This window comes from Lampetra fluviatilis, chromosome 71, assembly GCF_964198595.1.
Source record: "Lampetra fluviatilis chromosome 71, kcLamFluv1.1, whole genome shotgun sequence".
In the NCBI taxonomy this organism is placed as follows: domain Eukaryota; kingdom Metazoa; phylum Chordata; class Hyperoartia; order Petromyzontiformes; family Petromyzontidae; genus Lampetra; species Lampetra fluviatilis.
In genome coordinates, this window is record NC_136345.1 from 108205 (window position 1) to 180293 (window position 72089).

Below are 72089 nucleotides of genomic sequence, written 5' to 3' on the forward strand. Positions count from 1 at the left end.
GCACAACGCCAATATCCCTGCTTGCCATGGGGCTGGGCACAACGCCAATATCCCTGCTTGCCATGGGGCTGGGCACAACGCCAATATCCCTGCTTGCCATGGGGCTGGGCACAACGCCAATATCCCTGCTTGCCATGGGGCTGGGCACAACGCCAATATCCCTGCTTGCCATGGGGCTGGGCACAACGCCAATACCCCCTCTTGCCATGGGGCTGGGCACAACACCAATATCCCCCCTTGCCACGGGGCTGGGCACAACACCAATATCCCCTCTTGCCATGGGGCTGGGCACAACGCCAATATCCCCTCTTGCCATGGGGATGGGCACAACACCAATATCCCCCCTTGCCACGGGGCTGGGCACAACACCAATATCCCCTCTTGCCATGGGGCTGGGCACAACACCAATATCCCCCCCTTGCCATGGGGCTGGGCACAACACCAATATCCCGCCTTGCCACGGGGCTGGGCACAACACCAATATCCCCCCTTGCCACGGGGCTGGGCACAACACCAATATCTCCCCTTGCCACGGGGCTGGGCACAACACCAATAACCCCCCCTTGCCACGGGGCTGGGCACAACATCGATATCCCCTCTTGCCATGGGGCTGGGCACAACACAAATATCCCCTCTTGCCATGGGGCTGGGCACAACACAAATATCCCCTCTTGCCATGGGGCTGGGCACAACACCAATATCCCCCCTTGCCACGGGGCTGGGCACAACACCAATATCCCCCCTTGCCACGGGGCTGGGCACAACATCAATATCCCCCCCTTGCCATGGGGCTGGGCACAACACCAATATCCCCCCTTGTCATGGGGCTGGGCACAACACCAATATCCCCTCTTGCCATGGGGCTGGGCACAACACCAATATCCCCCCTTGTCATGGGGCTGGGCACAACACCAATATCCCCTCTTGCCATGGGGCTGGGCACAACACCAATATCCCCTCTTGCCATGGGGCTGGGCACAACACCAATATCCCCTCTTGCCATGGGGCTGGGAATAACGCCAATATCCTCCCTTGCCACAGGGTCTGGTTGTAGCTCACACGCCAGGGTGTAGTTTCGGAAGCAGGATCTGCAGGAGCGCGAGTTCATCCCCGCGGCGCCTGTGTTCAGGGATGACGACGACATTCTTCTCACCACATGCTCGCCACGTGCTCTGCTCCAGGCGCGGGCCGGTTTAGACCAGCAGCGAGTGGTGACGCAACTATGGAATGTGGGGGGAAGGGCAGGGTTAAGTTACGACAATAGTAATTACAATATTAATATTAATACTATAATAGCCCAGAAATGTGTGTAACGCGCGTGACATCACTCCACATGCCACACCTCCCCCCTTCATTAATAATAAAATAATCATGAGCGGGTGGAGTTTTACACTCAAGCGGAAGAAGGTCGAGTGGAAAGATATTTTTTGTCGCTTCAAATATGACGTTTCTTTACAGAAAGTGACGGTCAAAAATAAATGTATGCAGCACCGTGCTACATCCGTACGTGACGTCACTTAAAAAAAGCCCCCCCCCTTCATTAATAATCACGAGTGGGTGGATTGTAACACTCCCGCAGGTCGAGCGGAATTTTCTTTTTAATGAAATTTGCTTCAAATTTGACGTTTCCTTATTGAAAGTTAATCAAATAAATAATTATACGCATCAAAGTGTATTTGGTGTCAATCTTGATTTAAAGATTTCGTGACTGCAGGGATTCATATTCTTGGTTCTTTCGGTAAAGTCATGTAGAAGGGAAATAAGATTATTATATTATTTTATTATTTCCCTTCTATGTGACTTTACCAAAAGAACCAAAAATATAACCTTCCATTTGGCAGTAACAGATCGGACACCCACTTTACAGGGGCCTTGCCCTGTACCACTCGCGGTAAAGGAGCAGGTCGAGTCAGAGATAGCCTCAATGAAAAAAATGTGGGTGATTGAACATTCTAACTTCCAATATGCAAGTGCAGTGGTTTGTGTGGGAAAACCAGGTGGGTCTATATGGTGTTGTGTAGACTATCGTCGACATAATAAAATATCAGTTAGGGATGCAGAACCTATCTCCAACCAGGAGGTCCTATTTTCACAGTTGACAGGGTCACAGTACTTCACAAGGCTTGATTTAATGAAGGGATACTGGCAAAATCCCATCGACCCAAGCGATCGACGTAAATCGGCCTTCACAACCTATGATGGCCTATATCAATGGTGGACAATGCCATTTGGGTTGTGGTAAATGCTCCAGCGGCGTTCAGGGGGATGATGAGGCACCTACTGAAGGGGATCCCACAGGCTGTCAACTATATGGATGACATTGTAATCCACACACAACACCTAAAGGAGCTGGAGAGAGTCTTCCATAGACGTACAACAAGGCCAATAAAGTGTGAGGTTGGGATGACAGCAATCGACTGTCGGAGACATGAGTAAGAACGTGACATAGACGAAGCAGCGCCAGTGTACCATGTGTGGTGAGCCAATGGAGCATTGATTTCCCCATGGTGAGATGATGTCACATGGTATAATTATTTTCGAAAGGAAAATATAATGGGGAGGGTGTGGTCCACCTGTACAGGGAAAGGGAGTAATAGAAAATTATAAAAGCGTGCAGCAAACAAGGTGGGAGGGTTGACGGTTAGGGTTAATGGTTAGGGTCAGGGGTTAGGGTTAGAGATTAATATTTCAGGTTATAAATTGGACAAAGGTCTCCCTACAATCAATGGCGAAGCCCAGAAAGAGTTTGTTAAAAACAGAGATTCAGCTGACAATGTCAGGAGTCTGGTCTACCTCAAACGACAACCTTGACACTAACGCCTTTACCTTGGATGGGGAAAAGGTATTTGACAGGGTCAAATATGGGCCTTCCTGTTATGGGTGATGGACGAATTCGGCTTTTTTTCCCTCAACACGTGCAATCTCCTGTATGCTATTCCAACAGCCTCATTAGTTATAAATGTGTAGAGGTGGTACGTGCTGACGGGGAGGATCGTGAGACAGCGCGTAGTGGGTGGCTACATCACGGTCCGCAGGCAGGTGTCCACATCGCGGTCCGCATAGGCCCCGCCCCCTGGCGTGGAGGGCTATGTAAGGCGATGCGCAGCAGCGCTCAGGGAGTCGTCAACCAGTGAAGACAGAAGACGGAGCAAGAGATAGGGCCCTGAGAACCCTAGTCCCGCTGCCCTTGTAAGGGCCGGGACTCTGTGCGGCTCAGAGGCGAGACCTTGGGATTCACGGCCTGACGTCCTTGTAAGGGCCGGGCTGTGTGACCCAGAGGTCGAGACCCGTACCCTGGCTCGGACGGGTCCGATAGCCTCCCCTAGGAAGCACGTAGCCGAAGGGCCTGGGAACGTAGCAGAGTTAGGCACGCGTAGTATAGGCTGTATCTCGGCTGAACCTGTTACTGTTGTATTAGTGTTAATAAATAAGTGCTGCCCCATCAACTCGTCTCCCGCCGTAATTGAGATATTACAACTGGCGTCAGAAGTGAAACTGTCTTCAAAATATGGATACTAGGAAGACTAATCGTACTCATGAGCGAGACCGGGAAGACGACCACGACGTACTGGGCCAGCAAGCTTCGGGAGGAGAGGAAGAGGAGATGCCGACACCGCAGCACCTTTCGGGGACGCCCGACGCTCCGCTCGGGTCCGACACCGGACTCCAGGAAGCACACTCTCGCCTGGCGGAGCTGCTACTTGCCGCGGCTTCCATTTTGGCGGAAATCACCGCATCTGGAGGAGGAAGGACGACGGCGAGCGTGGAGGAGGGAGACCGGGCGCGGGCTTGCGCCAGCACCGCCCCGCACGCCGAAGATTCCCGCCAGAATACGCTTCCCGCCAGAATACGCTTCGCGCCTCGAATATTGAAAATGGCGCCATTTTTACAGATCGTCCGTTGATTGGCGGGAATCGCGACCACCATGTGACCGGGGACCTCCACTCTTCGCCGCCCGCATCATCGGTGCGCGCCAAAAGTCGCCACGAACCACCCATAGACGGGGCCGCCATTTCTCACAACGACGGCGCAGTGCGGGAAAATCATCTATCGGAAGACGACCAGGTGTTTCAACAGCGACTTCCTGCGTTGACGGCCTTCAAAGCTGAGGGGGGTGACTGGGGAGCCTTCCAGCGGAGATTCCTCGCCCATCAGGAAATGTCAGGGTGGTCTGACGCTACGGCGCTACGTGCGCTACCAGCGACGCTGGACGACGACGCGCTCGCGGCCTTCAGATCCACCCCAAGATCGGGCCGCTCCACACTCCAAGCCGTGCTACGCCTCATGGCCAGGGTGTATGGGCCACCCTCGGCCTGCCGCCACCAATTCTACGAGCGACGGAAAGGTGACACGGAAACTCCACTCGCCTACCGCTGCTTGCTCTCGCGGACGCCGCCTTTCCCCGCATGGATGAGGAGGGGAAGGACGCGATGGTGACGGAACAACTGCTGGCATTGGCTCAGGACCTGGGGGTCCCTATCAACACGGCGGACGAGGTAGACATTTGTTCCTTGCGGGTTGCTACGAGTATCCATGCACACGAGGTCCTGAAACGGAAGCGGACGGTCGTCTGTGCATCAGCCGCGGTTTCAACACCTACCTCGGCGGACGGCGACCCCCAAGTCGTTCTACCTCGGGAAGAGGCCTTCGCCACGGTGAGACCGGGGGACTGGAGGTCTGGAAGTCGTTCGCCCCTGCGATCGGCCCGCAAGCTGGAGCAACCGAAACCTGCGACGTCTCTCGTCATGTGTTACAACTGCGGCCTTCGCGGCCACGTTGCGTCCGGGTGCCGGGCTCCGCGTCAGCGCACCACGGGACCTCGTCTGGACGACGACCAAGGCCCAAAGTCATCCCAGCTACCCCCGGCAAGTCGTGGCACTACACATGCTCGGTCTACATACACGTCGCACGCGGGTCGCCGCTTCGCGGCGGAGGGAACACGCATGGGGGCCGGGGATTCAGTTCGGCGAGGGGGGTTTGTACAGGGGCTGGGAGCGGTCCAATGGTCTGAGTTGGCCCACAGGATAGTGGCTGCGTCGGCCGGGTCGTCCGTAGTTACGGGGTTTATAGACGGAGTTGAGGTCCGGGTGCTGGTTGACACGGGCGCGTCGGCAACTATCATTTCAGACCTTATTTATAACATTCTCCCCGTCCAATGTTGACCCCTGCTCCCGGTAGACGTGCCATGTTATGCGGCGAATGGGGGCTCCTTGGGTATTGTCGGGCAGATTCGGGCGACCATTTGCATCGGGGATATTAAATTGGCAGGACCTGTTTTGGTCTCTTCTTCCCTGGCGGTTCCATGTTTATTGGGCACAGATTTTTTGGCTAAAATGCCGAGTAAAATTCTCGTCGATCAGGGTTGTATCGAGCTCCCATCGGGTCGCCGTATAACATTTTTATCGAGCCCTACCAAACTGCGCATGGTTTGTGCGACGGTCCAAGCGCTGGCAACCCAGACAGTGCACGTACCCCCGGGATCGCAGATGCTGGTACCCCTTCGGTTACGGAAACCCTTGGGGGTGGATACGGCGGGGCAGGGCGTGCTGTTGGGTCCGTCGAACAAAGCTGTTGGAGGTCTGGATTTGGCGGTGGCTCAGACGATGGTACGGGCGGACAGGGATCCATTCGTCATGGTTTTGAATGCGGGTCGCGGCCAGCCGTCATTCCACAGGGCACCGTGCTTGCTCACGCGGCGCCGGTGCCCGTGGATGAGCAGCTCATTGCGCATGTTGATTCCACTCCGGGTCCGCATCTTCAATCGGGGGAAGATCAACAGTGGTTGGACTCATTGTGTGCGGGCTCAAGTAACCTGTCCAGTGTGCAATTGGGGGCGCTGCGCGCCCTGCTACTCGAATTTTCTGACGTGTTCAGCAAACATAAATATGATATTGGGTGCACTCACCTGGTACGCCACCACATTGAGACGGGTGATGCGGCCCCAATTCGGCAAAATCCTTTCCGGTTAAGCCCAGCCGAGAAGGAACATGTGCAGTCGGCTGTTAATGACATGCTGACCGCCGACATCATTTCGCCCTCATCCAGTCCATGGGGAGCTCCCATCGTGCTTGTTAAAAAGCAGGACGGATCCTTGTGGTTTTGTGTTGATTTCCGCCGCCTTAATAAGATCTCGGTGGCTGACGCGTATCCGCTCCCCAGAATGGATGAATCTCTAGATGCCTTAGCGGGGGCACGTTTTTTTTCAACGCTAGACCTGCTATCGGGATTCTGGCAATTGCCCCTCGATGAGGAGTCCAAACCAAAGACCGCCTTCCGGACACCGGTAGGCCTATTTCAGTTTAATCGGTTGCCCATGGGACTTCATTCTGCTCCCGCGACGTTCCAGAGGCTAATGGAATTGGTTTTGTCGGGCCTCCAATGGGATACCTGCTTGATTTACCTTGATGACGTCATCGTTTTCAGTCGAACTTTCGAGGAGCACCTCCAACGGTTGAGGGGGGTGTTCCTCAGAATGCGATCTGCTAAATTAAAGTTTAAACCGGGAAAATGCCACCTACTTCGGGAAACGGTACGGTACTTGGGGCACATTGTAGGCTGTTCGGGGATCTCCACCGATCCCGCTAAGACACACTGTGTCAGTTCATGGCCGACGCCCACTTCAGTTACTGAGGTCCGCAGTTTCATTGGATTTGCCTCCTACTACCGCTGCTTCGTTGAGCACTTTGCCACCATAGCCAAACCCCTGCATGCTTTGACAGCGAAAGGGGTGAGGTTTTGCTGGGGGCCGGAGGAGGAGGCCACGTTTTGTTCCCTTCGGATTGCCTTGGTGAGTGCTCCACCCTTCTGTTACCCTGATTTCGCCAAACCATTCCTGCTTGACACGGATGCCAGTAACACGGGTATTTGGGGGGGTGCTCTCACAGGTGATCGGGGGAGTCGAACGGGTGGTCGCCTACGGTAGCAGGGTTTTGTCGCCAGCGGAACAGCGCTACTGTGTGACCCGTCGCGAGTTACTAGCTATCGTTTTTTTTATCCAGCAAGTCAGACCGTATCTCTATGGCCGTCATTTTACTGTCCGTACGGACCACGTGGCGCTGCAATACGCGTTGCGTGTTGCCCAACCCTCGGGTCAATTATCACGATGGTTGGAGGTCCTCCAGGACTACCAATTCACGACCACTTACCGTAAGGGATTTCGCCACACCAACGCGGATGCCCTGTCGCGGTTGTCGCCTCGCTCGGAATGTGCATGTCTTCTGGGATCGGCGCGTTGTAAACCCCCTGTCGCCGTCCCCGTGGGAGTTTTGTTCGCCGCCGCCGACGCGCCACGGGTCGACGTTTCCGCTGCTCCGACGAGCGGGGACTCGTTACTCGCATTGCCTCTTATTGAGTGGGGCCGACTCCAAATGGCCGACAGCTCCCTTCTCACATTGCGTCGTAAGGCAAAGGGTCCCGAGGGAGGGGAAAAGGGGGCCGGCTCCTGGGTGGTCAAACAGGGCCTCCTTATGAGGTGGGACGGTATGTCCCGGCGACATGCGCTTGTCGTGCCGTCTGCTATGCGGGGTAGAGTCGTTCTGGCCGCTCACGAACGGCTCTTGTATTTGGGAGTTCATAAAATGCTCGCCCTGCTCCAGCGGGACTACTATTGGCCGGGTATGGGGAGTGATGTGGCGAACATACTCAAGGGGTGTGTGGGGTGCGCTCAACGAAAACCGCCGCCCATTGCGGCTAATCCACCGCTACAGTCTATTCAAGTCTCGCGCATGAACGAACTCGTTGCGCTGGATATCTTGGGGCCCTTTCCGGTAACGCCTAGGGGTAACAAGTACCTGCTGGTTGGCGTGGAATACTTCACTCGATGGCCCATGGCGTGGCCGCTCACCAACCAGTCGGCGGCGGCCGTGGCGGACGCTTTTGTCCAGGGCTATGTCTTGGACAAGGGTGCCCCCGAACGCTTGCTGACCGACCAGGGAAAACATTTTTCGGGCGTTTTGTTATGTGAGGTGTGCGACCTTTTGGGTACAAAAAAAGTGCGTACCTCCCCGTACCACCCACAGACTGATGGGATGGTGGAGCGACTCCACAGAACGATTACTTCCATGTTATGCCAACAGGTGTGCGAGGCTCAGGTTGATTGGGACTTGCAGGTCCCTGGTGTCCTCGCCGTGTACAGGATGGCCCCCCACGCGGCGACAGGGTTTTCCCCATTTCCGCAGATGGATGCCCAGCTGGGGATTTCCGAACCCCGTGCTAAATCCAAATTGGCCGACCATATCAAATTTAACATTGCCAAGCTGGCCGAGGCGCGGGAAGCGGCAAGGCTAAATTCGAGGTCCCGCTAGATTGCTAACGAGCGGTTGCGTGCACGGAGGGTGTACATGCACGAATGGAAACCGGGCGATAGGGCCTGGCTGCACTGCCCGCATGCGCCGTTGGCTACGTCCCCGAAACTGCTGAGGCCATGGCGGGGACCCGTTGAAGTCGTGCGTGTTGCACGACCCCAGTGCATTCAAATAAAGTGGGGAAAACGCCGTTGGTACGTTCACCCCTCCCGGCTGAAACCTTTCGCGGCACCACATGGCCTTCATTCATGTCATAATGACTGAGCATGTGATGTGGCCGTCGACTCGGGGAGGGGAAGTCTCCGCCTGATCCTCACATGTCTCCGCCTGATCCGCTCCCAGGTGTCTCGGAACTGACGGCTGCTGACCGTCGGCAACCGGATCCCCGAGGCATACGCGGATCACAGAAGCCTGCTCCGTGCCTTCCAGGACTGCCGGAGCCGCCTGATGGTCAAACACGTCCTGTGCCGTACGACGGGCCGGCCAGGCGGACCCGTGCTAGGTAGCCCTGCTTTTCCTGACTGGGGGGGGGAGGAGGCAGTCCCGCCGGGTCACCTCGTCACAGCGTTCCCCTTCTGTCCGTTCTAATGTTCCGTTCGAGGGGCGAGCAGGGGTCGAGGGGACATCGCGGTCCGCATAGGCCCCGCCCCTGGCACGGAGGGCTATGTAAGGCGATGCGCAGCAGCGCTCGGGGAGTCGTCAACCAGTGAAGACAGAAGACGGAGCAAGAGATAGGGCCCTGAGACCCCTAGTCCCGCTGCCCTTGTAAGGGCCGGGACTCTGTGTGGCTCAGAGGCGAGACCTTGGGATTCACGGCCTGACTTCCTTGTAAAGGCCGGGCTGTGACCCAGAGGTCGAGTACCCTGGTTAGGACGGGTCCGATAGCCTCCCCTAGGAAGCACGTTGCCGAAGGGCCTGGGAACGTAGCCGAGTTAGGCACGCGTAGCGTAGGCTGTATCTCGGCTGTACCTGTTACTGTTGTATTAGTGTTAATAAATAAGTGCTGCCCCGTCAACTCGTCTCCCGCCGTAATTGAGATATTACAAATGTACCAATGAAGCAGCATCTTCCAACTTTGCACGAAGCAAAGGCACAAGGCAGGGTTGCATTCTTTAGACCATTGTTTTTTACTTTGGCCATGGAGGCATTTACAGAGAGTGTTAGGATACGTCAGTGGATGCCAGGAGTAGGATATTGCGCAGTAGAAAATAAAATCAACCTCTACACAGACGATGACCTTTTCACGTTTACAAACACGGAAGTCTCAATCCCCGTTCTTTTGGCCCGAGTTAGGGAGTATGGTGGAGCTTCGCGATACAGTACAAATGTGTAGTGACATCGTTGGATGTGACTGTGTGAAGCCAGCCTGGGAAAGGCACAGCGCGCAATGTATTGACATTGCTGACACCACTTGAATGTGGATGCATTGATAGATGGCACCACGCTCTGCGTGCAGTGCCAGCCCCTACGTGATAGAAGGCAAGAGTGCCGGGCACGGAACGGGTTGCAAGGGGCCATGGCACTCTGGTTTACCCCGGAGGACACGTGACCGGAGGTATCTACCCAGGGACCCCCAAAGGGGGGCTGGGGTGATCACGTGTCCAGGTGGAGATCCTTCTCGAGGTTTGGAGGTGGGCGTGGCTAGGGGCGGAGCGAGCCCCGCCACGGAGCATATAAGCTGGTTCCCCCAGTGAGACCGGCTGCTGTTGTCATCCTGAAGAATCGACGTTCCACGTCTGACGTCCAAGAAGAGTCATCAACACGTGGACCTGGATCCAGGCTGGGTCCCATCCATTATCGATACTACGAGTGTAATTAGTGTAGTTAGCCTGGTGGACCACTGCCATAGGTTGTTATCTGGTGAATGGGCAGTTGCCTCTTCGTGATAGTGTGTTAACGTGTTAATGTTAATAAATGTGTTGCCTCCAAGAGTGCGTCTGCGAGTCAGTTTGAACCCAAATGTAACTAAGTCGAAATTAATGCCCCAATCACCTATATCCTCTAAATCTCCAGAGGCCTGGTTGCCCTTCAAGTGGTCTCCATCTCACATCAAATATCTCAGCGTCATGGTCCCTTCCTCACTGGCATTGCTCTTCCAGTAGAATTCCCTACCTCTCCCTGCTCCAGGAGATTGGTGCCTCTTTAGTGGCATGGGCAGATGTCCCACTCTCTCTTCATGACAGGACACAATATCCTGATTCTCCATAAACTGTTATATCACTTAAGAATGATCGCTTCCCGCATCCTGAGGCCTTTTTTAAAGCACTTTATTCCCAAATTTACTAATTTATCTGGAATTACAAACTGGCACTGATTGGTTATCCATCTCTTTCACTCCCAGAAAAGGAAGGTGGTTTGGCTCTCCCGAATTTACTGCACTACCATAGAGTGGTAGCCCTTCAGAATATCAAATGCTGGCTGGACCCTATGAAAGTTGGTATCTCCAAACGGTGGGAAGAGGATTCTGTAAGACCCTGGGGGATTAAACCGGTGTTGATGGTCTGTTCAACTATGGGAATTTACCGGGATGGGCGTAACCCCTTCCCCACTCCCTCATCATAGAAGATCACCACTCGCAGAATTTGTTCTCCCCTCGGTTCAGTGATCAGCGCTTTGCATTATGCTTGCGTTGAGTTGTAATAAAAACAATGAAAAGTTATATTTTACATTCAAAATAATTCCCGTTTCATGTCTGGGCTGGTGCAGGGTAATGTAAAACCAAAGGTGGGGGGGGGGGGGGTTGGCGTCATATTACGAGCCGTGAGCCAAACCACAGCTTTCTCCTTTGTGTCTGAATTTTGGATAACGAATTTGCTGACTCCGCTATGGGCTAGGTTTTGCGGTAGAGCAGTGGTTCTCAGAGCATGGACTGCGATGCTCCTGTGGTGGTCCGCGGGGTTGCAAATGCAAGCTGATCCGGAAATAATGAACATTAATTAGCATCTTACTTATGATATGTAATTTTAAATTTAAGTTGGGTCAACCGCCCTGATTAAACTACGCTAACCCCAAGATCTAAATGCCAGTAATATGAATAACTTTGCATTACAGTATTCCCTTTTTTGATTTGAAGCTTTCGTGACTGCAGGAATCCATACTCGTCGGTTCTTTCGGTAAAGTCACGTAGATAGAAAATTATCAATAGATCACGATGTTTTGATCGCAACACAAGCGACCGTCTTCAGGTGAGAGAAAGCTACTGAAACAATGTCTTATATAGGCCTGAGATGGGTGCAGCCTTAGGGTAAGCGATAGTCTACCAGAGGCTGTGGAAGTGGCTATTGTATTGTGAGCATGGGAAATCTTTTTGGTAATCCCTGCTATGTATGATCTGAAATCGCTTCTATCCTCAAGAACGCTAAGAAACCCATTAGCAACATTAGCAAGGACGAGCGTTTTGAACTTGCTCTATTGAAAAAGAGAGATGATATTGTCATCATCTCAGCCCATAAAAGCAATGCCACTGTCATCATCGATAAAACCATATACAACAACTAAATTCAGCACCTTCTTATGGATGGTAGCTTTACCAAAATCAATAGAGATCCTACCAACCGCTTGGTTGCAAAAACCAACAATGTCATCACTAACTCGACTTCTCTAATCGAACCAACCAAGCTGCTCTCTCTAAAACCTTCTGCTGATGGACCACCCAGATTTTATGGCCTTCCCAAAATCCACAAAGAAGGTACACCGCTCAGTCATAAGGATGGCAAGTTACCATTCCTGGATGTTTTGATCGAGAAGAGACCTGATGGCTCGTTGGGACATTCTGTCTACAGGAAAGCCACCTAAACGGATGCCTATCTAAAGCCTGACTCCCACCACCATCCAGCCCAGAAGAATTCCCTCACCAAGACACTACAATATAAGGTCCATTGCATCTCCGACCAGCACCACCTAGCCAGTGAGCTAGAGCACGTACACCCAGCCCTCAGGATGAATGGATATTCTGACCGTACAATCCGCAAAGCTGTCTCCCCAGCCATGGGGAGACAACCATTTGAGGAACAAATCAAAACCATCACCTTTCCATACATAGCAGAGGTAACAAAAAATATTTCCAATGCTCACAATACAATAGCCACTTCCACAGCCTCAGCCAGACCATCTCTAGCCCTGCCCTCTTACCCTGAGGCTGCACCCATCTCAGGCCTATATAAGCCCTTGTTTCAGTAGCTTTCTCTCTCTCACCTGAAGACGGTCGCTTGTGTTGCGATCGAAACATCGTGATCTATTAATAATTTTATATCTACGTGACTTCACCGAATGAACCAAAGAGTATTCCCTTTTTATTCACAAACTTGCCATCCACGATTTTGATTTTCCACGAAATAGCTTAGTTACGTATTTATTAAAGATAGTTTAATAATTTCATTAATTGGCGAAATTTGATTGGAATTGAGCTTTTCTGGAAGGTATCCCTTGCGAATAATGAGAGAATACTGTACAACAAAAGTTATAAAGGTGTCGTTGTGGGTGCTCTGCGTGACTTTGCTTTCTCAATGGAGAGTCTGCATGTTTCTCTTTGACTCCTTATCGTATGTATGTTGAAATTATATCGCACCATACGTAGCCAGTCATGCTCGAACTTCATGAACGTAATTGAGAAACCACTTCAGCCATGATTTGTTTCGATTACATTCATTATCGTTAATTAAATCAAAAGTGACAATCACTGAAATGCACACGTCGCGGTGCACAGCTTCAAATTCTCACAAGGGGATGTATGTTGTATGGAGTGCGGACGTTGGACCGGTGGTCCATTTGTTAGCGCATTGCACTATTGTAGTGGTGATACGCGCTGGGGTAGCGATCAGGGGTCAGCGCGGGATCGTGGGTTGTGTGGTGTTGATTGGCTGGGTGCCGGTGACGTGCTGGTGTGGGAGTGAGCGAGTGGCAGCGCGGCGTGATTGGGGGGTGAGTGAAAACACGCGTTGGGGAGAAAGGATCGTAGAGATAGCGCGTTGTGATTGGTTCACCAACAAGCGATGCTCGCATCGAGGTCCGCATCCGCTCCGTCTCCCGGGAGGAACGACTATATAAGGGGATGCGCACAGGCGCACAAGGAGGGTGTAACCAGCGAAGACAGAAGACGGGAAGAAGAGCCAGGGCCCTGCGGTACCTAGTCCCGCTGTCCTGAGAGGACCGGGACTCTGTGTAACCCAGAGGCGGGGGTAGTGTGAGCATGCAGTGTCAGCATGCCGAGTGTGTAGCCGGGGCCTAGAGTCTACACGAGACGAGTGGTATAGGTGTAGCCAGAGGCGTAGGGTCTACACGAGACGAGTCTACACAAGAGGAATCTACCCGAGACAAGTGATATGTGTGTAGCCAGAGGCATAGGGTTTACACGAGGCGAGTCTACACGAGACGAGTGAGGTGTGTGTAGCTAGAGGCTTGGAGTCTACACGAGTTCAGTACGGTGTGTTATAAGAAGAGAAGAGGTTACGAGTTGTACCGGTGTCTGGTGACCGTACGCGGAAGAATAGAGACTACACGTTGTATCGAGATAAGTGAAGATTTAATAAAAGAAGTGTGTTACCCGTCAAGTTGTTTCCTGCCGTCATTTCCAATACTTCATTATGAACCCAGCGAAACAAGATCAATTCCCGACTGTAGCTGAGATCGGTGGTGAGTGATTGTTTTAATCGACCCAGGGCTCTGCGCCTTCCCCTAACAACTGCTGCTATTTACCAATAAATGGTGGTATCGTCACCACTGCACTTGTGCCGGGCTAGGTGCACTACGAGGCAGTCATGTGAAGTGACTGCTGACAGGAGAAGGTCATGGAATAGACCCAGGTGCCATGCGTTGAATGGGCAGTTTCCTGTACTGAGTGGAGAACAGTTTACCACTCATGGTGACTGGAGCCAGAACCAGTCCACCGGACATCCCGTATGCCCCAAAGGTCCAAGCAGTACATGGACAGCTTCTGATACAGGAATGGAAGCCTCCTTATATTCACCAAAACCAGTCCACTAAACCTCCTGTATTCCACAGAGGTCCAAGCGGTATTGGTCCAGCTACCGAAAGAGTAGTGGCAGCCTCTCTTCCACACTGTGGAAGTGTCAACCTTGGTGTTATTTTATAGAAACCATTTCTCCACCACACCACTAACACATGAAACAAATTCCTGTGAAAAATATTCCGGCAGCTGCGGATCGAAAATACAATTGCAAATTATAATTACCGTTATGTATACGGAAATGTACGAAACAATTATTTATTTATAATCTAACTACCCCTGGTGCAATGTCACGTAATGAACTGCCCAGTGGCCAATCAACTGCCCAGCGCCAGTTTACTTTGAGTCGTGATTAATGCGCAGTGTTATCACACTATCACGTGTTTTTGCTACAATGCAGTTCTTCCATTAGGGAATATTTTTCGCACCATTGTTATAATGCAGAATGTGCTTCCCGTTATAACACATACACCATTACAATGCGGAAATGCGTGCACCGTGATAACGTGGTTGTTGAGTGGTCGACAACAATCTACTTTTTTTAGCTGCGTGGATTCTGAGCGGTGCAGTGATAGAGTACACAGAGCCGAATCAACCTCTCCCCTCTGCCTCACCAGCATGGCATCATGTATGTATCTATATTGAGCTTCTTTCACACCATACATAGCCAACTAATCGTAGGTGCGGAGGAAGGACAAGAAACTAAACACAAAAAGCAGTTCTAAAGAAATGCATTTTCAATGATGATGTAAAAGAGCAGAGCTCTAGGAGGCTTCGTAATATCGGAAGAAGGCCACATAAGCGCATCTGAAAGCGCGCAATGTGGTGACCATCTTTAAGGTTCAATGTGTAATGCGAGCGTAAGCGAGGTTTCGCCGCTCAGCTCTGGGCCAATCAGACGGCCCGGAGTATTGGGGGCGGGGCTCAGTAATGTGGGCATATGGGAAGGTCCGCCGCCCACCTCCGGTCCAATCAGATGCCCGGAAGATCAGGGGCGGAGCCTAAGGGCGGAGCCGGGGGGGACGCTAAGTGAAGGGCGTAATCTGGAAGGTTCGGAAAGGGCGTGGTGGAAGGTGGAGACAGGATGACGTGGGGAGGGGAATATAAGGGGGATCCGGAAGAGGCTCGAGGTCAGTTGGCGTAGTCACAGAGTGGGACCACGTTGGGTCGTGGGAGGTCTCCTGCGCCATCAGCCACGTGGCTGGAGACGACTCCAAGCACACCGTCAGCCAACGGTGTGCGGGAGCAGGAAGGAGTGCGACTGACAGGAAGGGCGCGTGGGGCGCAAGAGGAACAGCCGGTGCACTGTCGGGACCAGCGGAGTGTGAGCGGCATAACAAAGAATAAAAGAGAGACGGAGACCAAGCTGTGCGTCGTCAATATCATTTATTACAAATGGAGAGCCAAATCTGCTGCTGCAAGGATGACCGGATATATCATAATAATAATATCCCCAGTTGACCAGAACACTTTTGCTGCCTATGCTGTCACACTGTCTGTACGTACTGTATATAGTGAACTTTTTGGCACCATACGTAGCTGACCGTGCTAATCGGAAGTGCAGAAGGACAACAAGGCTTTTCTGGAGCCGTGCGTTAAACCTTCAACAATGCGAGTGCAACCTTTCTTCACGAGGAAGCTTTGAGAGCTGAATGGCATTCAAAAGAACTCACAAACAAACAAACACCTCGTGAAAAACCCAACGCAGAAAATCTCCACTGCTACCCACCTGGGCCAAACTGTTTTTGTCTTTTTCCTGAATTTGCCGGTTGCATTACAGACACAGAGAGAGAGACAGAACAAGCTCATTTCTGTAGAACTGCTTTTTGTGTTTAGTTTGTTGTCTTTTCACTGCACCTCCTATTAACACGGTTAGCTACGTATTGTGCCAAAGAAGTTTAACACACCTACATACAGTTATTTTTTATTATGATATAGTTAGAGGCAGAAATAGTTTTCGCCTAACCAATGGACACTTTTCTACTGCATCTGCTCCCGTAGCACATCAACTGAGGTCTCGCCATACAAGGGACAAGTCCTGAAGCCAAGCATCATGGGAAGTTTAAGCGCAAGGCAGTGGTGCATCAGCTGACACGTGGATCTCAGATACCTGCATGCCCTTGAACATGCCTCCCACTTGGTCGATGTTTGAACTCCCGTCCTCGAACGTCGTCGTCATTTTGGGTGTTGGCTGTCTGACTGCTGCCGACGGCTTTCCATATCGTGACGTCCTGCGCCGATCCCGTCTTGGTGTCGTCGTAGACCCACTGCCAGTCACCCCGCACGACGTGTGAGGTGTTCACACAGCGCACCGTTTCCACTGAGGGGACGCGGCCATAGCTCCCTTCGGCGATAAAGCCGAGAGCATGGTACGATGGTGGGCAGATCGGCTTCCAGATGGAGACGTCCCAGTGCGCACCCGAGCCGCGGTCAGTCCAGACACGCTCGAAAGACAGCGGATTTCTCAGCGTTCCGGGGATGATCTCTCTCAAGAGGATACCCTTAGGCCGGTTATAGTTGGGCATGGCAATGTCGCCCAGAGAGCAGCAGCCTTGCGCCCTCCAGATTGAAACGTCGTACTTCCCTCCGCTGCCTGCGATGACAGTCATGAACCCGATGAGAATTGTCAGCATTGGGGTTTCTGTGTTGTGAGTCTATGGGTCTATTTGTGTCTATCTGTGTGTCTATTAATTTATCTGTATGTCTAAGGGTATCTGTGTGTCTTTCTGTGTGTCTATGGGCATTTCTCTGTGTGTCTATGGATCTTTGCATGTCTATCTCTCTGTTTATCTGTGTGTCTATCTGTCTGTCTATCTCACTCTGTCTACTTGTGTCTATAGGGAGGCGGGGGGTGTGCCCCTACCATAGCCATATTATTCCAGATCTCCATCATGCCCTCCATGTTGTACAGGATCTCTCCCTGTGTCCATCTCTATGTGTATATCTCTATGTGTCTCTCTGTGTGTGTATATTGGTGTATATCTGCATGTGTCTATCTGTGTGTACACCCCGTACCACTATCGTTCCAGATCTCTGTCACACTGGCAGTATTGTACGGGATCTATCCCTGTGTGTCTATCTCTATGTGGCTATCGCTGTGTGTCTATCCATGCGTGTCTATCCCTGTGTGTCTGTCTATGTGTATATAGGTGTTTATCTGTTTGTGTCTATTTTCGTGTGTTTAACTCTGTGTTTCTATGTGTGTGTCAATGGGTGTCTATCTGCGTGTTTGCCTCTGGGTGTCTATCTATGCGTGTATCAATAGCTGTCTATCTGTGTGTGTCTATCTATCTATGTGTAATGTAGTAACTCGGCGGGAGACGACTTCACGGGTAGCACACTCTTTATTTTACCAAACTCGTTCACAGGTGACTAACACCCACTTAGTATCTCGGGTGACAAACACCCACTTAGCTACCCTGGCGACTAACGCCCACTGAGCTACTCGGGTGACCAACACCCACTTAGCTACCCTGGCGACTAACGCCCACTGAGCTACTCGGGTGACCAACACCCACTTAGCTACTCGGCGACTAACGCCCACTGAGCTACTCGGGTGACCAACACCCACTTAGCTACTCGGCGACTAACGCCCACTGAGCTACTCGGGTGACCAACACCCACTTAGCTACCCTGGCGACTAACGCCCACTGAGCTACTCGGGTGACCAACACCCACTTAGCTACCCTGGCGACTAACGCCCACTGAGCTACTCTGGACACTCCCTGCCCGGGGTGTCCGTCTTGACTGTGGGTCCCCAGCCCGACCCACGTGGGCGTCGGACCCCGGGTCCCACAGTCTCGCCTCCGAGCCACACAGGGCCCCGGTCCCTACAAGGACGGCGGGACTAGGGGTCTCGGGGCACTAGGTCTTCAACTCCGTCTTCTGGTCTTCAACTGGGTAACTCTCCCCGAGTGCTCTCGCGCGTCCCCCTTTATACCCCACCTGCGGACGTCGCTGCGAGCACCCATCCTATTCGACCAATCACTGGGCGCTGGCTACGATCCTGTTTTCCCACATCTCAGCGTGCCTCACCACCCACGCCGCGCCGCCCCGTCATCTGTCACTCCCGGCGCGCGCGTCCACACCACGCCCACAACGCGTGCCCAACCCCGCACCCCGCGCCGCCCCGTGATCCATCACTGTCACAGTCGGCGCACGTCAACACCACCACTACATATGTATACACGCCGTACCTCTAGCGTTCCACATCTGTCACTCTGTCCGTGTTGTACAGGACGAGAGCCACCTCTGACGAGGTCGGCAGGAACGCGGAGAGAATGGCTTTGTTCGCGTCCAGCACGGCGGGCACGATGCGCAGGTCGCTGTGGCTCGCGTGAGAGATGAACGTCCCCGCCGTGATGCCTGCCGCCGTGAAGCCAAGCACCGAGGAAACAGGGAGCGGTGGTAGGACGAACAACAAAAAGTAACATATTTTTTTTGACGATTACTAAACGATTAAACTATTTTTATTTTACTAGGTAAGGCCTCTTTACCTGGCCATCGCGAATTATAGCGGATCTGCGAAGTGGCTGATCGCGTGGAATTTACAGAATCAGCCAAACACTCTAAATGCCTGATGTTGATTTTACATGTGCAGGGAGAAAAACCAGAGGAACCGTTGAAAAATCCACGCGGACTCCAAATAAGCAACAGGCATCATCAAGGTCGCGGATTGAACCCACGCCCTCCAGCATCCCAGACAGGGCAGTTAACTAACGGGAGGGAGCCAGTGACTCTCTCCACCCCAGGCCTCACCAGTCAACATTGGATCGTTCTCCACACTCCAGAAGCTGATGTCGTGCTTCGCCCTCGAGCCTCTGTCATTCCACACGAAGCTGAGGCGTCCCTGGGTCACGTGGCTCGAATTGACGCACCTTGGGGAGAGTGGAAGGGGAGGGAATGCCACGGTAGCCAGGTTAAGTTATCTCCCTTTTCTGGTAGGCAAGAGGTTGTGCTTTGATCCGAGCCCCTGCTGATGTATGTATGCACGTGCATTCAACTTTTTTCACACTATACATAGACAACCGTCCTAATCGGAGGTGCTGAAAGGACAACAAACTAAACGTAAAAATCTGTTCTAAAGAAATTAGTTTTCAATTTAGATGTAAAATCATAATAATTCAAATAAAATATTAATTTTACTGGAGTAATATGATCTTTTCATATATAAAAGTCTCCGCGTGCACGCTTGCGAGGGATTTGGCTCTCGAACGGTGGGTTTATGTCGAAAAAAAATTGCCAGCCGGCACGCCCTAAGCCCCGTGGTGGGAATAGGCTATTCCTTTTTCACGTCCGTCACCTCTAAATTAGTTAAATTAACGATTTGGTGGGATTGCGCTTTATTTATGTATTTATTGCGCGACATCAACCGTACCAACTCACGTCAATTGCGTGGGGAGGGGCGTACCCTGCCAAGTGATGCGCGTTCGGTCGAGCTCACGGGCGACATTTTCTTTTATGCGTTTAACATGCAATAAATATACACATAACGCTGCGGCTATTTCTTCACAGTGTCATGTCCTCTTCGTCCCCCCCCCAACACGATGCGTGCAGTTACTGCTATAACTTCCGTAGATATTAATATTGTTACAGCGCTTAAATAGCATTATTGTAGTATTGTTGTTTCGTATTATTAAACAAATACGTTGGCAGATATTACAATAATAATGTTTGTGTGCACAAAACTAATTTTTCATTATTAGGTTGCTAAATATTTCCTTTTTTAGCTGTGCTTTAATGACGCTGCAACGGTCTACTGCCAGTCTGTGATGTGGCCTGCTGCCTGCTGATTAATTAACGTCAGTGCACTGGCACTCTATTATCTACACTGCTCATTTTCCTTTTTACCATTATGAGTGTATGCCAGTCTATAATCTGTTTCCTGCTTCTTTACCTCACTCAGTGTACTGCCAGCCTTTCATGTCGACTGTATTCTGCTTTTTCAGCTGCTGCCCGTATTGCCAGCTTTTTATGTCGACTGTAGCAATGCTTATGTCATTGAGTCGGCATACTGGCAGTCTATAATCTAGACTGTAGCCTGCTTCTCAACTTACCTGTGCGTACTGCTGCTCTTTCATTTACACTTATTTCTGCTTATTTCTTCAATGTGAAGTACCGTTGATGACTCTTGGACACCGTTGGTGAGGCACACGTATTTATTCCGTACAAGTAGTCACAACTGTGGATATACAATACTAGAGGGGGTATCGGCCCCCTCACCCGGCTAGCTGGGAATACACTGCTAGCTATCTCTGACCTACCTCCTAGTCCTCCACTAACGGGCTAGGGGAGGCTGTCTGGCCCGACACTGGTAAGTCGGGCTACGGTACCCGGAGTCCCAGAGCACTAGCTCTGGTTCTCGGGACCACGCCACTGGCTCGGTCCTGCGCGGCCCTGACAAGGGCGGCGTCCCAGGGGAGTCCAGGGCTCTAGCTAGACGATCTTCGGTCTTCACTGGTTTAGCTTTAACATTCTGCCCCGAGCCCTCTGACACATCCCCCTTTATACTTCACCCCCGCTGAGGGGTGGGGCCCCGGGCTGCCTGGTGCGGACGTCGTTGAGAGCACCCCCCCCCGTGCACTCACGTAGCCCCGCCCACTGTGTTTGTTTCCCATAAGCTGCCATGCATAACGGCTCTCTCTCTAACACCCCTACATCACCCCCCCCCCCGCATAGCTTGCAGCCGTCCCGGCTGCCAACATACAAAAAAAACGACAATAAAAGCGCATTTACCCCCTGACCGCGCGTGTGCCTCACTATTTTTCAACATAACGCGAAGAGAACAACAACAAGAACCAGAAAACCCCGAAGGAAAAACAACCCGACGCACCCCCCCCGAATAAATACAAATTCCGTAAAAGCAACGTATATACAATTCGCAAGGAACCCCCAACACACACACAACACAACACAATGTGCCAGGAGCACACCACCGACGCAGCGCACAGTAACCATACACGTGAAAATAAAAAAAAATTTCTTCTTTTTGTGCATCACAAGAGTCTGCGCATTCTTGCGCGCGTCCTTGCCGCAGGCCCGTCACACGGGGCAACCCCGGATGGCGGACCATCCGGTGGCAGTTGTCCATTTCGAAGTGAGTCTGCGCTTGATGTCGCGAGACCCTCGGCATCCCCCGTAGGGGTTGTTGGGCGGGAGCCCGTCATTCCTGGTGCACCTGGGGGCGGGACAGCCAGTTTTGAGGAGGTCGCGAGTGGTACCTGGGGGACAGTGCAGCCATGCCCTGTCCCCCGGCTTCCACTGTAGCACGTGCGTGCGACCCAGTCTGAGGCGCTCATTCGCTTTCTGACGCCTGTCGGAATTTAGCATGGCAGCATCCCGTGCCTCAGTCAATTTCGCAAGGTTAAATTTAACATGGTCGGCCAATTTAGTTTTTCCCAGCGGCGCGGGGATCTGCAGCTGTGCCCGAACAGGTGGGTCAGGTTCGCGGCCATACATGAGGAAGAAGGGTGAAAATCCCGTCGCAGCATGGGGGGCCAATCTGTATGCTGCCAGGACCCCTTGAATTTGCGACAACATAGACGTGATGGTTCGATGCAGACGCTCGACCATCCCGTCAGTTTGCGGGTGATAGGGAGAGGTACGAATTTTTTTCGTTCCCAGGAGCTCACAGACCTGTTGGAGGAGTTTGCCGGAAAAATGTTTTCCCTGGTCGGTCAGCAGCCGCTCCGGAGCACCTTTGTCCATGACGTAACCTTGGACAAAGGCCTCCACGATGGCTGCTGCCGACTGGTTGGCCAGGGGCCAGGCCATAGGCCAGCGCGTAAAGTATTCCACCCCGGTCAACAAATATCTATTGCCCCTAGGGGTGGCGGGAAATGGCCCCAGAATATCCAGCGCGACAAGTTCGTTCACTCTGGAGACTCTGATAGACTGCAAAGGCGGGTTTGACTCCCGTGCTGGTGGTTTTCGCTGCGCACACCGAGGGCATGATGCCAACAGATCTGCGACATCCCTCGTCATGCCTGGCCAAAAAAAATCAAGCTGGAGCAAGGCGAGGGTCTTTTGGGTACCCAGGTGGAGGAGGCGCTCATGAGCAGCCCACACCACCCTACCCCGTAACCCAGAAGGGACCACCAGCCGGTGTCGATGGGATTTCCCGTCCCAATGCATCAGCAACCCCGCGTGCATTTCCCATGCGTCGGCATCACCCGTCCCCCGCCCCGCCTCCCCGGCGCGACGACGCGACGCGAGGAGGGAGGTATCCTCCATCTGGAGGCGCCCCCATTCATTAACAGGCAAACCCAGCAGGGAATCTTTTCCCTGTTGTGCGATAGAATTTGGAAGCAATGTTTCGTCGTCGGCGGCGGCCGCCAGGACCGGAACCGGCATGTCCCCTGCTGGCTTGCAACGTCCCGACCCCAGGAGGCATGCACATTCGGAGGTGGTTGGCATGCGCGACAGAGCGTCCGCGTTGGTGTGGCGAACGCCCTTACGGTAGGTGGTTTCGAAATCAAAATCCTGGAGGATCTCCAACCATCGGGACAATTGTTCCGATGGCTGTTGAACTCACAGGGCGTACTGCAGTGCCGCATGATCTGTGCGGACGGTGAAATGCCGACCGTCCTGATATGGGCGATACTGTTGGATGAAATAGACAATTGCCAACAGTTCCCTACAGGTGACACAATATCTTTGCTCCGCTGGAGACAACACCCGACTGCCGTACGCAACCACCCGTTCCACGCCGTCAACCACCTGGGAAAGCACGCCCCCAATACCCGTGTTGCTCGCATCGGTGTCGAGCAAAAATGGTTCCGAAAAATCGGGGTAAATCAAGGGAGGAGCTTTTACCAGGGTGTCCCGAAGGGAGCAGAAAGCAGCCTCCTCCTCCTGACCCCAGTGGAACCGAATCCCTTTTGATGTTAAAGCGTGTAGGGGTTTGGCAATCGTCGCAAAATCAGCGACGAAACCGTCGGTAATACGACGCGAAGCCAATGAAACTCCTGACCTCTCCCACCGAGGTGGGAGTCGGCCAGGAGCTGACACACTGCGTTTTGGCGGGATCGGTAGCAATACCTGAGCGCCCCACGATGTGCCCCAAATAACGCACCGAATCGCGTAACAAATGACATTTTTGGGGTTTGAATTTCAAATTAGCAGCCCGCATCTTTAGGAAAACCGCCCGCAACCTCTGGAGATGTTCGTCAAAAGTTTTACTAAAGACGATAACGTCATCCAAATAAATCAGGCACGACTCCCATTGCAATCCAGCCAAAACCAATTCCATCAAACGCTGGAAAGTTGCCGGCGCTGAGTGTAAGCCCATCGGCAACCGGTTGAATTGGAACAGGCCGTGCGGTGTACGGAAAGCAGTTTTAGGCTTTGAATCATCGTCCAGAGGAAGCTGCCAGAATCCCGAAAGTAAATCCAGTGTGGAGAAGAATCGTGCTCCCGCCAAGGCGTCCAGCGATTTGTCCATCCGTGGGAGCGGGTATGCGTCGGCAACCGAAATTTTGTTAAGGCGCCGAAAATCAACGCAAAACCGCAACGAGCCGTCCTGCTTTTTAACCAGGACGATCGGCGCTCCCCAAGGGCTGGTGGAAGGAGAAATGATGTCGGCGGCTAACATGTCATCAATAGCCGATTTGACATGGTCCTTTTCGGCGGGACTTAACCGAAACGGATTCTGGCGTATTGGCGTGCTGTCACCCGTGTCAATATGGTGACGCAGCAGAGTGCAACCCAAATCGTATTTGTCCCGACTGAAAACGTCGGAAAATTCCCGCAGTAGCGTTCTAAGCTGTTGGCGCTCTGAATTTGACAGGTCCGTCGATCCCGCACAAAGCGCATCGAGCCACCCTCCATCGCTGTCCGAATGTGGGTGCGGCCGGGGAGCAGTGCCGACGTGATTCGCAACAGGTTCCTCGCAGGGCACCGGCGTCGCGTGAGCAAGCACCGTCCCTTGAGGAATCAAATGAGGTCCACTAACCCCGGCCCTAGATGGTCCCAGCAGAATTCCCTGATCCCCAATGCCCTCAGCGAAGGGCCGACGAAGTTTTAGAGGCACCAACATTTGAGCTCCCGGCGGCACACGAACTGTTTTAACGACGAACGCTGGTACTGTTACGAACGCCGTCCGAGCCGCAGTAGGGGAAGGCAGGAACGCCATGCGTCGTCCCGACGGGAGCTCAATGCATCCCTGGTCTATTAAAATACGAATCGGCATTTTGCCCAAGAAGTCCGTCCCCAGCAGGCACGGAACCGCCAGCGAGGAGGAAACAAAAATCGGGCCCGACAATTTGATATCCCCGATACAAATTTGCGCTCGAATCTGTCCAATGATGCCAAGAGAGCCCCCGTTAGCAGCATAGAATGGGACGTTAACCGGCAGTAAAGGACGGATCTGGACAGGTAGAATATTGTAAATGAGTTCGGAAATGATGGTCGCCGATGCCCCCGTATCGACCAGGATGCGTACCTCCACCCCGTCAATGTGTCCCACCACGGCCGACGACCCCGACGACGCGGCCACAACGCGATGGGCCAACATGGACCACTGCCTGGGTTTGATTTGAGTCCCCATAGTGGTGCGTGTTGGCCCGTCGCAGCGCAATGTCGGCCCCCCGTTCGTTGCAGTGTGCGAGTGTGTGACGAGTGTGTGCTTGGGCCAAACATGAGGGGTGCCGCGACTCGCCGGATTATGTTGATGGAGCTTGGGAGGAGGAGGGCCGGCGTCCTGTCGAGGCGTCGTCCCGCGCTGCCGAGGAGAGCGGCACCCCGAGGCGACATGGCCCCGGACGCCGCAGTTGAAGCAACGCGGGAGCGCCGGCGGCGATGACGGACGGTCGAAGCGGCTCGACCCATCCCGGCCCGACCGTGCTCCCGTCCCCTGCTGCCGTCGACGGTCGACGGCGTAAACCTCCTCCGCCGGGAGGGTGGCTGCAGCCACCGCACGCCCGGTCGCTGCCCTGCTGGCTTTCCGACGCTGTGACAGCAGGTTGGCGTGGAGGAGCCGCGCAGCCTGGAGGGAACTCATCTCCGTGTCCTCCTGTGCAACGACGGCGATGTCCAGGTCGTCTGCCAGCAGGAGGATTTTTTCTGTGACCATGGCGTCCACGCCGTCGTCGTCCATTCGAGGGAAGGCCGTCTTCGCCAGTGCCAGGAGACTCGTCCTGTACGCCAGGGGCGACTCCTTTGCACCCCGCTGGCGATCGTAAAACTGCTGCCTGCATTCCGCTGAAGGTCCGTAGACCCCGGCCAGCAACTGCAGCGCCATCTGTAGTGTGGAGCGCTTCTCCCTCGGCGCCGATGTAAGGGCGGCGAGTGCGTCGCTGTCGATGAGCGCCGGCAGCGCGCAGAGAGCCTCAGCATCCGACCACCGTGCCATTTCTTGGTGGGCGAGGAAGCGTCGCTGGAAGCCGCCCCAGTCGCCCTCCGCGCCAACAAACTCTTTGAGCGGAGGCAGCCGTTGGTGCAGCGCAGCGGTCGCCATGGAAGCTCGCAGGCTGCTGTCCCCGTAACTCCGCTGCGCTTCGGCGCGAACGGCAGATGGTATCGCCTGTCGCAGCCGTGATGACGCTCCCTCCGCTGGCGGTGACGCGGCAGCCCCAGCGAGAGCGATGTTGGACCCGAGGTTCACGCCCTCAGCAGCTGCTGCGGCGATGGCGGGAGATTCAAAGTTTGAATCCGTTGAGATGGCAGGAAGGAGCATCGGACGTCGGTTCTCCTCGCCCCGTGGTGGTCCACCAGCCCCCAGCCGCGTGATGTGTTCGAGTGTGGCGGCAGCGGCGTAAAGCAGCTCCGCCAGCCTTGCGTGAGCCAGCCTCAGCCCTTCTGATGGCGGCTCCTCTTCATCCTGATGCCCCGGTAAGAATGCGTCCGGCCCCGACTGCACGATGTCTTGTTGAGCCGTCTCGGGCTCGACAATTTCAGCGGTGTCCTCCACCTACGGTACTCCGGCTCGAGCTGTCCGGCGCGTGTCCATGTTCGTAGTTGTTCTGACACCAGATGAAGTACCGTTGATGACTCTTGGACACCGTTGGTGAGGCACACGTATTTATTCCGTACAAGTAGTCACAACTGTGGACATACAATACTAGAGGGGGTATCGGCCCTCTCACCCGGCTAGCTGGGAATACACTGCTAGCTATCTCTGACCTACCTCCTAGTCCTCCACTAACGGGCTAGGGGAGGCTGTCTGGCCCGACACTGGTAAGTCGGGCTACGGTACCCGGAGTCCCAGAGCACTAGCTCTGGTTCTCGGGACCACACCGCTGGCTCGGTCCTGCGCGGCCCTGACAAGGGCGGCGTCCCAGGGGAGTCCAGGGCTCTAGCTAGACGATCTTCGGTCTTCACTGGTTTAGCTTTAACATTCTGCCCCGAGCCCTCTGACACATCCCCCTTTATACTCCACCCCCGCTGAGGGGTGGGGCCCCGGGCTGCCTGGTGCGGACGTCGTTGAGAGCACCCCCCCCGTGCACTCACGTAGCCCCGCCCACTGTGTTTGTTTCCCATAAGCTGCCATGCATAACGGCTCTCTCTCTAACACCCCTACAAATGCATTTCTATTGTTTCGATTGCTCACGTCACGCTATTTACTGATACGTAGTACTGCCATGCTCATAGCTGTGCCATCATCGGATTTTGCTGTGCACGTCGATGTGTGTGTGTTTGAGTCCATATGTGTGTGCGTGTAGGTCCATGCATGCGTTTAAGTCCATGTGTGTGTCTGTCTTTTTCGAACGGACAACGTCCGATGTGTGTGTGTATGTCGAAGTGTTTGTGTGTGTGTGTGTCAGTCCATTTGTGTGCGTATCAGTCACTGTGTGTGTGTTAGTCCATGTGTGTGCATGGCTCCATCTGAGTGTGTAAGTCAATGTGCGTTTGTGTGTATGTGTGTCAGTCCATGTGTGTGTGTGTTAGTCCACATGTGTGTGTAAGTCCATACATGTGTGTGTGTCACTCGATGTGTGTGTGTAAGTCAATGCATGTGTGTGAGTCGATATGTGTGTTAATACATGTGTGTGTATCTAAAGTAGATGTCTGTGTCTCAAAGTCCATATGTGTATGTGTGTGTAGGGACATGTGTGTGTCAATCTATGTATGTATGTGTGTGAAAGTCCATGTGTGTGTGTCTTAGTCGATGTGTGTGTGTAAGTACATATGTGTGTTTACGGGAATGTGTGTGTGAGTCCACGTATGTCTGTGCGTGCGTCGATGTGTGTGTGTGAGTCGCTGTATGTGTGTATGTCGATATATGTGTGTGTAACTCCATGTGTGTGTATCTAAAGTGGATGCCTATGCGTTTGTGAGTCCATGTGTGTGTGTGTCAGTCCATGGGCGTGTGTGTTAGTCGCTTTGTGTGCGTGGCTCCATGTGAGTCAGTGTAAGTCCATTTCTTTGCGTGTCTGTAGGTCACAGTGTGCGTGTGAGTGAATGTATGTGCTTTATTGACCTGCTCAAGGCCTATGATACCATCAGTAGGCCTGGTCTCTGGGTTGTTCTTCATGCTTTCGGAGTTCCTCACCCTTTGCTCACGATCCTTAAGGACCTTCATGATGGTGAGCGGCCCCGCGTCAAACTACATGGCCGTCAGTCAGAGCCATTCCCTCTACACCTTGGGGTGTGACAGGGACGTCCTCAGGCTCCCACATTATTTAACATATCTTTTGACCACGTAGTTCCTGAAGCCTTCAATGGCTGTACCGGAGGAATTACCATATGGTACAGATACAATGGGAGGCTGATCAATGTCTGGGTGCGGTCAAGGGATGGCTCCCGATTGCTCAACCATGTTATGTATGCCGATGCTCTGGTGATTGCTGCTCACTCAGAGGAGGAGTTGGAGGCATTGCTTCTGAACCTGGAGCTTGCCACTAAGAGGTGGGGCCTTACCATCAGCCCCACCAAAACTAAGCACCTGCCTGGGTATTTTGTACCATCGGACAATCCACCCCCACAACTCACAATTGGTGATGCGGCAGTTGTGGAAAGATTGGAGTGTGCTCATGACCGCTTCGGTTTAACAGCAGAGGTCTCACTCGAAATCAGTCGAGCGCCATTATATTTTCATCGGCTGCGTTACGCTGTGTGGAAGCTACCTGGTCTCTCACTCCGCATGAAGCTCCATGTCTTCTCGGCCACGGTAATTCCCTCCCTTGCGAAATGTGCACCCCCTAATGGAACATCTTCGCCAGTTAGAAACATTTAGGCTGGCCTGCTAACGATCCATCCTGGGTTTAACCATGTGTTTGTGTGCGTGTAAGTTGATGTGTTTCTATGTGTGTGGGTTGATGTCTGTGTGTAAGTCCATGTGTGTGTCTGCCTTTTTCGCCCCGGCAACGCCGGGTACTTACTGCTAGTGATCTATAAAGTTACTTTTCAAAGATGTCTGATAGTCACAAATGTCCAATAGTCGCAGATGTCCAGTAGTGCATAGGTCAAGTGGCTTCCTAATCGCGGAAGGAAGAGCATTCCAGACGTGCATCTGCAGGTGTGCGATGCATTGACCATCTTTGTTTGATGGCTAGCCATGAGCCTCTGCTGCGAGAATGACTGGATGTATAAAACCCCCAAGTCAACCCCAACACCTTGACTGGCCATGCTGTCACCACATCTCTACTCCACCCATCTTCGACAATGCTGCAACCCTCTGGGAAATCGTGCAAATCGAATAAAACAATAGCCTTTCCAATCACCAGAACCTCAATAACTTCCCTCATCATTGCTTGAAGTCACGTAAGCCCCTTTTGGGATTATGCATTTAATCTGAAACAATGCGAGCGAGTTCAAGCCCCAATGAAGCTTGTAGAGCTGAACGAAGTTCAAAGGTACTCGCAAAGAAACACCCTGTGAAAGACCCAACGCATAAATCCCTTGGGTTTGATCTTACACGAAGCTCACGGTCCACCCTAAACTACATCCACTGCACAACAATTGGCAGTAGATGAGGATTCCTGATGCACAAATGGAAAATTAAAAACTCACTGGTGTATATTAACAGGTTAAATTTCTCACATTAACATAGCCACCTCGCTCACCGAGCTCGAGGTTGCTGCTCTGCGATATCCCAATAACATGCTAATCTCTTACATTAACGTAGCTGGCCGTGGAGGCCGTTCAACGATCTTACATTATTAACATGCCAATTTTTACTTGGCAGCCCTTTGATTGGTGGAAAACCCACGACCGTTGCGGTCACTGCCCACCACTTAAATTAACGTTGGCTGCTGACATTTGGGCTACGCCCATTTCAAACCTTTGTAATAACACGCTGGAGACGGCTTGTGGAATCGGACCTTTTATTTCACTTCTTGCAGTTCACAAACACTCCCCGTTGCTGGCAGGCAACGGGAAGCGGGCAGACAGCCACCAGAGACACACCGCCACGTGGCACCCGGAGCCCCACTCGCGCGTGGCCCCTCTCTCTCTTCTTTCCGTGTCTGACCACGTGTCTCTCCTCTCTCCCCTTATTTAACACCTGGGTCAGGTGGTACACTCCAGCCAATCCTCAATAGCGTGCGCCGAATGTTCCAGATTCCCCATCAACTCCCGGGACCACGCCCCTGACTTGTCTTCCCATTGGCTGAGGCCAAGACCAACGAAACCAATCACCTAGCTGACATCCCGTGATCACGCCGAGGCCATGCTCCCAGGCTCTCCCCCCATTGGCTGTAAAGCGGGACCGGCAAAGCCGATCACCACGTGAATCCGACATAGGCTCTTATTACACCTTTATAAACAGATTGCCTTTAGAAGCTAACCTTCTCTTCCTGATGATGAACGCTTGCGTTGCGATCGAAACGTCGCAGTTTTTTATTATTATTTTCTTTGAATCAATCTGCCTGACTTTACTGAAAGACCCAAAGAATATACATACAACATGCACACACACACAAAACACACAATGCACATAATCTACACACAACACAAGCATAACACACAACATACACTTAGCACGCATACAATGTACACACAACACACACATAATACACACACAACACACACGTATAGATAGATTGACGAGCTGCGCCCCTCACCTGTATGCGTTGAGGCTGGGTGTCTGGCTGTAGCTCGCCACGGCCACGTGGCCCAGGCACGTGAAGCCGTTCGACGGGTTGAGCTGGTACACTGTGACATCACGGTCAGCTCCACTGCCTCTGTCGTTCCACACCTCGCTGCAGGGCAACGTGGGAGGTGAGGAGGAGGATAGCCAACGGCATAAACGATGGTAAGATGGTCAGTCAATCGATCGATCAATTGTCAGTCAATCGATCAACCTTGATCAATAAAATAACTTCCACACAGCGTTACACAGCCGATGAAAAGGTAATGCAGCTCGACTGATTCGGAGTGAGAACTCTGCTGTCAAATTGGAGCTGGTAAAAATCACACTGGTCAGGTACGGAAACCTCTCCACTCTCTCCACAATTGCCTCGCTAAAGGGGAGTTTGGCAGGTGGAGTGTTTGGTTGCACATATTACCCAGGCAGGTGCTTAGTTTTGAAGCAGTGCTTCAAACGCCTTTGAGTGAGCAGCAATCACTAGATCATCAGCATACATAACATGGTTGACCAATAGGGAGCCATCCCTCAACCACATCTGGGTATCGAGGAGCCTCCCATTGTATCTGTACCAGATGGATAATCCTCTGGTAACACCGTGGAGGCTTCTACGAAAGTGGTTTTAAATAATGTAGGAGCCAAAGAACATACCTGCTGCACCCAAGATGAACAGGGAATGGCTCTGACTGCCGGCCGCATAGCTTTACCCTAATGATTATTGGTGAGGTGCTGCAAATCGTTTTTTTTTACGAATAAAATCGTGATTGTGATCGCGACTCCATCTCCTCAGCAACCCATGACCAACACTCATCCTTTCATTGCCACATGGCTCTCCGAACCTTCGAGCGAAGCTCGCGGTAAGCCTCCTAATTCTCTGATGTCTAGCAGCCTACTACCATTATTATTGAGCTGATCTCACCCAGCCCAAGTCACCCAACAGGATGACTATCGCGAGGAGTCACTTTAGCTAGCACCTGTGACAGGAGGTAAAAAAGGGATCTCACTCATCGGCCTTGCCTGCATCCCTCCACTGAAGTTCATCTTCGTTGTAGGCATAAACAACAACCACCAACATTTCTCGCCTCCGGATGATCGGGAGGCGAGAAACACACACAAAACCACACAGTAGTCTGGGGCTTACAGCGTCCTACAGCTCATCACCATGCCCCGTTCATTATTTTGTCATAAGAAAGAGCCACTCTCTGTTATTTGGCAGACTCCTGCCAGAGTCAATCCAAGGAGCCTCCTGAATACCGCAGATATCCAGGGGGTACCAGTCTAACTCCCAAGAGAGGAGTGGCTTTCGGATATTCCACATGGCCACTTGCGGTAGCTTTTTGCCATTTCTGAAGGAACCCCGAGGGTACAAAATCAGTCTCCTAGTTCTGCCAAATGGGATTTGGCCAGGGGATGATGTCATAGGCGCCTGTCCCCTAGGGCCTCAGGAACATGCACAGTTCGATATTTTATACGTGTTTTTTTAATGGTAATTAAATTGAAAGGGGAGGGATTACCAGCCCCTCGCACCCATCCTGAGCCTGTGTTTGCCACTGTGATGGCTACGAGCGACATGAGGGGAAGAGTCGATTGTAATTGACCTTACGCCAATGGCATTGCTCACCACAGCGTTACCGTCTGGCACCACCATGGAGGTAGTGCGTTGTTTTGCCAACCCAAAGACATACACACATACAGACACAAACAGACTCACACAGACTGACGTGGCGCTGATGGGAGCTCGTACCAGCGAGTTCCCAGAGTCCCTCACTAGAATACTCGCGGACTTTGGTTGGTCATGCAGAGTAACCACGCCGTCTCCCAGCGGATAGAAGCCTGGGATAGCGAGAGACCCACGGAGTCCCACAGACATTATGATTATTATTACCAAGGCATGTTCATCATGGGACCTTTTTGCCAGCATCAAAGTATGAAAAATAAGAAGAGGGATTACCCTTTCTGGCACTAAAACCGGAGGTGTTAAGATGCTTGAACACCAAATAGATGTAATATGAAGAGATGCACTTGGGGGGTAACTGGGCTATAGTGATAGGCTCTGCTGGCCTCAGCCCGCAGCCAATGGGATGTCGAGCCAGGGGCGTAGCCTGTGGCTGCATGGCAACATCTGGAAGGCTCCAGGGGGCGAGGCTGATGATTGGCTGAGTGGTATCACGTGGGCCAGGTGTTATAAGGGGTGGAGAGAGACAGCTCCGGGTCAGTGTGGAGAAGGGCTGAGGAGGAACCACGTTTGTGTCACCGGCACGCCAGCGACCACGTGATGGTGTGTGTCTCCGACACAGACTCACGTGACACACACCATCAACCAGCAGTGTGGGGAAGGGAGGCAGCGAGCGGACGCCACGCTCGGGGAACGGAATAACGGGGAAAAGAGGAACCCAGCGTGTGAGGGAGCTGTGAATGAGGAACGAATAAAGAAAAGACAAAAGACACAGTCTCGTCTGGAGCGAATTTATTACATTGGTGTCAGAAGTGACTTTTGAGACCGCTTGGGCCAAGAACAACGATGTCCAGGCACCTCAAGAAGAAGAACCCACCGGATCCGCCGTCGGACGACGATGATGACTCCCTCGACCAGAGCTTGCTGCATCAGGGGGCGATAGCCCCGCTGGTGGCAACCGCTGCTGCGTCGGGCGCCGCGCTGCGCGGAAAGGCCGGCGTGGATGCGACTCCGGCTGCGGACGAGGGTTGGCGGCGGGTGGCGGAGCAGATTGAATCTCTCCGCACGGTGCAGCGTCGTCTGCTGCCCCGGGACGGCCTCGGGATGTGGTGCCGAGTGCGGACGACCAGGGCCTCCCTCGGGGGGTCTCGGAGGAGATGGCCGCCATTACGCCCGCCGCGTGGAGTGAGCCCGCCATCTTGGGCGTGGTCGCAGCAGTTCTGCCTGCGGCCGCCATTTCAGTGGTGCCGCGTGCCGCGCGGGTGGCAGGAGCGGGCAGGCCCAGAGATGACAACGGTGGACGCAGCCATCGCCTTCCCAACATTAAGGAATTTGTTGCCGGTGGTGACTGGAGCGCCTTTACTTGGCGGTTTGAGTCCGCTTTTCGATCGGTGCGGTGGACGGAGGCCGAGGCGTTGGACGCTTTGCCCACACTGCTGGACGACGTGCCATTGGCGATGTTCGGCTTCCATCCCAGCCGACAAGAAGAAGACGCTGAAGGACACGTTCGCTGAGATGGCAGAGGTTTACGAGCCGCCGTCAGCCGCTCATAGGAAATTTATGCAGCGGCGTCAGGGCCCCGAAGAAACGCCTCGGGGGAGTATCGCGGTGCGCTGTTGGCGCTCGCGATGACCGCCTACCCCGATTCCTCCGCCGACCTTCTTGATCCTCTCATCCTTACGAGGATGGTCGAACTGTCGCAAGAAATGGGCATCTCGCTGCCCGTGTGCGGCCATGGGCCGCTGACGTTCCGCTGGGCGGCTCGGTGTTTGGACGCCAAGTTCAACTTGCGCCGTTGGGAGCAGATGGCTGTGTGGACGGGGGACCTGGACAAGGACGGTGAACCGCTTGGATGTGCCCCGTCTCGTGTCGTTCACGTTCCGGACAGGTCCAGCGACGACGACTTGGCGGCCACCGCTCCTCGCTGGGTACCGCAGCGCCTGCCAGGGTTGCGACACGAGAGTGCCGGGATGCCACGGGCCGGTGCCAACGCGGCCGGCCGTTGGGCGGCCGCGACGTGCCTCAAGTGTGGCCACTTGGGCCACTTCGCTCGAGATTGTCGGCGCCGTTCCGGTCCTCCGTCGACTCTCCCTCCATCCTCTCCCCCGGAAGCAGATCGCCATTCTGCTCGGGCAAGTCGGCATGCATCAGACACCCGATATATCTCGACACCTCATGCATCCCTTCATACCGCGGGGGGCCTATCTGATGATAATTGTGGACACGTAGATTCGGCACCGCGCACTATTACCCAGTGGAAGAAATTGGCTCGGCGGGTGGTCGCGGCTGCGTCGGGGTCTTCTACGGTGCCGGGCACCATTCAAGAGGTAGACGTTCGTATTTTGGTAGACACCGGAGCGTTGGCCACCATCATTTCCGATGTTATTTTTCACCTGCTGTCCATTCCTGCTGCGCGGGTTCAGCCGGCTTTTGACGCATGTATCACCGCGAATGGGGGTAGCATGGGTATCATTGGGCCGGTGGAGGTCCATATTGCCATAGGGAACATTACCGCATCAGGTTCGGTCCTTATCTCGTGGTCATTGGCGGTTCCCTGTCTGTTGGGCACCGATTTTCTTCGTCGGATGCCTGTTACGATCCTTGTGGATCAGGGCTGTTTAGAAATGCCTGAAGGACGTAAACTGTGGTTCCTACTGTCCCTGTTGGGCCGCCCACCTCCAGAACCCGCCGTTCACGCGCTTGCTGATGTCGCGGTAGAGATCCCTCCTGGTACGCAGATGCTCATCCCATTGCGTTACCATGAATGGCTGGAGGTTGCGGATGGGATGGCGGGTGTTTTGCTATCCCCATCAAATTTCTTGGCTAAGGCTTTCTCTCTTGTCGCGGCTCAAACCATTGTTTGGGCCAGACAAGCCCCATTCACCCACCCACCCACCCACTCACCCACCCACCCACCCACCCACTCACTCACTCACTCACTCACCCACCCACCCACCCACCCACCCACTCACCCACTCACTCACCCACCCACCCACCCACCCACCCACTCACTCACTCACTCACTGACTCACCCACCCACCCACTCACCCACCCACTCACTCACTCACCCACCCACCCACCCACTCAATCACCCACCCACTCACCCACCCACCCACCCACCTCACCCACCCACCCACCTCACCCACCCACTCACCCACCCACCCACTCACTCACTCACCCACTCACCCACCTACTCACCCACCCACCCACCCACTCACTCACTCACCCACCCCCCCACCCACCGACCCACTCACTCACTCACTCACCCACTCACCGACCCACTCACCCACTCACCGACCCACTCACCCACTCACCGACCCACTCACCCACCCACCCACCCACCCACTCACTCACCCACCTACTCACTCACTCACCCACCCACCCACCCACTCACCCACCCCCCCACTAACCGACCCACTCACTCACTCACTCACCCACTCACCCACCCACCCACCCACCCACTCACTCACTCACCCACCCCCCCACCCACCGACCCACTCACTCACTCACTCACCCACTCACCGACCCACTCACCCACTCACCGACCCACTCACCCACCCACCCACCCACCCACTCACTCACCCACCTACTCACTCACTCACCCACCCACCCACCCACTCACCCACCCCCCCACTAACCGACCCACTCACTCACTCACTCACCCACTCACCCACCCACCCACCCACCCACCCACTCACTCACTCACCCACTCACCCACTGACTCACCCACTCAATCAATCACTCACCCACCCACTCACCCACTCACCCACTCACCCACCCACCCACTCACCCACACACACACCCACCCACTCACTCACCCACTCACCCACCCACTCACCCACTCACTCACTCACCCACAACCCACTCACCCACCCACCCACCCACTCACTCACTCACCCACTCACTCACTCACTCACCCACCCACTCACTCACCCACCCACTCACTCACCCACCCACCCACTCACTCACTCACTCACTCACCCACCCACCCACTCACTCACCCACTCACTCACTCACCCACTCACTCACCCACTCACCCACCCACTCACCCACTCACTCAGCCACTCATTCAGCCACCGACCCACCCACCCACTAACCCACCCACTCACCCACCCACCCACCCACCCACTCACCCACCCACCCACCCACCCACACACTCACCCACCCACCCACACACCCACCCTCCCACTCACTCACCCTCCCACTCACTCACCCACTCACCCTCCCACTCACCCACCCACCCACTCACCCACTCACCCACCCACCCACTCACCCACTCACCCACCCACCCACTCACCCACCCACCCACCCACCTACCCACTCACCCACCCACCCACTCACTCACCCACCCACTCACCCACTCACCCACTCACCCACCCACCCACACACTCACCCACCCACCCACCCACACACCCACCCACCCACCCACCCACTCACTCACTCACTCACCCACCCACTCACTCACCCACTCACTCACCCACCCACTCACTCACTCACCCACCCACCCACCCACCCACTCACCCACCCACCCACTCACCCACCCACCCACCCACCCACCCACTCACTCACTCACTCACCCACCCACCCACCCACCCACCCACTCACTCACCCCCTCACTCACCCACTTACTCACCCACTTACCCACTCACCCACCCACCCACCCACCCACCCACCCACTCACTCACCCCCTCACTCACCCACTTACTCACCCACTTACCCACTCACTCACCCACTCACTCACCAACCCACTCACTCACCCACTCACTCAGCCACTCACTCAGCCACTCACTCACCCACTCACTCACTCACCCACTCACTCAACCACTCACTCACCCACTCACTCACTCAATCAATCACTCACCCACTCACCCACCCACCCACCCACTCACTCACCCACCCACCCACTAACTCACTCACCCACTCACCCACTCACTCACCCACTCACTCATTCACTCACCCACTCACTCACCCACTCACCCACTCACTCACTCACTCACTCACTCACTCACTCACCCACTCACACACCCAATCACTCACTCACTCACCTACCCACCCACTCACCCACCCACTTACTCACCCACCCACCCACCCACTCACTCACCCACTCACCCACCCACCCACCCACCTACTCACTCACCCACCCACCCACCCACTCACCCACCCACCCACACACTCACCCACCCACCCACACACCCACCCTCCCACCCACCAACCCACCCACTCACTCACTCACCCACTCACTCAGCCACTCATTCAGCCACCGACCCACCCACCCACTAACCCACCCACTCACTCACCCACCCACTCACCCACCCACCCACCTACCTACTCACCCACCCACCCACCAACCCACTCACTCACCCACCCACTCACCCACCCACACACTCACCCACCCACACACCCACCTTCCCACCCACCAACCCACCCACTCACTCACCCACTCACTCACTCACTCACCCACTCACTCACTCACTCACTCACCCACTCACTCACCCACTCACCCACTCACCCACTCACTCACTCACCCACCCACTCACCCACCCACCCACCCACTCACCCACCCACCCACCCACCCACTCACCCACCCACCCACCCACCCACCCACCCACTCACTCACCCACCCACCCACCCACCCACTCACCCACCCACCCACTCACCCACCCACCCACTCACCCACCCACTCACTCACTCACTCACTCACCCACTCACTCACTCAATCACTCACCCACCCACCCACTCACTCACTCACCCACCCACCCACTCACTCACCCACTCACTCACCCACCCACTCACTCACCCACCCACTCACTCACCCACCCACTCACTCACCCACTCACTCACCCACCCACTCACCCACCCACCCACTCACCCACCCACCCACCCACTCACTCACTCACCCACCCACTCACTCACTCACTCACTCAATCAATCACTCACTCACTCACTCACTCACCCACCCACCCACCCACTCACCCACCCACCCACTCACCCACCCACCCACTCACTCACCCACTCACTCACCCACTCACTCACCCACTTACCCACTCACTCACCCACTCACTCACCAACCCACTCACTCACCCACTCACTCAGCCACTCACTCACTCACCCACTCACTCAACCACTGACTCACTCACCCACCCACTCTCTCACTCACTCACCCACCTACTCACCCACCCACTCACTCACTCACTCACCCACTCAATCAATCACTCAATAAATCAATCACTCACCCACTCACTCACTCACTCACTCACCCACCCACTCACTCACTCACCCACTCACTCACTCACTCACACCCACTCACACCCCCAATCACTCACTCACTCACTCACCCACCCACCCACCCACCCACCCACTCACCCACCCACCCACTCACTCACTCACCCAGTCACTCACCCACACACTCACTCACCCACCCACTCACCCACTCAATCAATCACTCAATCAATCAATCACTCACCCACTCACTCACTCACTCACCCACCCACCCACCCACCCACTCACTCACTCACCCACTCACTCACTCACCCACTCACTCACCAACCCACTCACTCACCCACTCACTCAGCCACTCACTCACCCACTCACTCAACCACTCACTCACCCACTCACTCACTCAATCAATCACTCACCCACTCACCCACCCACTCACTCACCCACCCACCCACTCACTCACCCACCCACCCACTAACTCACTCACCCACACACCCACTCACCCACTCACTCACCCCACTCACTCATTCACTCACCCACTCACTCACCCACTCACCCACTCACTCACTCACTCACCCACTCACACACCCAATCACTCACTCACTCACCCACCCACCCACTCACCCACCCACTCACCCACCCACCCACTCACCCACCCACCCACCTACTCACTCACCCACCCACCCACTCACCCACCCACACACTCACCCACCCACCCACCCTCCCACCCACCAACCCACCCACCCACCCACTCACTCACCCACTCAGCCACTCATTCAGCCACCGACCCACCCACCCACTAACCCACCCACTCACTCACCCACCCACTCACCCACCCACCCACCCACCCATCTACTCACCCACCCACCCACCAACCCACTCACTCACCCCACCCACCCACCAACCCACTCACTCACCCACCCACCCACTCACCCACCCACACACTCACCCACCCACCCACACACTCACCCACCCACCCACACACCCACCCTCCCACCCACCAACCCACCCACCCACTCACTCACCCACTCACTCACTCACCCACTCACTCACCCACCCACTCACTCACTCACCCACTCACTCACTCACCCACCCACTCACCCACTCACCCACCCACCCACCCACCCACTCACTCACCCACCCACCCACCCACTCACCCACCCACTCACCCACCCACCCACCCACTCACTCACCCACCCACCCACCCACTCACCCACCCACCCACTCACTCACTCACCCACCCACCCACTCACTCACTCACTCACCCACCCACCCCACCCACTCACTCACTCACCCACCCACTCACTCACCCACTCACTCACTCACCCACTCACTCACCCACTCACTCACTCACCCACCCACTCACCCACCCACCCACCCACTCACCCACCCACCCACTCACCCACCCACCCACCCACTCACTCACCCACCCACTCACTCACCCACCCACTCACTCACCCACTCACTCACTCAATCAATCACTCACTCACTCACTCACTCACTCACTCAATCAATCAATCACTCACCCACTCACCCACCTACCCACTCACCCACTCACTCACTCACTCACCCACCCACCCACTCACTCACTCACCCACCCACTTACTCACTCACCCACCCACCCACCCACCCACCCACCCACTCACTCACTCACTCACCCACCCACCCACTCACTCACCCACTCACTCACCCACTCACTCACCCACTTACCCACTCACTCACTCACCCACCCACTCACTCACCAACCCACTCACTCACCCACTCACTCAGCCACTCACTCACCCACTCACTCACCCACTCACTCAACCACTCACTCACCCACTCACTCACTCAATCAATCACTCACCCACTCACCCACCCACTCACCCACCCACCCACTCAACCACTCACTCACTCACCCACTCACTCACTCAATCAATCACTCACCCACTCACCCACCCACTCACTCACCCACCCACTCACTCACCCACCCACTCACTCACCCACCCACCCACCCACTAACTCACTCACCCACATACCCACTCACCCACTCACTCACCCACTCACTCACTCACTCACTCACTCACTCACTCACCCACTCACTCACCCACTCACTCACTCACACACCCAATCACTCACTCACTCACCCACCCACCCACCCACTCACTCACCCAGTCACTCACCCACCCACTCACTCACCCACCCACTCACCCACTCAATCAATCACTCAATCAATCAATCACTCACTCACTCACCCACCCACTCACTCACTCACTCACCCACTCACTCACTCACTCACCCACTCACTCACTCATCCACCCACCCACTCACTCACTCACTCACTCACCCACCCACCCACTTATTCACCCACCCACCCACTCACCCACCCACTCACCCACCCACTCACCCACCCACCCACCCACTCACCCACCCACCCACCCACCCACTCACCCACCCACCCACCCACTCACCCACCCACCCACCCACCCACTCACTCACCCACCCAACCACTCACCCACTCACCCACCCACTCACCCACTCACCCAACCACTCACCCACTCACCCACCCACTCACTCACCCACTCACCCACCCACCCACCCACTCACCCACCCACTCACCCACCCACCCACTCACCCACCCACTCACCCACCCACTCAATCACTCACCCACTCACTCACCCACTCACTCACCCACTCACTCACACACTCTCTCACCCACTCACTCACTCAATCAATCACTCACCCACTCACCCACTAACTCATTCACCCACCCACTCACCCACCCACTCACTCACTCACTCACCCACCCACCCACTCACTCACCCACCCACCCACTGACTCACTCACCCACCCACTCTCTCACTCACTCACCCACCTACTCACCCACCCACTCACTCACTCACTCACCCACTCAATCAATCACTCAATAAATCAATCACTCACCCACTCACCCACTCACTCACCCACTCACTCCAGCAGCTGCTCCAGCAGACCCACCTCTCACTCTGACCCCCCCCCCCCCTCTCTGTGTCTGTGTTGTCTCTCTCTGCTTGTGTGTCTGTCTGTGTGTCTCCGTGTCTGTGTTTTGTCTATCTCTCAAATTTAGTTCTACCTGATGACGGTTGCTTGTGTTGCAATCGCAACGTCGTACTCTATTATTTAATTTATTTTCTTTCTACGTGACTTTACAGAAAGAACCAGAGAGTAATTCCTGCAGTCACCAAAGCTTCAAATCAAGTTATAACCACAAACGCCACAACCGCACATATAACCACAACCTACTCAACCACAATTATAACCACAACCAAAAACACCAAAGGCACCACAACCAGAGCAACCACAATTACAACCAACACTACAACCACCTATACAACCAAAACTAAAGCCAAGATTATAACCGCAACCAGAACAACAACCACCATAACTAAACAACTAAAACATTGATGCAGATACTACACAACCACTGCATAAAGGGTCTTTATCCCTCTGTGGGTGGGTGAGTGGGTGGGTGAATGACTGAGTGTGAAATGGACTCGAACCTGCACCTCTGCATTGCAAGTGCAGTGAGCTGACGCCCCCCGCGTGTGGAGGGGTAAAGTTGTGGGTACACCCACCCCGCTCCAACGGGTCTGGACCAGCGTGGAAGAGTAGACCAAATACCCCACATCGCGGCCTCTAGTGGAGGCCATTTCTGCCACGACAACAAATCCGTCCCTCCAGATACAAAAAAACTAAATTTAACTCATCCCATCAGCCACAATCTGGCAGTGCCTCTCATCATCAGCAGGGCCGCGCTCTGCTTGGAGCAGCGCCGTGAACTCAGCAGGCGCCCAGAACGTAACGGCTGTGAGCCAGGCGCCTCCTCTGCCTCCCCTCTCCACCACCGCCACTGCTGATGTGTCCACACCATGCAAGGTTTTCACCTTCTTCGGGCTGAGTCGATGTAGAGGAGGACCAGCCAGCGAGCCGCCGCTTCAGCAGCTCGCGAGCCACCGATGGTGGCCGCGAGCGGGAATCCAAATCAGCCGCTCGCCACCCACAATGCACAGCGCTGCCTCCACTCGCCCCGGCCTCAGCGGGGGGAGGGGCGGGGAAGAGGGGGCGGGCCGAGTGGGGTGAAGAGGTGGGGCCAGGGGGTGGGCATGGGGGGGGAGGCTCGGGTGAGGGGCTCAGGGCTCTACGTCTCGGTGGGCGTGGTCACCTGGTACTGCCCCCTCGTCTCGAGTCACGCGCTTCCCCCTGGCAGTTTGTCCGTTAGAGAGGCGGGGAGAAACTCTGGCGAAGGTGAGGAGTGGATCCTAGCTGTGGGTGGGTGGTGCGGTGGTGTGAGTCTGTGTGTGTGGTGTGAGTCTGTGTTTGTGTGAGTCCGTGTGTGTTTGTATCCGTGTGTGAGTCTGTGTGTGTGTGGAGTGGTTAACGCGCTGTCAACACCAGTGACGATTATATGAACCGGTCCTGGGCCTCCCCTAGGTCGACTCAGCCTCAAATGAGTACCTGGTGTGGTGTGTAAATATCGCCACTCGGAGACAAAGGTGTGGTGTTGGCCACCCACGCCCTCGTGTGCTTTTCCGGCCTTCATAGGTGATGCTGGCTAACAGCACTTGCCCCAACAGTTTATTTTAGCTATAAGGGGGATATTTATAGTTGTTGTTCGTGGTGGTGTTGTTGGTGGTGTTGATGGTGGTGGTGTTGATGGTGGTGTTGTTGGTGTTGATGGTGGTGTTGATGGTGGTGCTATTGGTGTTGTTGGTGGTGGTGCTGTTGGTGTTGTTGGTGGTGCTGGTGACGGTGTTGATGATGGTGATATTCTTGTTGGTGGTGGTACTGGTGTTGTTGGTGGTGATGTTGATGGTGTTAGTGGTGTTGGTGGTGGTGTCGGTGGTGGTTCCAACGAGCCATCCTGGGTTTAACCTAGCTGGATTGTGTGAGGAGCTCACAAATCCTTGAAGGATCTGGACACATTCCCACCAGTAAGCTCCTCCGGCAGGCAAGGCTGCGTTTGCTGGGTCTTGTAGCCCGCATACCCAAGCAGTTTCTTTTTGGCTGCATAAAGGGGGCTAAACGGCCACGACATGGGCTGTCGAAAATATGGACTGATGCTGTATGGGAGGATGTTGAGTTGAGTAGACTTGTGAAAGACTGGTACCAGCGGTGTAAATAGCATCCTTCACGAGGAAGCTCGTGAAGGAGGCAGCTGGACAGTTGGAGGCAGACTGCCTCCTACAACAACTGAGGGCAGAGGAGTGACGCTCACAACGAGTGGCGGATAAAATTCGGTAAGTTGGCACAGTTGGGCATACAGCTGGTGTATCTACCAATCATCTCAGCCAACCTTTGGAACCTGGGTCTGTCCCGTGACGTCTTGTCAGCGAGCCTTCGACACTTCGTGTGGCCTGAAAGTGCACCTGGCCTGGCAAAGGCGCCGTGGTGACATCATCGCTACTAAGTGGCGAATGTCGGTTGTTGTTTTTGTGTTTCGTGTTGTGAGTGATTGGTGATGATGTGAGTCTGTGTTGATGATGTGGGTTCATGGTGTGAGTCCGCATTGTGACTTGACTCGTGTTGAGATGTGGGTGCTGTCACACCCCCTCGACTCTATGTGATCCTCGGCTTCGACTCCTGCTTCGCACGCAGAGACCTGGACTGCGCGAGAGACGCTATTAGTTCTGTGCACCCTGCTCTGCAAGTTGCCACCATGGAGGTACGTGTGGCTCTTCGACTCGTGTGGTGAATATTAATGGACGTGTGCTCTCCACTCCGCGTGTGGCTACCTGTCACCTATCCATACACCTAAGTGTGCATCTGCTTTGCTGCCTGAGTGTGTGTGCATCTATCAGAGTATCTCCCCAAGATCCTCTCTGTGTACCTGCCTTTCTACGTTTTAATAATCTACTGTACTTTTATCTATCCACTACTGGATGAAGGCCTCCTTCCTTGAGACCCTGCTACCCCTCACGATCATGCGATGGAATAATCCACCAAGCACCGATTTTGTCGCTCCATCTTTCTAGCAGCCGTCCTCTCAGACGTGTTCCGATACTTGGCTGCACCTCCGTTATTGTTCTAGACCAGGGGTCTGCAACCTTTAAGACATAAAGAGCCACTTGGACCCGTTTCCGAAGGAAAAAATAAACTGGGAGCCGCAAAACCATTGCAACATTTAAAACAAATATAACACTGCATATATTGTTTCTTACCTTATTGCTATATACAGGATCGTGCAGTCAGCTGTCAATCTGAATAAAAAAAGGACTTTTTCACTTAACAATGTAAAATATATTTTTGCAAATTAATAGCTAAATTACCTGGTTAATGGGATTTTTGCTCCTGAACCTCAGTGCACAGTGTCTGCACATCAGGGCTGTAAGACGTCACCTTCATTTTCACACAGGCTTGCAAGCTGTCATCTGTGAGGCGTGATTGATGTTTGTTTTTAATATAGTTCATGTTGGAGAAGACCTGCTCAAATACATATGTGGAGCCGAAGATCGACAGGACTCCAAATGCATACTTTTTCATGTTTATATAAGTGTTGGGGATGGCATTCCATGTTTCGAATACAAGTTTGTCCTGTTTGGGAAGGTTTTCAATATCACTCCATTTATGATTCTGAGCCAGAATGGCCTTCTGACGGGCAACATCCTCAAGAGTAGCGGTCAAGCATTTGAACTTGGACACCCATATATCTTTGTCGGCTATATCGGCCAGTTCCATCTCAAGATCAGGTTGACTTACACCTGCAAATGCAGTCATATTCAATAGGGATGGATCGATCGCCAGGGGAGTGACAGGGAAGGATAATGTCGTTTTTTCCTCTCTGAACTCACAGAATCGTTTCCCAAACGAACTTTGCATTGTGGTGATTGCAGACTTGAAATATTCCAAATTTATCGTATCATGACTTTGTTTGAACTCTCTCAAAGAGGGAAAGTGAGACAGTGTACCTCTCTGTAAATCTTTGACAAACACTGTCAACTTGCGCTCGAATGCCAAAACCTCCTCCAGCATGTGCAGGGCTGTGCCTCCTTTCCCCTGAAGGGTTGTATTTAGCGTGTTTAGATGTGCTGTCATGTCTACCATAAAATGTAATTTTTCCAGCCACTCTGGCTGTTCCAGCTCAGCAAAGGTGAGCTCTTTGCTGCCCAGGAAGGTTTTTACTTCTTCCAAACATGTGACAAAGCAACGGCAACGTTATTGCCTGTCACCGGGCGGGCAGTGTGGAGCGGAGCGGCGACCTGTCAGCAGCGGCAACGCCAGAGCAGGTGTCACAGTGCGCCTCCTCCCCTCGCTAGCATCCGCCCCGGAGCCGCGGTCAAGGTTCAAAAGAGCCGCATGCGGCTCCGGAGCCGCAGGTTGCCGACCCCTGTTCTAGACCATCAACCATCGTTGTTCCTCGTGGCCGTGGCATGTCCTGGCCCAGCCCTACTTCTCTTAACAGTTTGAAGGATGCCATTAACCTGCGTGTGTGCTTTAAATACACACGTGTCTCATTGTTAATCCAAGTGTGACATCTGACATTGGCCAAATATCCGAACGCTGAGAACTGACATCTCAGCAGGACCCTCCTGAATGTGGAGCCCAGGATCTCAGAGATCCTGGCTCAGTGCTCGCCGCTTGCACTATTCCCCACATCTTGCTAAAGCCTATGTGGTGGACCTTTGTCTTTGTGTGTGTGTAGATGAGCCAATCTGGAGAGGCGAGGAATAAGGGCGAATTTTGTACCACGTGGAGGGCGCTGTCCTCAGAGGGCACCGCCTCCATCTGCATCAAATCACCGCAAGGTAAGAACAGGAATGAGGGATGTCACAGAGGGCCATGGTGAATGGTGGAACATCACGATGGCCATGTTGCATGGTGGATGTCACAGTGGCCATGATTCATTGAAGATTTCATAGTGGCCATGATGCATGAGTGATATCCAGGTGGCCAAGTTGCATGGGGGACTTCATGTTGGCAGTGTTGTATGGGGGACTTAATGGTAGCCATGTTGCATGGGGGACTGCATGATGGTGGCCCTGTTGCATGGGGATGATTATTTGTGCTCTGGCCCCAGCACATCACACGCTTTCAGATGCGCTTCCGATATTAGGAAGCCACTGGAGCTATACACTTTTAAATCATCTAGATTGAAAACTAATTTCTTGAGAACTTATTTGGGGCATCAAGTCCGATTTAGTTACATTTAATTTGTATCCCAAAGCACCTCCATATTCCGTCACTAAGGCCAGAACGGCGGGGAATGAGGCCTTCGAATTTGGGTGATGAGCAGGCGTCGCCACCCCACGCCAGCAGGGGGCGGCATAAGGGTAGCCGGTTCGTGAAGACCCGGCCCACGCCGCCTGGAACCCCCCCTCCCACCTTCTCGGAGCTCCGGACCCCAGCAAGCCTCCCGAGGAAGATGCTGAAGGAAAGCGCTGGTGCGTTCACGGAGGATCGCAGCTTCCCAGGTCCGCGCTGCCAGGGTCACCTTGTAGGGGAAGTGTGGCCACCGAATGGAGAACTTGGCAACTTGTGAGGAGACGGAGCATTGTAGGAGAGGAGCGCAGGGAGGGGGATGGAGGTCAGACGTTGCACGAGAGGAGGCGAGTCACGTCTGAATGCCTACGGGATGGAGGAGAGCACCGGCCTCGCTGAAACCGGGGGCTTCCATGCAAAAGAATCGACGAGATTAAAAAAAAACAAGGAAAAAAATCGAGCGTGTTGTGAGGATTTATAGACAGTGGAGAAGTATCAAGAGGCGTGATAAGGGAGGGTTGCTTGCTACAAGGGGTAGGAGTGGTCCCTTCATCGCGCCTTCTTCTCTCGTGATTAGACTGCTCTTTCTCTCCATCGCGAAGCTCAATGTTTACTTTCAGCCGGAACGCTCCGGATCGCTTACACCGGGAATAATTTAGCACTCGCACTCACCAGCGTGATGAAATATGATCAAATGACCCCCATTGTTAACGCGACGTACGGGAGGGGCCTTCATCCGTTGTTGTGCTGAGAATGACTGGAATGGATTTTATTTTTGACGCATGCTGCAGTATCCTGCATTTGGGGAGTGGCGGTGCAGTGATTGGTGGTCTCAAGCTGCATTTCCAAGAGGGTCCTGAGGGCAGGAGCTGAATTGGTCGTCGTGTGTGGCAGGAAACTGGAATGCCCGAACAAAGCCTACGTATATGGAGGGGCTAACACCCAAGGAACTAATTTTATTTTTGTTCATCAGACAGCCCCAAAGACCCACACACACAAAACAGCCAGCAAAAAACATGACTATTAAATGTGTCACCGATAAAGAGATAATAAGTGTCTTGAATCGAGCACGGTTATAGGAATATTGGAAATACAGGGGGTAAAGTTTACGTGTGTCTGTGCGTATATTGTGTCGTGTCGGATGTGTGAGGAATTCCACTTAAGCCTTTGCAGTCTGTCACGAGAATTATGAAATGCTCCACATGACACCCAAGTTTTCAACAAAAGCTGGTAACGAGACAACGACGCACACATCTGCAGCCTTCTCTCTCAAGTGATATAATTTAGCTAAGTTCATTCCGAGCCTACGTTGATCCCCCATTGCGGCGTCTCCCAAGAACTTTAAACAGCCCGCCGAGCCCTCCCAGCCACCGTCGTGTTCCGATCGAGCCTGGCGACACGTGGCTCGGCAACGCGAGCCTTCGATTGATAACGGGGCGCAGGAGCTCACTCAGCAGACTCCCTCGCGGCATCGCGGCGATGACTACAGCCTCAAGCTAAACAAGCGCAGAACCTGCAGATCGCTGTGACATGTAAAGATGAAACCGTGGGAGCGCAGCGTGCGTTGTGCACATTTTCCGAGGAGTAGCCCTCGTTTACAGGAGAACATAACTACGTGGAATGCACGTACAGGAGAACATACGTCCGTGTCACTCGACCACTTCGAGCATGCTGTTTAAGGAACTACCCTCCTCACGGTGTGTATTAATTTATAAAAATGTCAGGATAATTTTTCAACTGGTCTTGTGCACGAGTGGTTTAAGTCAAATCCATTGGTGCTAAACTAGTTTTGCGTTGCCAGACGTGACATGTTGCCTCCACCACGAGCAGCTTCCATTTGGGAAAGATGAGTGCACAGACACTCCTGGGCTTAAACACGTTTATGGCCAAGTAATGGCAGTGGTGCCTAAACGCGGAACAAAAACACAACATTAATTTATAATACCGGTCCCTCCTTCATAGCGGGGATAGCCTGGTGGGACAGTGGGTTTTTGGATTATTAGATCAGCTGGTCGTGAGTCTGAGCCTAGCTGGCAAGGTTATAGGGTCATTTGGTGGATCAGTATTTTAGCAGTAAGTTACCAGGTTAGAGTGTTTATTGGATCAGTAGGTCAGCTGGTGATCCGGTGGATAGGCTCGAAGTCAAATGGGTCGATTGATGGGTCAGAGTTTCACCAAGTCGGTGTACAGTATTGTATTGGCCTCGGTGTCTTATAGAGTCAGAGGGTGGGCAAGTCGGGTTCATATATATTGTTGCGACAGTATTTTATTGGGTCATAGGATGGGGTGGCGAGTTATCGGTCTGTAAGTTATTTGGTCAGTGTGTCAGAATGATGCGTGTTGGGTCATTTACTCGGTGGGGGTACCCGTGGGCTGGCGGTCGGGTGGGGGTCGTCCGTCGGGTTGGTGGTTTGGCCGTTCGGTGGCTGCGACGTCATCCGGCCATCCGTGCAAGCGTGGGTGGAGCAGCCCGTAGGCGAGACGGCTCTTCTCCTGCTCGTACCTCTGTACCAGCCGCCTGCCGGAGTTGACTAGAGCCTCGGCTCGCACTGTCATCTCCTCCTCGTAGCGCTCGCTCGAGCTGCGGAGAGACACCAGTGCCGGCGCCACAAGCGTGGTGGCACCAGCAGTACCCCGAACCGAGCAAAGCCCGGACTCGACACGCACTTGGGCCGACCGGACCATGGCCCCGACTTTAATGAACAAAACAAAACTAGCTTCGACCCTAACTGCACGATTGGTAATCACGCCACTCGATACGCACCTGATAAAAGCGCCGAGTTGCATGCGTGAGAAGTTATTATTTCCAATCGTTCAATATATTTGACATTTAGGCCCATGGTGATGATTGGTCAATGTGACACCGGTGCGCAGGTTGGTTTGCGAGCCCCCACTACCACGCGAGACCGCGGCTAACAGAGCACACAAAACTTAATAAGTTATTACATTTCATCGTTAAACGGAGAATAATTGAGAAACAATACGAATGATAACAAGACCATACAAATTATATGATCCGGAATCGAATAGTGGCCTCGCAATGAGAGTAGTTGAGTTGCTGGGGAGGGAGTGGGGTGGAATGCCGGCCCCTTGTGAACACCACAAGAAGCCGAGGGCAGAATAAAAGCACGATACTGCCGTCGGTAGCGTCAGCGCAACAGACTTCACGACCAAGACCACATCTCATAGGCTGTGATCGACTGCGAAGATTTCATAGCAATTGTTGTCAACAATCATCACTGGCAATAGTTTCCACAGAATGTTCCTGTGGTGCAACCGTAGCGGAGAAACTCGGCCGGCGCTGCTCTCTTCTCGCACACCTCCACACTCACATGCACCTCCACTAAACACTCACATGCACCCCCACTAAACACGCACATGCACCCCCACTAAACACGCACATGCACCCCCACTAAACACGCACATGCACCCCCACTAAACACGCACATGCACCCCCACTAAACACTCACATGCACCCCCACTAAACACGCACATGCACCCCCACTTAACACGCACATGCATGCCCACTAAACACGCACATGCACCTCCACTAAACACTCACATGCACGCCCACTAAACACGCAGATGCACCTCCACTAAACACTCACATGCACGCCCACTAAACACTCACATGCACCTCCACTAAACACTCACATGCACGCCCACTAAACACGCACATGCACCCCCACTAAACACTCACACGCACCCCCACTAAACACGCACATGCACCCCCACTAAACACGCACATGCACCTCCACTAAACACGCACATGCACCTCCACTAAACACTCACACGCACCTCCACTAAACACTCACATGCACCTCCACTAAACACTCACATGCACCCCCACTAAACACTCACATGCACCTCCACTAAACACGCACATGCACCCCCACTAAACACTCACATGCACCTCCACTAAACACGCACATGCACCCCCACTAAACACGCACATGCACCTCCACTAAACACGCACATGCACCTCCACTAAACACACACATGCACCTCCACTAAACACACACATGCCCCCCACTAAACACTCACGTGCACCTCCACTAAACACTCACACGCACCTCCACTAAACACACACACGCACCCCCACTAAACACTCACATGCATCCCCACTAAACACTCACACGCACCTCCACTAAACACACACATGCACCCCCACTAAACACTCACATGCACCTCCACTAAACACTCACACGCACCTCCACTAAACACACACATGCACCCCCACTAAACACTCACATGCACCCCAACTAAACACTCACACGCACCTCCACTAAACACACACATGCACCCCCACTAAACACTCACATGCACCCCCACTAAACACTCACACGCACCTACACTAAACACACACATGCACCCCCACTAAACACTCACATGCACCCCAACTAAACACTCACACGCACCTCCACTAAACACACACATGCACCCCAACTAAACACACACATGCACCTCCACTAAACACGCACATGCACCTCCACTAAACACTCACACGCACCTCCACTAAACACTCACATGCACGCCCACTAAACACGCACATGCACCCCCACTAAACACACACATGCACCTCCACTAAACACTCACACGCACCTCCACTAAACACTCACATGCACCTCCACTAAACACGCACATGCACCTCCACTAAACACTCACACGCACCTCCACTAATCACACACATGCACCCCCACTAAACACGCACATGCACCTCCACTAAACACGCACATGCACCTCCACTAAACACTCACACGCACCTCCACTAAACACTCACATGCACGCCCACTAAACACGCACATGCACCTCCACTAAACACACACATGCACCTCCACTAAACACTCACACGCACCTCCACTAAACACTCACATGCACGCCCACTAAACACGCACATGCACCTCCACTAAACACTCACATGCACCTCCACTAAACACGCACATGCACCTCCACTAAACACTCACACGCACCCCCACTAAACACTCACATGCACGTCCACTAAACACGCACATGCACCTCCACTAAACACGCACATGCACCCCCACTAAACACGCACATGCACCCCCACTAAACACGCACATACACCCCCACTAAACACTCACATGCACCCCCACTAAACACGCACATGCACCCCCACTAAACACGCACATGCACCCCCACTAAACACTCACATGCACCCCCACTAAACACGCACATGCACCTCCACTAAACACTCACATGCACGTCCACTAAACACGCACATGCACCCCCACTAAACACGCACATGCACCTCCACTAAACACTCACATGCACGTCCACTAAACACGCACATGCACTCCCACTAAACACTCACACGCACCTCCACTAAACACTCACATGCACCCCCACTAAACACTCACATGCACCTCCACTAAACACTCACATGCACGTCCACTAAACACGCACATGCACGCCCACTAAACACTCACATGCACCTCCACTAAACACTCACATGCACGTCCACTAAACACGCACATGCACCTCCACTAAACACTCACATGCACCCCCACTAAACACTCACATGCACCTCCACTAAACACTCACATGCACGCCCACTAAACACGCACATGCACCTCCACTAAACACTCACATGCACCTCCACTAAACACTCACATGCACCCCCACTAAACACTCACACGCACCTCCACTAAACACTCACATGCACGCCCACTAAACACGAACATGCACCCCCACTAAACACTCACACGCACCTCCACTAAACACGCACATGCACCTCCACTAAACACGCACATGCACCTCCACTAAACACTCACACGCACCTCCACTAAACACGCACATACACCCCCACTAAACACTCACATGCACCCCCACTAAACACACACATGCACCCCCACTAAACACTCACACGCACCTCCACTAAACACTCACATGCACCCCCACTAAACACGCACATTCACCCCCACTAAACACTCACATGCACCCCCACTAAACACTCACACGCACCTCCACTAAACACACACATGCACCCCCACTAAACACTCACATGCACCCCCACTAAACACTCACACGAACCTCCACTAAACACACACACGCACCCCCACTAAACACTCACATGCACCCCAACTAAACACTCACACGCACCTCCACTAAACACACACATGCACCCCCACTAAACACGCACATGCACCTCCACTAAACACGCACATGCACCCCCACTAAACACTCACACGCACCCCCACTAAACACGCACATGCACCCCCACTAAACACGCACATGCACCTCCACTAAACACGCACATGCACCTCCACTAAACACTCACACGCACCTCCACTAAACACTCACATGCACCTCCACTAAACACTCACATGCACCCCCACTAAACACTCACATGCACCTCCACTAAACACGCACATGCACCCCCACTAAACACTCACATGCACCTCCACTAAACACGCACATGCACCCCCACTAAACACGCACATGCACCTCCACTAAACACGCACATGCACCTCCACTAAACACTCACACGCACCCCCACTAAACACTCACACGCACCTCCACTAAACACTCACATGCACCCCCACTAAACACTCACATGCACCCCCACTAAACACTCACATGCACCCCCACTAAACACGCACATGCACGCCCACTAAACACTCACATGCACCTCCACTAAACACACACATGCACCTCCACTAAACACGCACATGCACCCCCACTAAACACTCACGTGCACCTCCACTAAACACTCACACGCACCTCCACTAAACAAACACACGCACCCCCACTAAACACTCACATGCACCCCCACTAAACACTCACACGCACCTCCACTAAACACACACATGCACCCCCACTAAACACTCACATGCACCCCCACTAAACACTCACACGCACCTCCACTAAACACACACATGCACCCCCACTAAACACTCACATGCACCCCAACTAAACACTCACACGCACCTCCACTAAACACACACATGCACCCCCACTAAACACTCACATGCACCCCCACTAAACACTCACACGCACCTCCACTAAACACACACATGCACCCCCACTAAACACTCACATGCACCCCAACTAAACACTCACACGCACCTCCACTAAACACACACATGCACCCCAACTAAACACACACATGCACCTCCACTAAACACGCACATGCACCTCCACTAAACACTCACACGCACCTCCACTAAACACTCACATGCACGCCCACTAAACACGCACATGCACCCCCACTAAACACACACATGCACCTCCACTAAACACTCACATGCACCTCCACTAAACACGCACATGCACCTCCACTAAACACTCACACGCACCCCCACTAAACACTCACATGCACGTCCACTAAACACGCACATGCACCTCCACTAAACACGCACATGCACCCCCACTAAACACGGCCATGCACCCCCACTAAACACGCACATACACCCCCACTAAACACTCACATGCACCCCCACTAAACACGCACATGCACCCCCACTAAACACGCACATGCACCCCCACTAAACACTCACATGCACCCCCACTAAACACGCACATGCACCTCCACTAAACACTCACATGCACGTCCACTAAACACGCACATGCACCCCCACTAAACACGCACATGCACCTCCACTAAACACTCACATGCACGTCCACTAAACACGCACATGCACCCCCACTAAACACTCACACGCACCTCCACTAAACACTCACATGCACCCCCACTAAACACTCACATGCACCTCCACTAAACACTCACATGCACGTCCACTAAACACGCACATGCACGCCCACTAAACACTCACATGCACCTCCACTAAACACTCACATGCACGTCCACTAAACACGCACATGCACCTCCACTAAACACTCACATGCACCCCCACTAAACACTCACATGCACCTCCACTAAACACTCACATGCACGCCCACTAAACACGCACATGCACCTCCACTAAACACTCACATGCACCTCCACTAAACACTCACATGCACCCCCACTAAACACTCACACGCACCTCCACTAAACACTCACATGCACGCCCACTAAACACGCACATGCACCCCCACTAAACACTCACACGCACCTCCACTAAACACGCACATGCACCTCCACTAAACACGCACATGCACCTCCACTAAACACTCACACGCACCTCCACTAAACACGCACATACACCCCCACTAAACACTCACATGCACCCCCACTAAACACACACATGCACCCCCACTAAACACTCACACGCACCTCCACTAAACACTCACATGCACCCCCACTAAACACGCACATGCACCCCCACTAAACACTCACATGCACCCCCACTAAACACTCACACGCACCTCCACTAAACACACACATGCACCCCCACTAAACACTCACATGCACCCCCACTAAACACTCACACGCACCTCCACTAAACACACACATGCACCCCCACTAAACACATGCACCCCAACTAAACACTCACACGCACCTCCACTAAACACACACATGCACCCCCACTAAACACGCACATGCACCTCCACTAAACACGCACATGCACCCCCACTAAACACTCACACGCACCCCCACTAAACACGCACATGCACCCCCACTAAACACGCACATGCACCTCCACTAAACACGCACATGCACCTCCACTAAACACTCACACGCACCTCCACTAAACACTCACATGCACCTCCACTAAACACTCACATGCACCCCCACTAAACACTCACATGCACCTCCACTAAACACGCACATGCACCCCCACTAAACACTCACATGCACCTCCACTAAACACGCACATGCACCCCCACTAAACACGCACATGCACCTCCACTAAACACGCACATGCACCTCCACTAAACACTCACACGCACCCCCACTAAACACTCACACGCACCTCCACTAAACACTCACATGCACCCCCACTAAACACTCACATGCACCCCCACTAAACACTCACATGCACCCCCACTAAACACGCACATGCACGCCCACTAAACACTCACATGCACCTCCACTAAACACACATGCACCTCCACTAAACACACACATGCACCCCCACTAAACACTCACGTGCACCTCCACTAAACACTCACACGCACCTCCACTAAACACACACATGCACCCCCACTAAACACTCACATGCACCCCCACTAAACACTCACACGCACCTCCACTAAACACACACATGCACCCCCACTAAACACTCACATGCACCCCCACTAAACACTCACACGCACCTCCACTAAACACACACATGCACCCCCACTAAACACTCACATGCACCCCAACTAAACACACACATGCACCTCCACTAAACACGCACATGCACCTCCACTAAACACTCACACGCACCTCCACTAAACACTCACATGCACGCCCACTAAACACGCACATGCACCCCCACTAAACACACACATGCACCTCCACTAAACACTCACACGCACCTCCACTAAACACTCACATGCACCTCCACTAAACACGCACATGCACCTCCACTAAACACTCACACGCACCTCCACTAAACACACACATGCACCCCCACTAAACACGCACATGCACCCCCACTAAACACGCACATGCACCTCCACTAAACACTCACACGCACCTCCACTAAACACTCACATGCACGCCCATTAAACACGCACATGCACCTCCACTAAACACACACAAGCACCTCCACTAAACACTCACACGCACCTCCACTAAACACTCACATGCACGCCCACTAAACACGCACATGCACCTCCACTAAACACTCACATGCACCTCCACTAAACACGCACATGCACCTCCACTAAACACTCACACGCACCCCCACTAAACACTCACATGCACGTCCACTAAACACGCACATGCACCTCCACTAAACACGCACATGCACCCCCACTAAACACGCACATGCACCCCCACTAAACACGCACATACACCCCCACTAAACACTCACATGCACCCCCACTAAACACGCACATGCACCCCCACTAAACACGCACATGCACCCCCACTAAACACTCACATGCACCCCCACTAAACACGCACATGCACCTCCACTAAACACTCACATGCACGTCCACTAAACACGCACATGCACCCCCACTAAACACGCACATGCACCTCCACTAAACACTCACATGCACGTCCACTAAACACGCACATGCACCCCCACTAAACACTCACACGCACCTCCACTAAACACTCACATGCACCCCCACTAAACACTCACATGCACCTCCACTAAACACTCACATGCACGTCCACTAAACACGCACATGCACGCCCACTAAACACTCACATGCACCTCCACTAAACACTCACATGCACGTCCACTAAACACGCACATGCACCTCCACTAAACACTCACATGCACCTCCACTAAACACGCACATGCACCTCCACTAAACACTCACACGCACCCCCACTAAACACTCACACGCACCTCCACTAAACACTCACATGCACCCCCACTAAACACTCACATGCACCCCCACTAAACCCTCACATGCACCCCAACTAAACACTCACACGCACCTCCACTAAACACACACATGCACCCCCACTAAACACTCACATGCACCCCCACTAAACACTCACACGCACCTCCACTAAACACACACATGCACCCCCACTAAACACTCACATGCACCCCAACTAAACACTCACACGCACCTCCACTAAACACACACATGCACCCCAACAAAACACACACATGCACCTCCACTAAACACGCACATGCACCTCCACTAAACACTCACACGCACCTCCACTAAACACTCACATGCACGCCCACTAAACACGCACATGCACCCCCACTAAACACACACATGCACCTCCACTAAACACTCACACGCACCTCCACTAAACACTCACATGCACCTCCACTAAACACGCACACGCACCTCCACTAAACACTCACACGCACCTCCACTAAACACACACATGCACCCCCACTAAACACGCACATGCACCTCCACTAAACACGCACATGCACCTCCACTAAACACTCACACGCACCTCCACTAAACACTCACATGCACGCCCACTAAACACGCACATGCACCTCCACTAAACACACACATGCACCTCCACTAAACACACATGCACCTCCACTAAACACACACATGCACCCCCACTAAACACTCACGTGCACCTCCACTAAACACTCACACGCACCTCCACTAAACACACACATGCACCCCCACTAAACACTCACATGCACCCCCACTAAACACTCACACGCACCTCCACTAAACACACACATGCACCCCCACTAAACACTCACATGCACCCCCACTAAACACTCACACGCACCTCCACTAAACACACACATGCACCCCCACTAAACACTCACATGCACCCCAACTAAACACACACATGCACCTCCACTAAACACGCACATGCACCTCCACTAAACACTCACACGCACCTCCACTAAACACTCACATGCACGCCCACTAAACACGCACATGCACCCCCACTAAACACACACATGCACCTCCACTAAACACTCACACGCACCTCCACTAAACACTCACATGCACCTCCACTAAACACGCACATGCACCTCCACTAAACACTCACACGCACCTCCACTAAACACACACATGCACCCCCACTAAACACGCACATGCACCTCCACTAAACACGCACATGCACCTCCACTAAACACTCACACGCACCTCCACTAAACACTCACATGCACGCCCATTAAACACGCACATGCACCTCCACTAAACACACACAAGCACCTCCACTAAACACTCACACGCACCTCCACTAAACACTCACATGCACGCCCACTAAACACGCACATGCACCTCCACTAAACACTCACATGCACCTCCACTAAACACGCACATGCACCTCCACTAAACACTCACACGCACCCCCACTAAACACTCACATGCACGTCCACTAAACACGCACATGCACCTCCACTAAACACGCACATGCACCCCCACTAAACACGCACATGCACCCCCACTAAACACGCACATACACCCCCACTAAACACTCACATGCACCCCCACTAAACACGCACATGCACCCCCACTAAACACGCACATGCACCCCCACTAAACACTCACATGCACCCCCACTAAACACGCACATGCACCTCCACTAAACACTCACATGCACGTCCACTAAACACGCACATGCACCCCCACTAAACACGCACATGCACCTCCACTAAACACTCACATGCACGTCCACTAAACACGCACATGCACCCCCACTAAACACTCACACGCACCTCCACTAAACACTCACATGCACCCCCACTAAACACTCACATGCACCTCCACTAAACACTCACATGCACGTCCACTAAACACGCACATGCACGCCCACTAAACACTCACATGCACCTCCACTAAACACTCACATGCACGTCTACTAAACACGCACATGCACCTCCACTAAACACTCACATGCACCTCCACTAAACACGCACATGCACCTCCACTAAACACTCACACGCACCCCCACTAAACACTCACACGCACCTCCACTAAACACTCACATGCACCCCCACTAAACACTCACATGCACCCCCACTAAACCCTCACATGCACCCCAACTAAACACTCACACGCACCTCCACTAAACACACACATGCACCCCCACTAAACACTCACATGCACCCCCACTAAACACTCACACGCACCTCCACTAAACACACACATGCACCCCCACTAAACACTCACATGCACCCCAACTAAACACTCACACGCACCTCCACTAAACACACACATGCACCCCAACAAAACACACACATGCACCTCCACTAAACACGCACATGCACCTCCACTAAACACTCACACGCACCTCCACTAAACACTCACATGCACGCCCACTAAACACGCACATGCACCCCCACTAAACACACACATGCACCTCCACTAAACACTCACACGCACCTCCACTAAACACTCACATGCACCTCCACTAAACACGCACACGCACCTCCACTAAACACTCACACGCACCTCCACTAAACACACACATGCACCCCCACTAAACACGCACATGCACCTCCACTAAACACGCACATGCACCTCCACTAAACACTCACACGCACCTCCACTAAACACTCACATGCACGCCCACTAAACACGCACATGCACCTCCACTAAACACACACATGCACCTCCACTAAACACTCACACGCACCTCCACTAAACACTCACATGCACGCCCACTAAACACGCACATGCACCTCCACTAAACACTCACATGCACCTCCACTAAACACGCACATGCACCTCCACTAAACACTCACACGCACCCCCACTAAACACTCACATGCACGTCCACTAAACACGCACATGCACCTCCACTAAACACGCACATGCACCCCCACTAAACACGCACATGCACCCCCACTAAACACGCACATACACCCCCACTAAACACTCACATGCACCCCCACTAAACACGCACATGCACCCCCACTAAACACGCACATGCACCCCCACTAAACACTCACATGCACCCCCACTAAACACGCACATGCACCTCCACTAAACACTCACATGCACGTCCACTAAACACGCACATGCACCCCCACTAAACACGCACATGCACCTCCACTAAACACTCACATGCACGTCCACTAAACACGCACATGCACCCCCACTAAACACTCACACGCACCTCCACTAAACACTCACATGCACCCCCACTAAACACTCACATGCACCTCCACTAAACACTCACATGCACGTCCACTAAACACGCACATGCACGCCCACTAAACACTCACATGCACCTCCACTAAACACTCACATGCACGTCCACTAAACACGCACATGCACCTCCACTAAACACTCACATGCACCCCCACTAAACACTCACATGCACCTCCACTAAACACTCACATGCACGCCCACTAAACACGCACATGCACCTCCACTAAACACTCACATGCACGTCCACTAAACACGCACATGCACCCCCACTAAACACGCACATGCACCTCCACTAAACACTCACATGCACGTCCACTAAACACGCACATGCACCTCCACTAAACACTCACATGCACCTCCACTAAACACTCACATGCACCTCCACTAAACACGCACATGCACCTCCACTTAACACTCACACGCACCTCCACTAAACACACACATGCACCCCCACTAAACACGCACATGCACCTCCACTAAACACGCACATGCACCTCCACTAAACACTCACACGCACCTCCACTAAACACTCACATGCACGCCCACTAAACACGCACATGCACCTCCACTAAACACACACATGCACCTCCACTAAACACTCACACGCACCTCCACTAAACACTCACATGCACGCCCACTAAACACGCACATGCACCTCCATTAAACACTCACATGCACCTCCACTAAACACGCACATGCACCTCCACTAAACACTCACACGCACCTCCACTAAACACTCACATGCACCTCCACTAAACACGCACATGCACCTCCACTAAACACTCACACGCACCTCCACTAAACACTCACATGCACGCCCACTAAACACGCACATGCACCTCCACTAAACACTCACATGCACGTCCACTAAACACGCACATGCACCCCCACTAAACACTCACACGCACCTCCACTAAACACTCACATGCACCCCCACTAAACACTCACATGCACCTCCACTAAACACTCACATGCACCCCCACTAAACACTCACATGCACCTCCGCTAAACACTCACATGCACGCCCACTAAACACGCACATGCACCTCCACTAAACACTCACATGCACGTCCACTAAACACGCACATGCACCCCCACTAAACACGCACATGCACCTCCACTAAACACTCACATGCACGTCCACTAAACACGCACATGCACCTCCACTAAACACTCACATGCACGCCCACTAAACACTCACATGCACCTCCACTAAACACTCACATGCACGTCCACTAAACACGCACATGCACCTCCACTAAACACGCACATGCACCTCCACTAAACACTCACATGCACCCCAACTAAACACTCACACGCACCTCCACTAAACACACACATGCACCCCCACTAAACACTCACATGCACCCCCACTAAACACTCACACGCACCTCCACTAAACACACACATGCACCCCCACTAAACACTCACATGCACCCCAACTAAACACTCACACGCACCTCCACTAAACACACACATGCACCCCAACAAAACACACACATGCACCTCCACTAAACACGCACATGCACCTCCACTAAACACTCACACGCACCTCCACTAAACACTCACATGCACGCCCACTAAACACGCACATGCACCCCCACTAAACACACACATGCACCTCCACTAAACACTCACACGCACCTCCACTAAACACTCACATGCACCTCCACTAAACACGCACACGCACCTCCACTAAACACTCACACGCACCTCCACTAAACACACACATGCACCCCCACTAAACACGCACATGCACCTCCACTAAACACGCACATGCACCTCCACTAAACACTCACACGCACCTCCACTAAACACTCACATGCACGCCCACTAAACACGCACATGCACCTCCACTAAACACACACATGCACCTCCACTAAACACTCACACGCACCTCCACTAAACACTCACATGCACGCCCACTAAACACGCACATGCACCTCCACTAAACACTCACATGCACCTCCACTAAACACGCACATGCACCTCCACTAAACACTCACACGCACCCCCACTAAACACTCACATGCACGTCCACTAAACACGCACATGCACCTCCACTAAACACGCACATGCACCCCCACTAAACACGCACATGCACCCCCACTAAACACGCACATACACCCCCACTAAACACTCACATGCACCCCCACTAAACACGCACATGCACCCCCACTAAACACGCACATGCACCCCCACTAAACACTCACATGCACCCCCACTAAACACGCACATGCACCTCCACTAAACACTCACATGCACGTCCACTAAACACGCACATGCACCCCCACTAAACACGCACATGCACCTCCACTAAACACTCACATGCACGTCCACTAAACACGCACATGCACCCCCACTAAACACTCACACGCACCTCCACTAAACACTCACATGCACCCCCACTAAACACTCACATGCACCTCCACTAAACACTCACATGCACGTCCACTAAACACGCACATGCACGCCCACTAAACACTCACATGCACCTCCACTAAACACTCACATGCACGTCCACTAAACACGCACATGCACCTCCACTAAACACTCACATGCACCCCCACTAAACACTCACATGCACCTCCACTAAACACTCACATGCACGCCCACTAAACACGCACATGCACCTCCACTAAACACTCACATGCACGTCCACTAAACACGCACATGCACCCCCACTAAACACGCACATGCACCTCCACTAAACACTCACATGCACGTCCACTAAACACGCACATGCACCTCCACTAAACACTCACATGCACCTCCACTAAACACTCACATGCACCTCCACTAAACACGCACATGCACCTCCACTTAACACTCACACGCACCTCCACTAAACACACACATGCACCCCCACTAAACACGCACATGCACCTCCACTAAACACGCACATGCACCTCCACTAAACACTCACACGCACCTCCACTAAACACTCACATGCACGCCCACTAAACACGCACATGCACCTCCACTAAACACACACATGCACCTCCACTAAACACTCACACGCACCTCCACTAAACACTCACATGCACGCCCACTAAACACGCACATGCACCTCCACTAAACACTCACATGCACCTCCACTAAACACGCACATGCACCTCCACTAAACACTCACACGCACCTCCACTAAACACTCACATGCACCTCCACTAAACACGCACATGCACCTCCACTAAACACTCACACGCACCTCCACTAAACACTCACATGCACGCCCACTAAACACGCACATGCACCTCCACTAAACACTCACATGCACGTCCACTAAACACGCACATGCACCCCCACTAAACACTCACACGCACCTCCACTAAACACTCACATGCACCCCCACTAAACACTCACATGCACCTCCACTAAACACTCACATGCACCCCCACTAAACACTCACATGCACCTCCACTAAACACTCACATGCACGCCCACTAAACACGCACATGCACCTCCACTAAACACTCACATGCACGTCCACTAAACACGCACATGCACCCCCACTAAACACGCACATGCACCTCCACTAAACACTCACATGCACGTCCACTAAACACGCACATGCACCTCCACTAAACACTCACATGCACCTCCACTAAACACTCACATGCACCTCCACTAAACACGCACATGCACCTCCACTAAACACTCACACGCACCTCCACTAAACACACACATGCACCCCCACTAAACACGCACATGCACCTCCACTAAACACGCACATGCACCTCCACTAAACACTCACACGCACCTCCACTAAACACTCACATGCACGCCCACTAAACACGCACATGCACCTCCACTAAACACACACATGCACCTCCACTAAACACTCACACGCACCTCCACTAAACACTCACATGCACGCCCACTAAACACGCACATGCACCTCCACTAAACACTCACATGCACCTCCACTAAACACGCACATGCACCTCCACTAAACACTCACACGCACCTCCACTAAACACTCACATGCACGCCCACTAAACACGCACATGCACCCCCACTAAACACACACATGCACCTCCACTAAACACTCACACGCACCTCCACTAAACACTCACATGCACCTCCACTAAACACGCACATGCACCTCCACTAAACACTCACACGCACCTCCACTAAACACTCACATGCACGCCCACTAAACACGCACATGCACCTCCACTAAACACTCACATGCACGTCCACTAAACACGCACATGCACCCCCACTAAACACTCACACGCACCTCCACTAAACACTCACATGCACCCCCACTAAACACTCACATGCACCTCCACTAAACACTCACATGCACGTCCACTAAACACGCACATGCACGCCCACTAAACACTCACATGCACCTCCACTAAACACTCACATGCACGTCCACTAAACACGCACATGCACCTCCACTAAACACTCACATGCACCCCCACTAAACACTCACATGCACCTCCACTAAACACTCACATGCACGTCCACTAAACACGCACATGCACCTCCACTAAACACTCACATGCACCTCCACTAAACACTCACATGCACCTCCACTAAACACGCACATGCACCTCCACCACTAAACACTCACATGCACCTCCACTAAACACTCACATGCACCTCCACTAAACACGCACATGCACCTCCACTAAACACTCACACGCACCTCCACTAAACACACACATGCACCCCCACTAAACACGCACATGCACCTCCACTAAACACGCACATGCACCTCCACTAAACACTCACACGCACCTCCACTAAACACTCACATGCACGCCCACTAAACACGCACATGCACCTCCACTAAACACTCACATGCACCTCCACTAAACACGCACATGCACCTCCACTAAACACTCACACGCACCTCCACTAAACACTCACATGCACGCCCACTAAACACGCACATGCACCCCCACTAAACACACACATGCACCTCCACTAAACACTCACACGCACCTCCACTAAACACTCACATGCACCTCCACTAAACACGCACATGCACCTCCACTAAACACTCACACGCACCTCCACTAAACACACACATGCACCCCCACTAAACACGCACATGCACCTCCACTAAACACGCACATGCACCTCCACTAAACACTCACACGCACCTCCACTAAACACTCACATGCACGCCCACTAAACACGCACATGCACCTCCACTAAACACACACATGCACCTCCACTAAACACTCACACGCACCTCCACTAAACACTCACATGCACGCCCACTAAACACGCACATGCACCTCCATTAAACACTCACATGCACCTCCACTAAACACGCACATGCACCTCCACTAAACACTCACACGCACCCCCACTAAACACTCACATGCACGTCCACTAAACACGCACATGCACCTCCACTAAACACGCACATGCACCCCCACTAAACACGCACATGCACCCCCACTAAACACGCACATACACCCCCACTAAACACTCACATGCACCCCCACTAAACACTCACATGCACCCCCACTAAACACGCACATGCACCTCCACTAAACACTCACATGCACGTCCACTAAACACGCACATGCACCCCCACTAAACACGCACATGCACCTCCACTAAACACTCACATGCACGTCCACTAAACACGCACATGCACCCCCACTAAACACTCACACGCACCTCCACTAAACACTCACATGCACCCCCACTAAACACTCACATGCACCTCCACTAAACACTCACATGCACGTCCACTAAACACGCACATGCACGCCCACTAAACACTCACATGCACCTCCACTAAACACTCACATGCACGTCCACTAAACACGCACATGCACCTCCACTAAACACTCACATGCACCCCCACTAAACACTCACATGCACCTCCACTAAACACTCACATGCACGCCCACTAAACACGCACATGCACCTCCACTAAACACTCACATGCACGTCCACTAAACACGCACATGCACCCCCACTAAACACGCACATGCACCTCCACTAAACACTCACATGCACGTCCACTAAACACGCACATGCACCTCCACTAAACACTCACATGCACCTCCACTAAACACTCACATGCACCTCCACTAAACACGCACATGCACCTCCACTAAACACTCACACGCACCTCCACTAAACACACACATGCACCCCCACTAAACACGCACATGCACCTCCACTAAACATGCACATGCACCTCCACTAAACACTCACACGCACCTCCACTAAACACTCACATGCACGCCCACTAAACACGCACATGCACCTCCACTAAACACACACATGCACCTCCACTAAACACTCACACGCACCTCCACTAAACACTCACATGCACGCCCACTAAACACGCACATGCACCTCCACTAAACACTCACATGCACCTCCACTAAACACGCACATGCACCTCCACTAAACACTCACACGCACCCCCACTAAACACTCACATGCACGTCCACTAAACACGCACATGCACCTCCACTAAACACGCACATGCACCCCCACTAAACACGCACATACACCCCCACTAAACACTCACATGCACCCTCACTAAACACGCACATGCACCCCCACTAAACACGCACATACACCCCCACTAAACACTCACATGCACCCCCACTAAACACGCACATGCACCCCCACTAAACACGCACATGCACCCCCACTAAACACTCACATGCACCCCCACTAAACACGCACATGCACCTCCACTAAACACTCACATGCACGTCCACTAAACACGCACATGCACCCCCACTAAACACGCACATGCACCTCCACTAAACACTCACATGCACGTCCACTAAACACGCACATACACCCCCACTTAACACTCACACGCACCTCCACTAAACACTCACATGCACCCCCACTAAACACTCACATGCACCTCCACTAAACACTCACATGCACGTCCACTAAACACGCACATGCACGCCCACTAAACACTCACATGCACCTCCACTAAACACTCACATGCACGTCCACTAAACACGCACATGCACCTCCACTAAACACTCACATGCACCCCCACTAAACACTCACATGCACCTCCACTAAACACTCACATGCACGCCCACTAAACACGCACATGCACCTCCACTAAACACTCACATGCACGTCCACTAAACACGCACATGCACCCCCACTAAACACGCACATGCACCTCCACTAAACACTCACATGCACGTCCACTAAACACGCACATGCACCCCCACTAAACACTCACACGCACCTCCACTAAACACTCACATGCACCCCCACTAAACACTCACATGCACCTCCACTAAACACTCACATGCACGTCCACTAAACACGCACATGCACGCCCACTAAACACTCACATGCACCTCCACTAAACACTCACATGCACGTCCACTAAACACGCACATGCACCTCCACTAAACACTCACATGCACCCCCACTAAACACTCACATGCACCTCCACTAAACACTCACATGCACGCCCACTAAACACGCACATGCACCTCCACTAAACACTCACATGCACCTCCACTAAACACGCACATGCACCTCCACTAAACACTCACACGCACCCCCACTAAACACTCACACGCACCTCCACTAAACACTCACATGCACCCCCACTAAACACTCACATGCACCCCCACTAAACACTCACATGCACCCCAACTAAACACTCACACGCACCTCCACTAAACACACACATGCACCCCCACTAAACACTCACATGCACCCCCACTAAACACTCACACGCACCTCCACTAAACACACACATGCACCCCCACTAAACACTCACATGCACCCCAACTAAACACTCACACGCACCTCCACTAAACACACACATGCACCCCAACAAAACACACACATGCACCTCCACTAAACACGCACATGCACCTCCACTAAACACTCACACGCACCTCCACTAAACACTCACATGCACGCCCACTAAACACGCACATGCACCCCCACTAAACACACACATGCACCTCCACTAAACACTCACACGCACCTCCACTAAACACTCACATGCACCTCCACTAAACACGCACATGCACCTCCACTAAACACTCACACGCACCTCCACTAAACACACACATGCACCCCCACTAAACACGCACATGCACCTCCACTAAACACGCACATGCACCTCCACTAAACACTCACACGCACCTCCACTAAACACTCACATGCACGCCCACTAAACACGCACATGCACCTCCACTAAACACACACATGCACCTCCACTAAACACTCACACGCACCTCCACTAAACACTCACATGCACGCCCACTAAACACGCACATGCACCTCCACTAAACACTCACATGCACCTCCACTAAACACGCACATGCACCTCCACTAAACACTCACACGCACCCCCACTAAACACTCACATGCACGTCCACTAAACACGCACATGCACCTCCACTAAACACGCACATGCACCCCCACTAAACACGCACATGCACCCCCACTAAACACGCACATACACCCCCACTAAACACTCACATGCACCCCCACTAAACACGCACATGCACCCCCACTAAACACGCACATGCACCCCCACTAAACACTCACATGCACCCCCACTAAACACGCACATGCACCTCCACTAAACACTCACATGCACGTCCACTAAACACGCACATGCACCCCCACTAAACACGCACATGCACCTCCACTAAACACTCACATGCACGTCCACTAAACACGCACATGCACCCCCACTAAACACTCACACGCACCTCCACTAAACACTCACATGCACCCCCACTAAACACTCACATGCACCTCCACTAAACACTCACATGCACGCCCACTAAACACTCACATGCACCTCCACTAAACACTCACATGCACGTCCACTAAACACGCACATGCACCTCCACTAAACACTCACATGCACCCCCACTAAACACTCACATGCACCTCCACTAAACACTCACATGCACGCCCACTAAACACGCACATGCACCTCCACTAAACACTCACATGCACCTCCACTAAACACTCACACGCACCCTCACTAAACACTCACACGCACCTCCACTAAACACTCACATGCACGCCCACTAAACACGCACATGCACCCCCACTAAACACTCACACGCACCTCCACTAAACACGCACATGCATCTCCACTAAACACGCACATGCACCTCCACTAAACACTCACACGCACCTCCACTAAACACGCACATACACCCCCACTAAACACTCACATGCACTCCCACTAAACACACACATGCACCCCCACTAAACACTCACACGCACCTCCACTAAACACTCACATGCACCCCCACTAAACACGCACATGCACCCCCACTAAACACTCACATGCACCCCCACTAAACACTCACACGCACCTCCACTAAACACACACATGCACCCCCACTAAACACTCACATGCACCCCCACTAAACACTCACACGCACCTCCACTAAACACACACATGCACCCCCACTAAACACTCACATGCACCCCAACTAAACACTCACACGCACCTCCACTAAACACACACATGCACCCCCACTAAACACTCACATGCACCCCCACTAAACACTCACACGCACCTCCACTAAACACACACATGCACCCCCACTAAACACTCACATGCACCCCAACTAAACACTCACACGCACCTCCACTAAACACACACATGCACCCCAACTAAACACACACATGCACCTCCACTAAACACGCACATGCACCTCCACTAAACACTCACACGCACCTCCACTAAACACTCACATGCACGCCCACTAAACACGCACATGCACCCCCACTAAACACACACATGCACCTCCACTAAACACTCACATGCACCTCCACTAAACACGCACATGCACCTCCACTAAACACTCACACGCACCCCCACTAAACACTCACATGCACGTCCACTAAACACGCACATGCACCTCCACTAAACACGCACATGCACCCCCACTAAACACGCACATGCACCCCCACTAAACATGCACATACACCCCCACTAAACACTCACATGCACCCCCACTAAACACGCACATGCACCCCCACTAAACACGCACATGCACCCCCACTAAACACTCACATGCACCCCCACTAAACACGCACATGCACCTCCACTAAACACTCACATGCACGTCCACTAAACACGCACATGCACCCCCACTAAACACGCACATGCACCTCCACTAAACACTCACATGCACGTCCACTAAACACGCACATGCACCCCCACTAAACACTCACACGCACCTCCACTAAACACTCACATGCACCCCCACTAAACACTCACATGCACCTCCACTAAACACTCACATGCACGTCCACTAAACACGCACATGCACGCCCACTAAACACTCACATGCACCTCCACTAAACACTCACATGCACGTCCACTAAACACGCACATGCACCTCCACTAAACACTCACATGCACCCCCACTAAACACTCACATGCACCTCCACTAAACACTCACATGCACGCCCACTAAACACGCACATGCACCTCCACTAAACACTCACATGCACCCCCACTAAACACTCACACGCACCTCCACTAAACACTCACATGCACGCCCACTAAACACGCACATGCACCCCCACTAAACACTCACACGCACCTCCACTAAACACGCACATGCACCTCCACTAAACACGCACATGCACCTCCACTAAACACTCACACGCACCTCCACTAAACACGCACATACACCCCCACTAAACACTCACATGCACCCCCACTAAACACACACATGCACCCCCACTAAACACTCACACGCACCTCCACTAAACACTCACATGCACCCCCACTAAACACGCACATGCACCCCCACTAAACACTCACATGCACCCCCACTAAACACTCACACGCACCTCCACTAAACACACACATGCACCCCCACTAAACACTCACATGCACCCCCACTAAACACTCACACGCACCTCCACTAAACACACACATGCACCCCCACTAAACACTCACATGCACCCCAACTAAACACTCAAACGCACCTCCACTAAACACACACATGCACCCCCACTAAACACGCACATGCACCTCCACTAAACACGCACATGCACCCCCACTAAACACTCACACGCACCCCCACTAAACACGCACATGCACCCCCACTAAACACGCACATGCACCTCCACTAAACACGCACATGCACCTCCACTAAACACTCACACGCACCTCCACTAAACACTCACATGCACCTCCACTAAACACTCACATGCACCCCCACTAAACACTCACATGCACCTCCACTAAACACGCACATGCACCCCCACTAAACACTCACATGCACCTCCACTAAACACGCACATGCACCCCCACTAAACACGCACATGCACCTCCACTAAACACGCACATGCACCTCCACTAAACACTCACACGCACCCCCACTAAACACTCACACGCACCTCCACTAAACACTCACATGCACCCCCACTAAACACTCACATGCACCCCCACTAAACACTCACATGCACCCCCACTAAACACGCACATGCACGCCCACTAAACACTCACATGCACCTCCACTAAACACACACATGCACCTCCACTAAACACACACATGCACCCCCACTAAACACTCAAGTGCACCTCCACTAAACACTCACACGCACCTCCACTAAACACACACACGCACCCCCACTAAACACTCACATGCACCCCCACTAAACACTCACACGCACCTCCACTAAACACACACATGCACCCCCACTAAACACTCACATGCACCCCCACTAAACACTCACACGCACCTCCACTAAACACACACATGCACCCCCACTAAACACTCAAATGCACCCCAACTAAACACTCACACGCACCTCCACTAAACACACACATGCACCCCCACTAAACACTCACATGCACCCCCACTAAACACTCACACGCACCTCCACTAAACACACACATGCACCCCCACTAAACACTCACATGCACCCCAACTAAACACTCACACGCACCTCCACTAAACACACACATGCACCCCAACTAAACACACACATGCACCTCCACTAAACACGCACATGCACCTCCACTAAACACTCACACGCACCTCC

The 72089-nt window shown here is 53.2% G+C and overlaps 1 long non-coding RNA gene across 1 annotated transcript; it reads right to left on the minus strand.

Annotated features, from left to right (window-relative positions):
• Positions 1 to 19097: 19097 nt before the first annotated feature.
• LOC144952915 (uncharacterized) lies at positions 19098 to 46538 on the minus strand. The gene is made up of 3 exons (XR_013640713.1): positions 46521 to 46538; positions 30270 to 30407; positions 19098 to 19145 (listed from the first exon to the last, which is right to left on the minus strand). It is a non-coding gene; the product is annotated as an uncharacterized LOC144952915 (long non-coding RNA).
• Between the last annotated feature and the right edge of the window lie 25551 nt (positions 46539 to 72089).